The sequence below is a fragment of the Quercus robur genome, chromosome 6 (genome assembly GCF_932294415.1).
Source record: "Quercus robur chromosome 6, dhQueRobu3.1, whole genome shotgun sequence".
NCBI classification, from domain to species: domain Eukaryota; kingdom Viridiplantae; phylum Streptophyta; class Magnoliopsida; order Fagales; family Fagaceae; genus Quercus; species Quercus robur.
In genome coordinates this window covers 41,152,781-41,224,869 of record NC_065539.1, presented here as the reverse complement: position 1 = coordinate 41,224,869, position 72,089 = coordinate 41,152,781, and the positions used below count along the sequence as shown (strand labels likewise).

General features: G+C 36.6%; 2 protein-coding genes across 2 annotated transcripts; one reads left to right on the top strand and one right to left on the bottom strand.

Moving 5' to 3' along the window:
* Positions 1-51,844: 51,844 nt before the first annotated feature.
* Positions 51,845-53,119, top strand: LOC126688779 (uncharacterized). Its single transcript, XM_050383605.1, has 4 exons — positions 51,845-52,293; positions 52,419-52,469; positions 52,552-52,685; positions 52,800-53,119. Exons 1-4 carry the CDS (start codon positions 51,943-51,945, stop codon positions 52,846-52,848), a joined length of 585 nt encoding a protein of 194 aa, XP_050239562.1. The 5' UTR covers positions 51,845-51,942; the 3' UTR covers positions 52,849-53,119.
* Positions 53,120-53,494: 375 nt separating this feature from the next.
* LOC126688780 (1,4-dihydroxy-2-naphthoyl-CoA thioesterase 1) lies at positions 53,495-55,964 on the bottom strand. The gene is made up of 3 exons (XM_050383606.1): positions 55,646-55,964; positions 55,367-55,558; positions 53,495-53,856 (listed from the first exon to the last, which is right to left on the bottom strand). The coding sequence occupies exons 1-3, from the start codon at positions 55,772-55,774 to the stop codon at positions 53,704-53,706; spliced, it is 474 nt and encodes a 157-aa protein (XP_050239563.1). The 5' UTR covers positions 55,775-55,964; the 3' UTR covers positions 53,495-53,703.
* Positions 55,965-72,089: the final 16,125 nt, after the last annotated feature.

The following is a 72,089-nucleotide window of genomic DNA, read 5'->3' as shown; positions in this document are numbered from 1 at the left end:
ATAAGAAGGCAAAGTATAACCCTATTCACACTTTCCTTTTCTCTGGCTATATTAGTTACAAACCTGATCTTTTTGCTTTAATAATTCTTTTCTTCTAGACTAAAACTTCAGTGTGAATACATAAGTTATTGCTAACATGTTCTCATATGGTCTCAGTGTAATAACTTTTCTTATGTTGTGTTATTCTTTTAAGGTCTTTATTTCTTTTAGTGGGCAAAACTTGAAGGAAAACTAGTCACAAGCCCATGTGATGCGTGAGAATAAAAATTATTTTGTAATTGTAATATAATGTATAATTTGTTATCTAAATTTTTTTTGAACATAATTTGTTCTCCAAAAAATTAAACAATTGCTATTCAGTTCAATTAGGTCTACTTTGATCCCATTCGGTCCAATTAGGTATACTTCAGTCCACTTTGGTCCCGTACAGTCCAATTTGGTCCACTTGGTCAGTTTTGGTCTCTTTTGGTCCATTTTAGACTAATTGGGCCTTATATTGATTCTTTTTGTGGGTTGTCTTTTCAAGTTTAGCTCAAAAATTCATTTTTTTCCTTAATTTTTGGGTTGAAAAGTATGAAATTTTATTATATTCGGGCTAAACTCTTTAGTTTTGAGTTAAATACAGACAAAATAGACATTATCAATTAGAAATATGGGCCCTAAAAATGCAATAAAAATGATAAATATTCAAAAGTTCTATTCGGTCCACTTTGGTCCTATTCCATCCAGTTTGTCATTTTCGGTCCTCTATGTTGGTCCTATTGGGTCTATTCTATCCACATTTGTCCTATTATATCCATTTCAGCCCTATTTGGTCCACATTGATTGTATTCAGTCCATTCAATCCACTTTAGTCCTATTTGGTCCACATTGTTCCTATTTGGTCCATTTTGTCCACTTCAGTCCAGTTCGATCGGTATAAGTCTTATTCAGTCCACTATAGTCCTATTCGGTCCAATTTAGTTCAATTCGGTCCTATCTGTTCCTATTCGGTACTTATGTCAACTTTGGTCCTAATCTGTGCATTCGTTCTTATTTGATCCACTTTAGTCCTACTTTATCCTCCTTGATCCCATTCGGTTCTATTTTGTCCATTCGGTCCACTTTGTTCCAATTGTGTCCACTTTGATCCATTTTTATGCTCTTACATGTAAGGAAAAGATATGTTTCAATTGGGACATTAAATTATTTTAAGGGTCTAATACTTATCTTTTGCTATATCATAGCCATTTCCCTCCTTGCAATTGTATACAAAGAATACCGTTACAATGAAATTTCATTTTGATATGTTCACAATATTATAGATCGAGACATACTTATCTTTTGCTATATCATAGTTTTCCTTTATTGTAAATTCTTAATATTTGGATTAGTGTAATTTAAACTGTACACGAGACTGCCACTACTGCCTTTATCTTAAACTAGTCGAAAACCTATGCAATACATGGAAAAACTTTGCCTAAAGTATATTGGTCTCAAGTTTTGCATAAAAGTATAATTAAATTATGTTGGTCTTAAGCTAAAACAATAAACTTGGTATCTATACGATTCTGATCTTCATTATTTACATCAATAGGAATTGAGTAAGGAGGAAAGTTTAAAGAGGATTCATTAAAATGAACATCTAAATAAACATAGATTTACTTTAATAAGTAAAATAAGCACATATTATTAGCCACAATATATATATATATATATATATATATATATTTATTTATTTAAAGCAATATAAATTAGGAACTAACAATAAAAAATAAAAATAAAAATGTAGTACATATATAATAAAGTAACTGAATGAAATAACATGAATTTGTGGTCAACTATGGATCATTGATAGATTAGATTGGTCATCATATGAATTTTTTCCCTCCATTCTATACTATTTGAAATTATACCCACCCTAATTAACATAAAAAATTAATAAAACAAAAAAAAAAAATGAAATAATCAAAACTAATACGAAAAAGTAAGAAATAACAATATATAGTTCCAACTCTTTATAACATTGATTCTCCAAACCCTTTTTAAAATTTTTTGGGGTAATTTATTCTTCAAATCAAACCAGAAGAATTAAGTTTGGTCACACTGAACACTCAACAAGTAACCACCCTCTTTAATTTAAGGCTAATGCCTTAAAGGAGTAAATGAAATCAAGTCCAAAGTTGCTATAATGCTATTTTAGCAACAAAAACACCAAGATGCAAGCTACAACAAAGTTGCTATAAGAGCACTCACAACAGTGGTGCTAAAAAGCCATATTGGTATTTTTAGCTCCTCAAACACCCAAAAAGCATGCTCCAGCAGTGGAGCTAAACTTTTTTTTTTTAGCTCCATTACTACAATGCACATTTATAGATAGATGTGCACTGTAACTGAGAATTAAAATATATATATATATATATATTTTTTACTCCCAGGTGGATTAAAATAATAAAAAGTGGTTCTCTCTCTCTCTCTCTCAGTCACTCCGTGCCTCTCTATATCTCTCAGTCACTCTCACCTCTCTATCTCAATTTCTCCGACCCACGCCTCCACCGGCCTCAACGTTACCAGCCCAAGCTGACCCAAGCCCCAAGCCGACAATCCACGTCTCCGACCCACGCCTCCACCTAATCCTCCATCTTAACGCTCACCCAACACCAATCAGACCCATCCGCCTCAGGCTCACTTCTCTTCCGCCGATTAGACCCACACTGACACTGTCCTCCTCACCGAAACCCAACTCTATGATTGGTGATTTTTTATTTTGTTTGTGATTGGTGATTTTGTTTGTCTGGGTTGAGGAAAAAGATTGGAGATTTCGGTTTTTTTTTTTTTTTTTTTTTTTCTGTGGACTGGTGGTGGTGGTTGTGGCTGATGGTAGAGGTGGTTGTGGTTGGTGCTGTGGATGTTTTATGGGTAGTAGGATATATTATTTTATTGTAGGGGATATATTATTTTATTGTGATATTTATATTATTTTATTGTGTTAAAAGCTAAAATAGATCCACTGCTGCAGCATGTGTATAGGTAAAATAGATAAAGTAACTTTTAGTGAAGTTAAAAAGCTAAATTTTTAACTTCACTGCTGTAGATGCTCTAAGTTGTTATATCTAAAAAGAAAATACCAACTGAGCTACAATGGGCTATCAAAGATAACCGCCCATTGTAGCTCAAAACTTAAAAAAAAAAAAAATATATATATATATATATATATATATATATATATAAATATATATTTTATGTCTTTCTCTCTCCCCTCCTCTTTAAATAATTTTTTTTCTCTTTCTGACTCTTCTCTCTCTTTTTTCTCTTTTTTTTCTCCAAGCTTCTCATTTCTTATTTTAATGAGTTATTTATATTATTTTAAATGAGTTGCTAAAAATATAGATGCTTTGATGTTGGGTGAGTTGTTAAAATGAATAAAGTTGCATTTTAAGTTGTTAAAAGCTATAATTTTTGTGAATGCTTTAAACGGTCCTTTGCTTCCAAGTCAATCTGATAATAGGTCTCGTTATCCTCTCGGTTGTCAGCCTCAGGGTCGGCTGAACCATATAAGCAATTGATGCAATCATCTAAGGCCCCCAAATAAAAAAAGGCCCCCACTTGTAAAAAAAAAAAAATTATATATATAATATATTTATCTACATATTTTAATTACAAAAAAATATATTTTAGGTATTTTTATTGGTCAATAAAATGCATTAAAAAAGCCACATTGTATTCTAAAATGCAGAATACTGCACAACAACAGTGCACACAACTTGATAGGAAGACTGCACAAGGCACATAGCACTGTGCAATCTTGTCCACAAGCCCCAACACATCACAAGGCTTAAACTAAGCTGACCCCCACATGACCCCACATTAATTAATAAGTTATCACATTTTTTTTTTAATGCAAACTCTTACTTTATCAATTATTATAAATTATCACACCAATTAATTATTTGATGTATATTATATCAACTTATTTGTATTATAGTGATACTAATTTATTGAACCATGTAATAATTTAATTTTTATTTGTATAAATTTAGACTTTAAATTTAAAAAAAGAATCCACTTAAAATTTTCGCCTAAGGCCCTCAAAATTGTTGAGTCGGCCCTGGTCAGCCTCAAATAGTTCTACAAATAACAACGGAGGCTCTGACCTCTTGTTGTGCTGATACACCGAGATCCCTCCGAGTGCCAGAATGAAAGTGTCTTTGATGTCCTTAATTGGCTGCCAGTCACCCTCATCAAGAACAACACGTTTGCCTCCCATGGTTGTTGCGTAAAGTGAAAGGGTGAGAAGGGAGAGAAGGTAAAAGCAATTCTGGGCCTTCATTGTAAGTCTAGCGTGAGATAATGGTTTCAATGGTGGTTGGTATTTATAGGGGATAACGGCTAAATGGAAATCTGAAATTATCATGGCACATGCATTGTTGCGTAGAAGGAAGAAAAGCAATGGTTATAGAATAATAATAACTCATTTTACCAGGTTAGAGTTGTATAAAAACTAAAGGATTTTTAAGTTTAATTCCTAAACATGAAATCAACATTTATCCTTTAATCTAATAATAATAATAATAAATTAAAATATTAAAAAAATGAAGAAGGTTTTATTAAAAAAATTTACTTATTTATCTTTAGGATATGTTATAATGGTATAAGAGTAATTAAAGGAAAAAATTGCATTAATAATATAATTTTTTCTATTTTTATGAAATGCATTAAGTACACTTTGAGTTAATAATAGTAAAAGTCTAGGGAGGGCAATTATTTAGATTCATATCTAAAAATTTATATGAAATGAGTTTGAGTTACATCAGGCATAACTTGACATGAGTTACACATTTTTTAGACTATAGATTTCTAATAGACCTATATGGTTAAAAAACACAGCATTAAATGCTAATTGCTTTACACCTCTTTAACCTAATTAATAACACTTTTATTTCACTCTACTTATTTATTATCAATATATATATATATATATATATAAAACCGAGACTTTTGAAGCTTCCACAATTTTCCACATCAGCATAATATTAAAATAAAAAAAACATAAGAACAAAAAAAAAAACTTTTTCAAGCAACATAAAACTTTTTTAAACCTCGATAAACGCAAAACCAGCTCTCTACCTTCTCCTTCCTCAAAACTCAAAAGATAGCTCTCTGCCTTCTCCTTCCTCAATCAAAACCCACCATACCCACAAACCAGCTCTCTACCTTCTCCTTCCTCAAAACTCAAAAGATAGCTCTCTGCCTTCTCCTTCCTCAATCAAAACCCACCATAGCCACAAACCAACAGAGATCTCCTTCCTCAGACCCTATTTCTCCCGTTCCCCTTCTCCTTTCCTGTTCCACCCACAACCACCATAACTCAGCAGACAGTAGCAGCACCACCACCTACAACAATCACAACCCACAAACCACCATAGTCAAACCATATCAAACCCACAACCGAAAAGCAAAAAAGCATTTTGAAGATCTGCGATTGCAAAATCTGGGGGAGTCCGATTCTCGATGAATGCTGCGAAAGAGAGACAGGAGAAAAGTAACATCGATTGCGAAATTTGGGGGAGTCCGATTCTAGAGGAATGCTGCGAAAGAGAGACAGGAGAAGAGTAACATCGAGATGGTAACTTCTAGATGAACGTTGTTCTCTTCTCCTTTAAATTAATAAAAAATTTACTGACTCCAATTGTTCTTGCTAATTTCCTTTAGCTTGGGCATGTATACTAATCTGAAATAACAACTCATATGGTGTTCAATGCACAGGGGAAAATTTCATATATTTTCCTACAAACTTTTCTAAAACCCGATAAACTCTTCTCCATAATCCCATGCTTACAAAGCTTTTCCTACTTCATTTGTTCTTGACTTTCTATCTTCTGGGTATTAAATTTTCAAGATTGACCTGAAGAATTGGGATCCTTTTCTGATGTTGGACTATTTTTCATGTATGAAAAATTCAATCTAATCTTTTTCAAATTTCAAATTTCTTTTATTGATATTGCTGACTCGCTGTTGATCAATAGGAATTAGAAAATTTATGTTAGAGCTTTATTATTTGAAACTTATTCCTCTTGGTTTCATAAAAAAGGGATTTTAGGGTTGAATTGGACTTTGATGGAGCTGATGGGGTTTGATGGAACTGATGTAACAGAGGGTTCTGAGAGGCTAACAGAAGCTATAGGTGATGATTCTGAAGCTGTGAATCCTGTGATATGTGCTATTGGGTTTAAGCCTGGATGGGATTTGTTTGCTTCATGGAAGGTCAGTAAATTTTGTGCCTGTGTGATTGATATCTATGCTCATTTGGCCTTTTGTAGCCTATTTCATATTTGTATTTTTACATTGTTCATATTCATGCCCTATCTGTAGTAATTTTTATGCTGTTGTCTTTGTTAATTGTCATTCATAATGCCTCAAGAAAATAATGAGATTTATACTTTGATGTCATCCATAAGCATGTTGATGAAGGCAATCTTATCTCAGTGTCAAACTAATTGCCTCAATGCGGGTAACTTAGAGTTTGATGTTTTTATTTTGAGTAGGAGAGTATCATATTTGTTCAATTAGAGAAGGGTTGTAAATACCCTTTTATTTTAAGGATGATCTTCTATTGACTATTCTGCATTTTGTGTTTACAATTTCACACTTATATTGGTTTGTGTGAAAATCTTCTGGTATTTACAACTTCTTGTCATGTACTTTCTTTTAGCTTTGTTTGGATTCAGCTGTTAATCAATTGTAATTAAAATTTATCATGGAAGGATGTTGGTAGAAAGGGGCAACGAGCCTAAAGTACAATATAGAAAGAGCTATTGACTCACTACACTGTAGGTTGTTAAACAGCATCAAAGTATATTGATAACCTTTATCTGTTTTGAGAATGATAAATTCTGTTTTGGACGAAAAACACTAAGAGGGCATTGATACCAATGAAAAACGTACAAAGTCAAACAGTAATTTTTCTGTACTAGACATGCTTCCTACCTTCAAGCAGTTAGGGCCTTTCTGATGGGAATATTGCTTTTCTTGCAATTGCTGTGTATTTATCTTGATCTTGAAGAAGCATGAAGTTAGCATTGCTCCTTTGTTATCGTCTTTAACTTTCTTCCATTCTTAGGAATAAGTATTTCTAACTTTCAAGCAGAGGAGCACACTATTTGTGATAACTGATGACTATAGTCCTTTAGTTGAGTAATACAGTAGTCTTCTTGTATTTGAACATAATCTTTGGACACATTAAGAAGACAATAGGATTACATGATCTTCAATTAATGGTTGTAATATTTTCTCAAATAAGGGCATCTATGTGTGACATGTATACAGGTTACAGTCTAATAAAAAGAATTGTTATGGGTGTGTTGATTATTCTAACTGAAAAATACAATGTTTTTGCGGGTTGATAATTTTGTAGGTTGATTTTCAAACCACATGCTCATATCTTTTGATTTTCATGATGGAAATAATGGACTGTATGTAATTTAAAGTCTTTGGTTTTATCTTTAATGTGAGTTACTAAATTCAATTGTGGATTAGTGAAACTAAATAATATGATTCCTATTCTGTTAAGTGGAAATTTTCATGTGGTGGGTCTTTGTTATTGTCAAGGAAGTTAATAAGTTATTTTCTTTTTCAAGGCATATAAGCTACACTTTTGGGAGATCTAGAGTATCATGGAAAAGAAGAACGCTGCCAGGGGCCTAAAAACAACTTTCTATTGCCCTTTGGGACCATGATTTAACTTTGTCTTGTGGTTGAAAATGAGATTACATCATACAAAGATACAATTGTGTACAGCAATGAAGATTTTCAACCAGGAGAAGTGGAAGCATATAAGCATAAACAAATTATTTTTGTATATATTTGTATGTAAGTTTTTGGTGTTATATTATTGCAATTTTAATATGGAAATTGTTACTATAAACTTTGATTTATTTGTTCAAATATACAAATTTTATTTATTAGTGCTTCATAAAGAAGAAAAAAAACATATAATATTTTAAAATAAATTTCCTGAACTTTCCTGTGCATAGCACGGGTTAGCGACTAGTTTACTTAAAACCTCATCACTCCTTATTTATTATTTATTTATAACCTCATCAAAGTTCTGAGAGGTGTAAAGTAATTAACATTTAATGTTTTTTTTTTTTTTTTTTTGCCATTAGATTTAGGGTAAATTGCAAAGTGCACCTCTAAAGTTTTGGGTTAATTGGATTTTACATCTTGAAGTTTGAAAAATTGGATTTCACACCCTAAAGTTTCCCTCTCTAAGCAAAAGTAGCCCCTCCGTTAGTAGACTTGTGCTATCAAGTGACACATTGTCATCTGACATGTAATTTTTTAGCCACCTCAATAGTCCCAAAACGACCCCATTTCATATCAAATTAAAATCCAACAAAATAGCCCCACTGGACGACGTCATTTGGTTTAAATCAACACTCAAAACAAATGCTCAACAATGCCATTTCACCAAAACTCAAAACACATTCCCCAAATCACATACCCAGACTTGCATCTTGCTTCCTACTTTAGCTCAAACCCAACCCCCCGAACCTGTTTCAGTAGTTCAACCAGCTCCATCATTGACAACTCCAGCTCGACAGCGACTAGATCACGAGGTTAAGAGAGAGACCTGTAGACATCTGATTTTACAACTTACATTTAACCGATATTAAGGGCAAAATAATAATTTTGAACCAAGAGCATAATCGTAATTTCAATAGTTAGATCTTCAAATTTGTGATACAAAAAAAAAAAAAAAAAATCTTGACGCTCTAACAATCACAATGGTATGTCATGGGCCTTGATTGGACCAACTGACCAAAAGTTATCATACAAAGTATTTTCAATGACTGTGGTTCACCTACACAATGGGTCCAATCACGTCTTATTTTAAACACTTAATTTTGATTGGTTCCAACAAGAATTAATTTAAAATTAATTAAGTGTGAATTTTGATTGGATTTCATTTTATTTCATTATTTTTTTTAAGAAATAATAAAAATTGTTTTCCTTTATGGCATCTTATCTGGTCTTCTGAAAAAAAAGTTGGATAGAGAAAAAGATATGATCCATGAAAATTTTCAAAAATAACAGAAAATGCTCAAAAACATTACTATTTTCAACAGCAACTTGAATCGCATTTTTGGCCTTGAAAACGTTGAAATTTGGTTCTCTCTATTTCTGGAGAAGTTGTAGAGAATTAAATTTCCTTTCAAAAGAAACAAATCCCAAATAAATTGGAATTTTGAGCAGAAAGTTATAGGCAAAACACCAAATAGGTGCAGAAGATAACACAAGTTCAGCATCATCTTCAACTTTCTTTCAAATTTCAAATGGTGATCAACACCAAATCCGCTCCTGCTTATCTAATAGGCTTATCTCCTCCCTTAGCTTCAGAAGAAAGCTAACAACTTAGTTTTAAAGCTAAGCCATCCCTTCCCCTATAAATAGAGAAGACCTCTTCCATTTTCACCACCCCGATTCCCTCTAGAGAGCTAGTGAGAAAAGCAGAAAAGAAAAGTTGTAGTGCAACCATTGTTCTTACTTTGGTTGTAGTTTAGTACTTCCTTGATTTCTCCCTAGCCCTATAAGTGATCACTTCCCCCTTTAATTTATGCTCTATGCTAGTAAGTTGTTAATTATGTTCTTTAAATTTCTACACTAGTTTATTATTCCGTATATTTCTTGCTCTCTCTCTAGTCTTTCAAAAAATATTAAGATTCATTATAATTTGTCTCAAATTGCTGATTTGCTTTCCTTTATGTTCTCAGAAAATATATGTAGCTTTTGATTAAGCTTTCTTTTTCATTAATTGGTTTCTTTCTTTTTAATCTTGTTTAAATAATTTGTCATATTAATAAACTATATGTAGGGATGGAGCCATTCATTGGCTTTGTGGGGCCATAGCCCTCCTTCAATTTTTTTTTCAAAATAATAGGTATAATTAAGGTTTATTTAGAATTTGAGCCCATCGAAACAAAACTTTGCCTCTCCTACAATTTCTTCGACCCTCTAAACCTAAAAAATAGCCCAAATAACAACCACAAAAATTAATCTAAATAGCCCAAACAACAACAAAAAATTTTATCAACAAACCCATAGTTTAAGCCTTTCAGAAACAAAAATAAAAACAAAAAAAATCCAATCCATAAAAACTCTTCAAATTTACCACACAAAAAAACCCTAAATTGAAATTAAAATCTAATAGCAAGTGAGACTGTGAGAGAGCGTGTCTCATGAGTCACGCATCCCTTGCTCTGGACAGTGATACCACGTTGCCACCAGCAATAGCAGTGTAAGAAATAGACACTTGCAGCGGAATATAAGTAATCGGTTTTTCGACATACCTCTCTTGGCCTAAACCGATGATAACACAGGAGCTTTGAGATTGTTCTACGCTGTCTAGAACCAGCCTCCATGCAGAACAGCTATCCAAACACATTTTGAATTCCAGTTTGTGTAACCCTCGAATCAAAAATGTTTCTCCGACGGTGTTGCACACTACTAGAGTGATGCAAACATAACCCATAACCTAAGAGCCTCACAACACTCTGTAAATACTATGAGAAATGTAGAATTCGTTCATTGTACAATAGGTACCATTCTTGGTGTTTATATACACACCATTCCATTAATATTGAGTGGGATAGTGGACTTAGTGGGGTACTGTAACGGTCCAATACCTTTACTCCATAACTCCTAGATGTTACAATCTGAGGCAAATAGAGGGACATGCTCACATTAGGTGTCTATCCATATTCTTTTAGTTTCTAACATCTCCCACTCATCCACTATGGGCATGGCCGTATTATCCATCTCTCAATGTTTTTCTCAGTGAGTTCATACTGGCAAATAGGTTGTGCGACCGCCGAGCACACTTGAAAAACATATTTGGGAGCACTATACTAAATCTTATACCAAGACCAGCATAGCAACATCCCTAAAGTATCTCGTTATGCCCTAGACATTTATTAACACATCAAATCAAGAATCTCTAACCCCTCTTGAGTTTAATACTTAGACTTATGCTTGATCCATCATAACTATATAAATGTACTCGCAATTATTTTGCTACCATAAGCGCTATAACCTGTCAACAGTGAGTACAAATATAAGGATGTTTTACAAAAAATAGTCTTCCCTTTGCACTCATGTCCTTCAACTTTGGTCCAATCGCTTTCCCAGCAATGCCCCTTTAAACCGATTCCAACATGGCCATAGGTAACATGCCAAAGTAGCAGACATCAAAACCTCAGCTTCAAGACATAGTCAAAAGTAACAAGGGCATAAGTAGGATCTTAATGAAAGATCCATGGGACTCACACAGTGAAGAAGCAGGGATTTATTCTCACCTCCGCTTTTGGTCGAGCAAGCACATGTAGTATGAAATACATGCTATGGTGGAGTTCTCTTAAGTAAGAGCGTATGTCTTAACTCAATACATGCTAAAGTGGAGTTCAAACTTTTGCCCCCCCTTGGTTGAAAGTTTGGCTCCATCCCTGACTATATGTACTATCACATGTATATAAACTATATGTATTATATTGACTTGAGTTTATGATCTCATATGTTTTATATTCGGTCTTTAATTTGATATTCATGCTTAATTGTTGAGTTGCTATCAAGGTGAGAAGACAAATTTATCAAGTTGAAAGCTAAGAGATTCCATCATGCTACAAGAGATGAGAGCTCATCAAGTCAGAAAGCATGAAGCAATAAAAAAATAAAATAAAATGTTGACTTTGCTGAAACTTTTGGTTTGTTATCCTATGCCTAAGTTTCATTTTCCTCCAACATGCTTAAAGTCTTGTTTGCTATCACATTCTTGATTTTCATTTTCTTCTAACATGTTTAAATTTTCGTCCCTTTTAGGCTTTCAATCTAGCAGGGTCTCTCACACTCGATTTTTTATTTTTTTTTTTTGTCTTTCCCTTTATGTAGATTGCCCTTTTAGGTTTTCAATCTACCATTGTTTTTTGTATCCCTAACTTCTGCCTAGACTGTCCTTTCAGGTTTTCAATCTAGTGGGATTTTTTTTTTTTTTTTTTTGCTTCATGCTTTCTGACTTGATGAACTCTCATCTCTTTCAGCATGATGGAATCTCTTAGCTTTCAGCTTGATCTTGTCTTCTCACCTAGATAGAGTATTACCATCTTTGCCTCGATGCACTATCATTATTTTTCTTAGATCTCTTTATTAAACCCTTGTATCTTTCAATGGAAACTATTAGTTCCTTGCATTCTCATCTTTGATGGAGTGAATGTGATCTCCATTGTTTCTTCTAATCTTGATGAACTCTGCTGTCCTTGATCTCTTGATTTTCTTTTTTCCTCTAACATGCTTAAACTCTTGTTTGCTATCACATGCTTGATTTTAATTTTCTTCTAACATGTTTAAACTTTTGTTTTTTGTCACGTGCTTGATTTTCTTTTTTCCTCCTACATGCTTAAACTCTTGTTTGCTACCACATGCTTGATTTTCATTTTCTTCTAACACGTTTAAACTTTTGTTTTCTATCTCATGCATGATTTTCTTTTTTCCTCCAACATGCTTAGATGTTAGTTCTTCATCGCATGCTAAATACTCGAATTCCTTTTGCATGCTAATCCTTGATCTTTCCTCAATATGTTGAATTTGTTCTCATAACACATGCTTTTTTTTTCTTTTAAAATATATATATATATATATATATATATATATATATCTATAGATATTGAATTGGTTTCTTGTAATACAATGCATTTTCACATGAAATTAATGTAATAACATTCCCTAATCCCATGACACATGACATTCAAATTTTCTAAAGTTTCGATGATATACTTGGATGAACATGTCTAGATATCTCATTGATGTTCCTTTTACATACTTAGATGAACACTTCGCTAATGTGCAACTTTGACTTGAATGCTTAGATGAACCTATCTAGGTAGTTGTTTTACTCTTTATTTTAAATGTTTAAACGAACATGTCTAAATATTCTGATTTTCTCTAAATGAACATGTCTAAGTGATCTCTCGGAGTTAAATGCAAGCTATTATTATTATCAAAACCCAAACTTTAGCACAAAATCAGAGTTAAATGCAAGCTATTAGTATTATCTCATTCTTACCTTGTTGATGAGCAGCAAATGCAGAAGCCACCGAAATAGTTCCATCATTGGTTTCGACCACTGAGTGATCAGCAAAATAGTCCAACAATTAAAGTAGTGGCATCTTCATTTTAGATAAATTTTCAGTCTTTCAGAGAAAAGGACTTGGATCCAAAAAATAAAAATACATGCTATGTGATCATAAATATATAAATTGTAAATCAATTAATACAAAACAACACAACCAAACAAGACATTAGAGTGAAATAGAAAAGAAAAGAGGGGGAAGGGCTGCTCTTTCCACCAGTAGCTTCCTCCATTTTTGTTGTCGTGAGCCCAAAAAAGACAGGATCATTGAATCTAGGTTGCTATCAAAATCAATCAATCTGTCAATCAACGAAAGAATATCAAGAAAGAATCTCTCCGATGCAAATTCAGTTAACCGTTTTCCTCCTTTCAGAAAGGAAAGTAGGAGACGGGTATTAATAAAATGAAAGCAAAACTGGTCCACACAATTATTATAGTATTGGAATCTGCAAGTTCTATTTTTTTTTTTTTTTTTTTTTGAGAATCCGAATCTGTAAATTCTAAGATGCTTGAAAAAATGTTTATAAAACTATATTATAAGGTCCGAACCAAACCCATTTTAAGAAACTTTTATGGGAAATTGAAAAAATTGTCAAATTAATTAGTTACTTTTCCATTTTTCCATAAAAATTTTCATAAAATGGTTTACTAATATATGCGTTGAGAGGTGCTACGTCTACAACATTTTCACAACAAATCATAGGTGGTTAGTTGTTATTGGTTCAAATTTGAACCTGTCACCGAGATTACTTTTTTGCCCCAACAATAACAACCAGTAATAACTTGACACTTAGGATTTATTGTGAAAATGTTATAAACATAGCATTTCTCTATGCGCTTAGGGCACACGTTAGTTAAACCCTATAAATAATGAATGTGTGTGGTCTTGATTAAGTAAAGCTAGCCTCATTGCACGTGTTTTTGGGTGTAGAATTTTAATTTTCTATTCATCACTATTTGAGATTTAAGTGTATGTTTAATATTAAACATAGTAAGAATAGGGAGCAAGGGAAACTGAAAAAGAAAAAGAAAAAGGTAAGTCTTGATAAAGCGCAAAAAAAAAAAAAAAAAAAAAAAAAAAAAAAAAACAACAACAACAACAAAAGAAAAAGAAAATGTGAGTGATTGAAGGAATATATGAGAGTTGGAGCACTTTTTAATATTAAGTTTGAAAATCAACGAGGAGTTGTCCTATTTTGTAGGCTATATTTTAGGTGGGAGCTAAAATTTAGGAGTTTTTAAATTAGCAATTTTACATATATAGCCCTATTATTTAAGCTTTACGAACTAGTAAATTTTAGGATATTTTGGGCATCAAATTTGAAGATCCAAAATAAAGGAAGCCCCTTAAATCATAGTATATATAATAAATAATTTTTTTTCTTTTTGTGATTTTTTTTTTCTTTTGTGGACAAACAGAACATTTTATTGTTATTAGTGGTTATATATAAGATGGGTTCAAGTTACACCTGGTGTAATTTTACAAATGTTACACCTTTTTTACACCACAGATTTTTAAAAGATCTAAAAGTTGAAAAAAACATCATTATATGCTATTCCTTTTCTCCTCATTACCTAATCTATACATCTATATAAAACCGAAACTTCTGAAACTCCCACAATTTTCCACGTCAACATAATATTAAAAAAAAAAAAAAAAACATAAACCCAAAATTCATGCAAAAGCTCTTCTAAAACCCAAAACGCAAGGGCTTTTCTAAAACCCGAACTCGATATATACATTCTACCTTCTCTTTCTCCAAATTCATGCAAAAGCTCCTTCTACCAGCTCCCTCAACCCAAAGCTCCTCCTCTACCAGCTCCCCTAACGTTCAGACCCATGGCAGATCTCCTTCCTCAAACCCAAGGCAAAGACACCATACCCACCATACCCATAGATTCCTCAATCAAAACCCACCATACACACCATACCCACAAACCAATAGAGATCTCCTTCCTCCAAAATGCAGACCACCAACCACCATAGAGATCTCCTTCCTCAGACCCATGACAGAGCATCCAAAGAATCAAAACCTACCATACCCACCATTCCCACAAACCAACATATATCTCCTTCCTCAAACCTACGGCAAAGACCACTACCGCAAGCCACAAACCACCCACATGCAAACGTCGTCCCATTTACCATCGATCTCATCCAACCCATTGAAACCAACCCAGCCAGCCTAGTTGGCGATGCACCATCACACCAAGCCCAGGCTAGTCGGTGATGTAATTTATAGGTTTCATTCTTAATTTTTGTTCTTCGATTTACTTTTATTTAGATTTAATATTCCTGATTAATTTCTACTTTTTTGTTGCCTTTCTCTTTAGTCTTTTCCTCTATTTGAATCAAGGTTAAAGGTATGGTATATGTTTGCCTCTGTACTAAATTTTTGAATTTTTTTTAGTGCATCTATTTGTCTATGTACATCTAATTTCTAATATTGTAGTGTTCTCTTTACATTTAAAGAACCCATGAAACTCAATTTGAATTGTAACTATAGGGACACGATTTTAGTTGACTCGATCCTTGTTGGTCAAGTCTTGGCCCAAAAAGTCCCACACAATGAATTTTTTGTAGAGTATGGGCTAAAGAACTTGGTTTCAGTTAGCTTAAACGGTTTGTTGCATGGGATCAGGGGATACAGGAACAAGAACAAAAGGAGATAGCAGTGAAGAGAGATCCTTCTCAAATGATCAGGTCTCCAACTTGATTAATGGGCACAGATTCATGCAAATAAATTTCTCTACAGTGTTCTCTCCTCCCTTTTTCTCTGTCTTTTTTGTCCCCCCCCCCCCCCCCTTGGGGGACTTTTACATATTATATAGGCCATTTCCTATCATCTGGGCTTTACACTTGTTGATCATCCAAACCTCTACTTGAGCACCTATCCCATCAGACACCCTTATCAGTTCTTTGTGAGTTGCAGTGGCCAAGGTAGCACTGTTCAGGAGTCTTCTCTTCATTAATGCGGCCAGGAGAGTAGTTGTGGTGCATTTAATGTGGTGGTGGCAGCATTTGCTGAGATATTTTGGGTTTCCTTTCTTTTTACGTACTTGGAGGGAGAACTACAGTAGCTGGGACGCACCTTTGACCCGGATTTTGGAATGTTCGAGGAGGAATTACTCCTCGGACACATTCTCATTGCCCAGTGGGCCTAAATAAGAATTCTGGGCCACAATGTCTCCTCGGACGGACTGGTCCTTGGATGAGCCCAGGGCCCAGCCAACCTATTATTCTGGGCCGGTCCCCACAATAGCCCCTCAAAACTTCGATTTTTGATCTCCTTCTGAGGAGAAAAGTGGGGTTTTGACATTACAAATGATGGAATTAATGAGATCTTGGTTCGCGCGTGTGGGCAGTTGATGCAGCGTAGGCGTGTAGAAGCAGAATCTGTAACACACAATTACTACAACTCTTCCACAAAACCTAAGTTCCACAAGAACACTAGGCTAGTAGGCAAAATAATAGAGAAAACATCTCTAACAAACTTTTATTAATCAATGTATAACAATAATCAACCTCTCTATAAAGAGTATTTATAGGAATAGAATTTCTCCTACTCCTTTTAGGAAAAGACATAATAAACCTACGCCTACTTGAAAAAGGAAAAACAATTTAACTTGGAAAAGAAAAACAATTAAAATCCTAATTCAACTATAAAAAAAAGAAAACAACATAAAATATTAAAATATTTTATTCTTCCTTAACGTATCTGCATCAGCAGTCACTTTTGACGTGCTACAATTTACGAGGCGTGGCCATTTACTCCAGGTAGCTTTATGTCTCTTTTATCCAACGGCGATGCGTAGATCTGACGGCCAACATTTTTCCTTGAATTCTTGAGCGGAAGTGATTTTCTCTCTCTCCCTCTTACTATATAAAGCATTAGAGAGGCTCATTTTTTCTTTTTAATCTGCATATCAGAAGTCCAGAGAACTCTAGAGAACTCCAGTGCCCAGAGATCTACGAACACTTCCGTTCTTCCAATTTCCATAACCGTTTCTGCGAAGCGTCCTTCCTAGAAGAGATTTTCAAGCATCTTATTGGTCGTTTGTGAAGATACTCGTAAGTTCCGTTTTTTTCGCTACTTCAAATTTCTCCTCGGATTTCACTTTTCTCCTCGGTTTTTATTCCCGTCCCTCTAGTTCAACTTAGATGGGTAGATTCAAGGACCTAGTAGACACTTCGGCTGCCATGGAGGCCATTAGGGAAAAATACCACATCCCGCAGGGGGTGGTTCTACGGTATTGTCCCCTAGAAGGAGTATTGACAGATAGATACGTGGGTGAAGTTGTCATTCCTATGATTACCTTTATAGAAGGAGGAATGACACTCTCCATGCGTAGGATAACCTGAGACTACTTGTTCCACCATAGGTTGACACCGCATCAATGCGCTCCAAACATGTTCAGGGTATTAGGCTGCATAGATGTCATGAACGAGCGGATGGGTCTAGGCCTGACCTGGCATGATGTGGTTCACCTGTACGAGTGCCACTACGTTAAGAAGGGAGGGTATTACCTTAAATCTCGGTCCAAGGTGATTAGGCTAATCTCCTGCCTCCTCATATCCAATAAGACTATGAAGGATGATTTCCTCATTGCCTCAGGAGAGTGGAGCGATGGTTTTCATTGTCCAACTCAGGCAGGAATTCCAGGTGCGGCGCCTTTAGGACTAATCCTTTAGGGAGGGGTCTTAGCTTTTCGGGTTCATTCTCTTTTTTGCTTTAAGCATAAAAATTTTTATAGCTTAACTCTAATTTCCTTCTTGGCTATTTTGCATATAGAGCTCTAGTTGCTCCCAAGCTGAGCCACGTAAACGTTCAGGCCTTGAACAATCTTCTAAGGTTAGAAATCTACGTTACCGAGGACGGGCAACTACGCGCGACTCATTTAGTTTTAGGCTACCGACCACTAACCCACTCTTTTCAAGCCATTGGCCACGCGATAAGAGCTGATAGTCCACGGTTGGCTAGGATTGACGTATCCAATCCTAAGTTTTTGGCCCAACAAGATCTCAAGCCAGTCGTGTTACCTGGCGTTCGGAATCCTCCACCAGCCGTGCAACTGCCTCCGCCAGACAACCTTGAAGTTGCTGCACCAGTTGAAGGAGAGACCAAATCATCTCGTCTTTCTCTTAAGGAGGAGATAGACAAGTTATATTTTGAAGAGGAGATTTATAAAGACTCTTTGATTGAGCTTTCAGACCCTGAAGGAGAGCAAGATCGAAACTCCGTGGTCGGCGCTTCAATTATTATAGCCTGATCGGACGACTCTTCAGACGAGGAGGTAGACAATATGGCCGGTAAAGGAAAAACCTTACGAGAATTGATGTCCTCCCGAGGAAAAGGTCAATCTTCGAAGGTGCCTGCTCAGTCGTAGACCCAGGACCTTCCTCCAGTCGCTCTTTAGGTTCCTTCTGACCTCGGCCTCAAGGTTAACCCGGATCTAAAAAAGAAAAGGCCAGCTGAAATCCCTGAGGAAGGCGAGGTGGTGCCCTGCCAGGGCAAGCAGCAAAAAACCACCTGGGGGCAAAAGAATAAAAGGGCTTCCTCCGTAGAAAGCCGAAAGGAGGAGAATCGGGCTGAAATGCGTGTTCAACCACGCACTTGGAGCTCGAAGTTGGAGCTAGATGGGGTTGCTATCCCTTACACTGCCTCGGTCCGAGAATACAACAGGGGCCGAGCAGGGTACATAGCTGAGGCTTTGGAGCAACCAGTACTCCTCCCTCGGGATATGGAGGCCTACAGGCAGTTCTATCAGCCTGAGCTTTTTCTATCCCTTAAGAGGGACCTTGCAATGGTAAGTGACTCTTCTACCCTATCGTTAAATCATTAGACATTATTGCATTCTAAGACAATTTATTTTTGCTGGCAGATCACTCAGCAGGTGTTTGTGGCTGAGGAGTTCTGCCGCAGCAACCGCAGCTTAGTTGAAGCTGAGGCCCAATCTCGGACAGAGGTGGAGAAAACCGCGAGGTCCCTCAAGCAAGAGAACCTTGAACTTGCGGAGAAGTTCAAAGAAGCGGAGAAAAAATGCCGGAGTGCTGAGGCCGGCTTGAAGAACGCTGAAACCCAAACGGAGGACCAGGGCCAAAAATTGTACGTGACCAAGACCAGCCTTGCCACTAAAAAGAAACAGTGCTGGATCTTAAGGCCGCGCTACAAAAAGCCGAGGAGCAGGTCCGGCTGGCTAAAGAAGAGGTTCAGCTAGCTCGGGAAGCAGCCGAGGCTGAAAAGAAGGCCTCTTATCAACTTGGGGCTGAGGAGACTAAAGCCAGGCTCTCTGAGGAGATTCCAGAGGTATGCAAGGACTACTGCAGCATCTCATGGGCTCATGCCCTTGATGCTGCAGGGGTTCCTACAGACTCGACGTTGAGGTTGTCCAAGAAGGTCTTCTTCCCCCCTGAGATCCGGGAGATTCCTGACGGCGCTCCTGAAGCTTTTGAGCAGGCCATGGCCATTCCTGACGCCATCCCCCTACTTGATAAAGCCAAAGATCCTACCAAGGAGTCCATTTCCGAGGTTCCTACTCCTCAGCCAGAGCAGAAAGAGAATCCTACTGCTGAGGCTTAGCTTCTAGGTTTTTAATTCCTATACTTTTTTTTTTTTTTGAACAAGAGTTGTCTTATTTTTGTTCTTTTGTAAAGACCTCTCTTTGTATTGACCCCGGCTTATTAATATAGAATGTTCTTTTTTTTTTTTTAATTTATTCTCTGACGTTTGCTAATATTGTTCCTCTATTCAACGTTTGCAACAATATAAACAAATATAAACAAATAAGAAAAAGGGAATTCTGTGCGGCAAATTTAGAATGATAGTTGTAATTATGCTAAACTACGCACGTACCTTGAAATTGCACAAGAGTTCTAAGTTATTAATTTCCCCTTAGCCTGTGGTCCGAGGAGCCATGCAGGACTTAGGTTCTGTTTAAAACTTGGATAGATGCCATAAGTTATTAATTTCCCCTAAGCCTGTGGTCCGAGGAGCTATGCAGGACCTAGGTTCTGTTTAAAACTTGGATAGATGCCATAAGTTATTGATTTCCCCTAAGCCTGTGGTCCGAGGAGCCATGCAGGACTTAGGTTCTGTTTAAAACTTGGATAGATGGAAATGGACCAATGCGATGATCATGGAATGAAACATAGGCAAAGCTGTTTTCATTAGTAATAATATCTTCTTAGATTATTTACATTCCACGGGCGAGGTACAGTTTTTTCATCTAAGTCTTCTAGGTAATAGGCACCTATTCCGGCCACAGATGTGATGCGATACGGTTCCTCCCAGTTGGTTCCCAGCTTGCCCTAGGAAAGGTTCTTAGCGCTGCTGAGAATTTTCCTCATTACGAGGTCGCCTGGACTTAGAGGTCACAGCTTTACATTGGCGTCATATCCCCGCTTTAGCTTCTGATAATAATAGGCCATATGGATCATCACCTTTTCCCTTTTTTCCTCAGATAAGTCTAGACTTCTCCCCAGTAACTCGTCATTGTTTTCTGGGGTAAAAGTGCTAGACCTCAATGTGGGAAAGCTGTTCTCGATTGGGAGTACAGCTTCAGCCCCAAAAGTCATTGAAAAGGGAGTTTCGCCCGTTGACTGTGGCGGCGTCGTTCGATTGGTCCATAAAATATGCGGGAGCTCTTCCACCCATCTCTCCTTTGCATCATCCAACCTCTTTTTCAGACCGCTTACTATGACTTTGTTCACAGCCTCAACTTGCCCATTTCCTTGGGGATAGGCAGGAGTGGAATATCAGTTGGTGATGCCAAACTCATTGCAGTATTCCCTGAAGTTCTTACTATCAAATTGAAGACCGTTGTCCGAGATGAGGGTGTGAGGAGTTCCGAAGCGCGTAATAATGTTTTTCCAAATGAATTTCTTGGCATTCACGTCCCTGATGTTGGCCAAAGGTTCAGCCTCTACCCACTTGGTGAAATAGTAGGTGCCGACTATTATGTATCGCTTATTCCCTGCTGCTTTAGGGAAAGGACCGACAATATCAAGACCTCATTGAGCAAACAGCCAAGGGCTGGAGAGGGGGTTAAGGATTCCTCCAGGTTGGTGGATATTTGGGGCGAATCTCTGGCATTGATCATACTTCTTCGTATATTCTTGGGCATCTCTCTGCATATTCGGCCACCAGTATCCCTGGGTGAGTGCCCTATATGCCAGCGATCTTCCTCCTGTGTGACTCCTACAAATTCCCTCATGTAGCTCTTCAAGCAGGGACTCGGACCCCTCTGGGTGTATGCACAATAGGTACAGCCTAGAATAGGAACGCCGGTATAGCTTGTGGTCTTCCGACAACCAAAACCGAGGAGCATTCCTCCGTATCTTCTCGGCCCCTAGTTTTCCCTCTGGTAACATATCATATTTGAGGAAGTTCATTATAGGATCCATCCATCTGGGACTCTTTCTAACCTGATGGACCTGAGCTGGGTCTCTTCTAATTGAACTCGCTTGGACTAGATCCTCAACAAGGATCATTCGCGGCAGATCATGCACCGATGACGTGGCAAGAGTGGCCAGTGAATCTGCATGTGTGTTCCCACTTCTGGAAACATGTGTCAAATTGAAGGATTCAAAGTCCGACTGCAGGCGTTTGACTCGTCCGAGATACTCTTGCATTCTAGCATTTCTAGCTTCTAACTCACCCATCACTTAGCCAACGACCAATTTTGAGTCTGAGAACGCTTCCATTGCCCTTCTGCCCAATTTTTGAACCATCATCATTCCTTGAAGTAAGGCTTCGTACTCGGCCTCGTTGTTCGTGGCCGAGAACCCGAGCCTTAGTGATTTTTCAATGGCAATGCCTTCGGGTGATATTAGAACTAGCCCAATTCCAGATCCTCTTTGGTTGGCCACACCATCCACGTAGACTTTCCATCGCAAGGTCTCCCGTGTTGAGATTGTGCCAATCGATTTTCCATCCATGTCTTCCTTCTCGGTTATTGTTTCTACAGAAGGTTCAGCGAATTCTGTGACTAAGTCCGCGAGGACTTGACCCTTGACAGAGGACCTGGGCATATATTTGATATCAAAGGCCCCTAAAAGTGCACTCCACATGGTGATCCTTCCTGTGTAGTTAGCGCTTCGAAGCACCGATCGAAGGGGAAGCTGGGTTAGAACGATGACCGTGTATGCTTGAAAGTAATGGGGGAGTTTTCGCGTGGCGTGCATCACTGCTAGAATTGCCTTCTCCAGTGGTAAGTAACGCACTTCAACCTCATGTAACGATTTACTCACGTAATATACTGGTCACTGAACTCCATTATCATCTCGCAATAGTACCAAGCTTACAGCATGAGAGGCTACCGCTATGTATACAAACAGTACCTCGTCTGCCTCAGGACTAGACATAATGGGTGGTCGCGACAAGTATTCTTTGAGTTGCTGGAAGGCTAGGACACAATCCTCCAACCACTCAAACCCTTTCCACTTATTCATTAATAGGTAGAAAGGTCGACATCGGTCTGCAGATCGTGATATGAACCGGTTCAATGCCGCAACCATGCCAGTGAGTTTCTGCACTTCTTTCAGATTCCGAGGAGCCTGTAGGCTCTTGATCGCTTTGATTTGATCTGGGCTTACCTCTATCCCCCTGTGGGTTACCATATAGCCTAGGAATTTCCCAAATCCGACCCTGAATGAACACTTGGAAGCATTGAGCCGCAACTTGTGCTCCCTTAAGATGCCAAAAATGATCTCTAGGTCTTTCACGTGCTCGGACACCACCTTACTTTTCACCACCATGTCATCTATGTAGACTTCAATAACTTTGCCTAGTTGCGGTTCAAACATTCTGGTCATCATCCTTTGGTACGTTGACCCTGCGTTCTTTAGTCCGAAAGGTATCACCTTATAGTGATAGTTTCCGACAGGTGTCATGAACGCCGTTTTCTCCTGATCCTCTAATGCCAGAGGTATCTGATGATAGCCCTGGAAGGCATCTAGGAAGCTCATTCAAGGGTGGCCTACAGTTGCATCTACCAGTCAGTTTATTCGGGGTAACGGGAACGGGCTTTCGGGCATGCCTTGTTCAAGTCTGTGAAGTTTACGCAGACTCGCCACTTCCTCGTTTTCTTTCTTACCACTACCGTATTTGTCAGCCATTCGGGGTAAAAGACTTCTTTGATAGCCCCTGCCTTTTTCAATTTTGTCACTTCGTCTCTAACGGCACTGGCATGTTCCTTTGAGGGACGTCGGGGTGGTTGCTTCTTTGGAATGAAAGATGGGTTAACATTCAAGTGGTGACAAATAAGGCTAGGGTCAACCCCCGGGGCATCGTATGCGTCCCATGCAAACACGTTGACATTTCTTCTCAGAAACCCAACCAGTTCCTCTTTTTCTTGAGGAGGCAACTCGGAGCCGACCTGGAAAAATCCCTCCGAGTCATTGTCGACGATAAAATTTTCTAAACTTTCACACCTTATCTCCTCGGCTGGCTCATTGACTTGCCCTGTCGAGGTGGCTGGTTGCTATAAGTTCTCAAAGGCCGAGGACTCGGCATTGGACCGACGTGAGATGGTGGCCACCATACACTGCCTGGCCATGGCCTGATCTCCATGAATCTCTTCTATTTGGCCTTTGGACGGGTATTTTACCTTTTGGTGAAGCGTGGAAGATACAGCTTCTAGGGCATGGATCCATGGCCTGGCTACTATCGCTGTGTAAGGTGAGTAGGCATCAACCATGATAAAGTTCACCTCCACCACCTCTAACCCAGTTTGTATGGGTAGTCTGATCTACCCTTTTGGTGTAACAGTCTTCCCTTCGAAGCTGATAAGGGGAGAGTCATAAGCCGTCGAATCCTCCAGCCTCAAGTTCAGCCCTTTGTATAAATTAGGGTACATTACCTCTACTGCGCTACCCAGGTCTACCAGCACCCTTTTCACATCGAAGCCTCCGATTCTCAGCATAACTACTAAGGCATCATCGTAAGGTTGGATAGTTCCCTTCTTATCCTCGTCAGAGAATATCAAAGAGCTTCCCTTTTTAGACCTCTTAAATCCTCTTTCCCTGTCCTCGGCAGAGAGCTGAGCCACAGACAGCACCTTGGAAGGAAGTGACCCGGTTCTCCCTGGAGCGGCGAGGATGACATGGATCATTCCTGTGGGGGGTCTTAAGGATACATCTTTTCGAGGCTCTTGCATTGCTTGGCCCGGATGACCGCTTGAGGGGTGTAAAAGGTGACATAACTTTCCTTCTCGGACCAACTGATCTAGGTGATTCCATATATTCCTGCAATCCTCAGTGGTATGTCCATGGTCCTGGTGATAGTGACAATACAGGTTCTGGTTACGTTTCGAAGGGTCCCCAGCCATTTTTCTCGGCCATCTGAAGAAGGGTTCGTTCTTGACTTTCTCTAAAACTTGTTGTACTGGCTCTCTAAACACGGCATTAACCGTTTGCATGTTATTTTGTCCAGTTTGTCTCGAAAAATCTCTCCTCGACTGGTTATGGTTATATAGTTCCGACCTGAAATCATTCCCTTTGGGGGGAACGATCTTCTCCTTTCCCTTTCCTTGTAGCTGATCTTCTTCCACCCTTTTGTACTTGTCAATCCTATCCATTAACTGATGAACGTTGATAACGGGTTTACCAGTGAGAGATTTTCTTAAGCCATGCTCGGTGGGGAGACCGCTTTTGAACGTGCTAATAGCGACGTTATCGTGGTTCTTATCTAGCTCGTTATACATCTCCCAATATCTATCCGAGTACGCCTTTAAGGTCTCTTCTTCGCGCATGGATAAAGACAATAACGAACTTAAGGGTCGAGGGACCCTGCTATTCATAATAAAGCGAGAACAAAAAGCCTGAGTGAGCTGCTTGTAAGAGCCTATGGAATTTGTCTCTAGGCTGTTGAACCATCTCATCGCCATTGGCCCCAAGCTCAACAGGAAGACTTTGCACATCAGAGCCTCATTTTGGGAATGGATGGCCATTCTTTGGTTAAATTGGCTAACATGCTCTACCGAGTCTGCTCGGCCGTTGTAGGTGGCAAACGTTGGTTGATTAAAGCGTCGAGGTAACTTAGCCCCTTCGATTCTGTGCGCAAAAGGTGATCTGGAGATCTGATCTAATACCTTGTTCATAGCGTCATTTCCCAAACCCTTACTGGACGGGCTCTCATGCCTTCACACAGGGTGAGACTCCTTCTCGTAAGAAAAGGTCTCACTTGGGGGTGTTCTCGACCTCCGTCGATAACTCATGTCCTCCTCGTTAGAGGATGCGTCTGAGCTGGAGGGAGATCGCTTTCGCTGCGCACGTCGCAACTTTCTTTTCAGGTCATCTATCTCTCACTACATGGCCTGATGATTGTTTCGCTTTTGGGATACGTGACTACCTATTTGGGTGTGACTTTGGCTCGTCTAGGTAGTATGTACGCTCCCCTCATGATTCCTTCTGTTGCCTGGGTTGGCAGGATCATTTTGCCGCTGAGACTCAATGGGTTCTGTCTGTTGAGGGATAGCCTGGTGGGGATTCTCCTGGTGTGGACCTAGTCCTGCCATGCTCAACCGTTGTGCTTACTGACACTTTAGTTCTTCCCACAGACAGCGCCAATTGTAGGGACACGATTTTAGTTAACTCGATCCTTGTTGGTCAAGTCTTGGCCCAAAAAGTCCCACACAATGAATTTTTTGTAGAGTATGGGTTAAAGAACTTGGTTTCAGTTAACTTAAACGGTTTGTTGCATGGGATCAGGGGATACAGGAACAAGAACAAAAGGAGATAGCAGTGAAGAGAGATCCTTCTCAAATGATCAGGTCTCCAACTTGATTAATGGGCACAGATTCATGCAAATAAATTTCTCTACAATGTTCTCTCCACCATTTTTCTCCGTCTTTTTTGTCCTCCCCTCCTTGGGGGACTTTTACATATTATATAGGCCCTTTCCTATCATCTAGGTTTTACACTTGTTGATTATCCAAACCCCTACTTGAGCACCTGTCCCATCAAACACCCTTATAAATTCTTTGTGAGTTGCAGTGGCCAAGGTAGCACTGTTCAGGGGTCTTCTCTTCATTAATGCGGCCAGGAAAGTAGTTGTGATGCATTTAATGTGGTGGTGGCAGCATTTGCTGAGATATTTTGGGTTTCCTTTCTTTTTACGTACTTGGAGGGAGGACTACAGTAGCTAGGACGCACCTTTGACCCGGATTTTGGAATGTCCGAGGAGGAATTACTCCTCGGACACGTTCTCTTTGCCCAGTGAGCCTAAATAAGGATTCTAGGCCACGATGTCTCCTCGGACGGATTGGTCCTCGGACGGGCCCAGGGCCCAGCCAACCTATTATTCTGGGCCGGTCCCCACAGTAACTTATCATGTATAAATAATTTTTTTTTTTTAATTTTAATGTAGTTAATTTTTTGGTTTCAATTTCTTCCAACTCTCTCAGTCCAATCTCTATGCTTTGCTCTGTAGTCAGTAGACTCAAGTTACAAAGAGCACGACATATTGAATTATATGTTCTCTCTTCTTTTTTTTTTTTTTTTTTTTTTGTGTTCTCTAAAAATCAATTTCAGATTATATACAACTATGGAGCAAGTTTATAAAATAATTTATATCTATCCTTATTATAATTGTACCTTATAGTTATCATCATCGAAAGAGTTAGTTTATTATTTTGTATTTTTTTTTTATTTTAATAAAAAACTTTTCCATGGTTACAGAGAACACGTCATATTGAATTATATGTTCTCTCTTCTTCTTCTTCTTCTTCTTCTTCTTCTTTTGTGTTCTCTAAAAACCAGTTTCAAATGATATACAGATATGGAGCAAGTTTATAAAATAATTTATATCTATCCTTATTACAATTGTACCTTATAGTTATCATCATTGAAAGAGTCAATTTATTATTTTGTATTTTTTTTTAATAAAAAAATTTCCATGCATCGCAAGGGTTTGTAGATTACAATCCTAATCTGCAATCAAACAAGAAGAAGAAGAAAAATTGTTTAAATCTTCTTTAAAAAGTTATGTTTGCAAAACATTCATATACATCTTAGAAAAAATAAATTTTCTAAAATCAATGGGTATTCTTCATTTTGATAGTATGGGTTTGATTAAGATTTTATTGGGTGATTTGAGTGGTGCCAATGATTTTTTTTTTTTTTTTGCAAGAAATACTATTTTACTACATATGAGAAAATTATCATTTACCAATTCATGGTTCAATTAATAGAATGTAATTGTAACTTGTGAGTATTTAAAATTCATATTTTTGCATTAGATTCAGGTTTTGTTTGATTATGGATTTTTCAACCAAAAGAAGTAGATTTAAATGTTGTCTTCCTAAACATATATATCCAATATAAACTATGCAAATATGTAATAAACTAAACTCAAGTAGTATTTATCTGGGTAGTTATTTACCCGGTAAAAAATCAAAATTTGATGATTTTTGATGCATTCATTCATCTTATGCATTTAATTGTAGGAAAAGGAAACTGGGTAGCTGATTATTTCAAGAAACAACAAAGGATCCTTGAAGGTTGTTTGGGTATGCTCTCTTCTAAACACACAGCAAATATATGGTTGCTGTTTTAAATCAATATTTTTTTTTTTTATAGTTTGATTGAAGGAACATGAGAGAGTTTGAACGTTAATGCTGATTATAATTTCCCTGTACTGATTCTGATGTTGGGTTTCTCCCAATTATGAATATTCATTGGTTAGAAAAGTAAGTGAACATGAGCGGAAACACATTGGCCATATATCACTAAAACAATTATATCAGTTTTGCAAATGAAGGATCTTGATCCATTTAATGTAGTGCACAGTAGCTCAAAAAGCAATTTATAAATGGAGGATCTTAATTTATTTCATTTTAGGTTCTTCACACCCAACTAAAAAATTATGATTTTTTTTTTTGCAAAAAAAATACAGCTTCATGGTTTATGTTTTGACTGTTTTAAGTTTAGACTTAGAATAGTTTGGATTTCTTAGGTTTCTTTTAGTTTGGATTTTTAAGCATGGATTGAGGTTGCAAATTCTTTTTAGTTTGAATGCTTTATGGTAATTGCCTCTTACTAAAACACTTCTCTCTAATAAAGAATAAGATATTAGGGGTGAGAAAATTGGATGGGGTAGATTTTTTGTAGGCCATGTGACTAAGTTTTTGGAGATTGTAAAAGTATAAGAGTGTTTAAATTTATTAGGAGACCACATACAATTAAGAGTATGATTTATAGCTGATGATGCCAAAAATCGTCAGTAAATCACATAGTTCTCACGCGCTCAAGACAACACTTGCACAACACAGAACAAGAAGACCTTAGGAGAGTACCGGTGTGGTACTAGCCAAAGACCCTTTGAAGGTTAAGTTAGAAAGCTTCTCACAACCCTAGAGTGCTAGAGTTGGGGTGAATTATGCGTACCTTGGTTTTGGAGTGTTTTGGGGTTTTTATAGTAGTGTAAAACCGACCTTTTCCTTTCTTAGGGAAAATGAATTTTTCCTTATATAGAGGATCCTCACATATTTTACAGGATTCTTTCCATATAGTGATTTTATTGATTAAGGTTAATCGTGAGGCACAAGATATTTCCTTTTGAAGTTTCCTGAGGACTACTTAAGCCATGGGGATGCCACGTGACCTTACCACCGTCCACTCTATATCCATTGGCTTTTTGATCCGTCCACCATGTTGGGTCCTTCCTTTTATGTACATGCCCCCCGTCTTCTTCCCTTATCTTAATCACGAGCCAAAAGTACCATCGCTTGTGGCTGGTTCAATAGAATGAGACCGTCTACCTCCATTTTACCCTCTTCAGTTGCCCCCTCACTCTTCGGGTCTGTTGCATAATGTTAGGATGGATCCGTGGAGTGACGATCTGACTTCAACTTTGGGAGATGCGTTTTGATTGACAGGCTAGCCTAGGGTCATTAATGCAATAGGGGCAAGTGTCATATTTTTAGCGGTTGATTGCTCGGATCGAAACGTCCCTTTGTCTTCTATGTCGTTCCCCCTATATATATGTTGCTCATTCCTCTCATTTTTTACTTTTTGCAACAAATTTCTTGATTAGAGAGCTACCGTCTTCTTCAACAAACCTTTGTGCCGTCCAACTGGTGTGACCATTTGCTGTAATTCATCTATTCCCTTGCTTCACACTATTCAATTTGCAAGTACCCTTCTTCTCATACTTAACTTTCACCCTTTTCAATTTTTTAATTAAATATTGCATGTCCGTCATCTATATAAACTTGTAGAGTCTTAGGGTTTTTATCCGTCACATGTAGGTGACCAATGTCTAGTGAGGCGTTGAGTGATCAATTGTGGGTCCGCGAAGGAGCGGGCTACGATGAGGTGTTTTCGTCAGGTCAAGGTGACCTCGGCACCTCCAACAGTGAAATGGTTTCGTCATCCAACTCTCTTTCCATGGGGGAGGATGGGGACCTAGATATGGATGGGTCAGAGAGCGATTCCAATGATAACTTAGCTGGTTCTGAACCCCCCACTCAATCTGTCATAGGCCCTAATAGGTTTAGGGAGTTTATTATGATTCCTTTGTGAACAATTAATGACTTCAACTCTTCCATCAAGCAAACACACTTTAACACACTTAGGGAGAAATACCAGATCCCCATCAACATACCAATCCATCTACCCTCCAAACGTGAAAAGTGTTATTATAAAGGTCTGGAAGACATAGGTATGTATGAGCAGATGCTGAAAGCGGGCCTGAGATTCCCTCTTAGTGCCCTTCATTGTCGTCTTCTTCAGTACCTTGGATTATTCGTCACCCAAATCTCTTCGATTGCTTGGAGAGTCTTCTTGGGTGTAGAAGTCCTATACGGGCTCATGCCCGACGGGGTACGAAGGATGATGGTGGAAGAATTTTTTCATTGTTATCATCCGTCCAAGATAACCCAATCAAGGGGCATGTATAGTTTCGTGCCTAGGAGTCCGTTGCTTAGGTTAGTATGTGAAACTCCTGATACGAATAGAAATTAGAAGAGTCATTATTTTTTCATTCAAGGGGACAACTACATGTGTCATCTCGGCAATCAAGAGTATATGTTTGTGGACAAAACTTGGGGTATAATGCCCCCGTCTGGTATGTATCCGTCCATCTCAGTTCTTCATTTACTTCTGTTTATTTCATCTGATATTCTAACCGTCTTTGTTTCCAACTTGGGATCGTCCAGAGGTCACCCTTGAAGAGTGGAGCGTTTTGGAAAAAATCTTCACGACCACCAAGTTGTTGGAGAGATCATGGTTGAAGTTGGTTACCTTGGATACCCTCAATTGGTACTGCGACGATCTTGAACCAACAAAGGCTGCCCGTCGTTACAACACACGAGTTCGTCAACATAAGTCTGTTGCCTAGTACTTGCCTTTTTTGCATTTTAGTATCTCATCTTTTAGCCCGTCTATTTTTATGCAGAAATGGAAGATAGCAAGAGAAGAGCTTTCATCAAGCAATAGGCCACTGTTAGGAAGAAGCTGGAGGGTAGCCAACCCCCTAAGACGGGCCAAGCTAACCCGTCCACCAAGAGGAAACTGTCAGAAAAGGTGGACCATCCACCCAAAAAACCACAGGTTAGGTCGAGGCCAACTGTTGGTGACACCCCTGCCATCAGTAAGCTGCCCCCTAAACTTGGTCCAGGTAAAGGGAAAGGACTAATGAAGGGATAGGTTCCTGCCACTGAGGAGCACCCCATCCTCCTCCGTGAAGACTCAAGCTATGCCCTCAAACAGCTCTTGTCCATCATCAAGGACGATAATTATTCAGACTTGGGTAATCATGCGATGGAGGCTATAGGGGAGATGGGCCTTTTTAGCTTGGCACAAGTATGTTGATCCGTCCACTTGTGTTTGCTTTGCTTTAATGCTATCTTTTCTAAACTTTGTCCTTGATTTCTACAGGGGGTGGTTATGATGAAGGGGTTGATGGACCACCATATTTCTCATGAGACGGTCCTGAGCCATCTGAGGGAGAAGCTAGGCACTAAGGAGATGGAGCTATAGGAGTTGCTAGCCTGGAAGAACATCCAAGTTGGAAAGCTTGACTTGACCAAGTAGCTCCTGAAGGAGTTGGAGGCTCAAGTTGAAGCACTAAAGAAAATTCTAAAGGATAAAGAAGGCAAGATCACGAAGGTGAAGGATTAACTCCATCAGGTAAAGGAGGAAGCTATTAAGGAATATCGTGATTCCGACGACCTCCTAAAGGAGCTCGGTGGCTCCTTTGCTGATGGCTTTGATGACTACTTCTGGTAGGTCAAAGCCTCTTTCCCTAACTTGGAGCTTTCCAGCATCTCAATTGATGTCGGAGGCCAGACTCCTACCCGTCCAGCTGATTCGATGGGAATGGATGAGCTTTTCGCTGACAACGCAATCGTCAACCTTCAGGGTGACGGGGATGCCGTTCCTAGTGAACAAGAAAAATTCATTAAGGATGGTACTCGTCAACCTAAAGATGTACAGATCGTGGAAGAGAAGAATGAAGATACCCCTACCGTTCAGTAGTCGTTACTTGAGCAGTCCACCCCTCTTAAGCCCGTCCAAAGAAGGGGAAGACCTATACTTATACTTGGCCGTGTCAGCCTCGGCAGTAAGTGCAGCCTTGATCAGAGAAGAAGGTGTGAAGCAGCTCCCAGTTTCCTACGACAACCAGGCCTTCTAAGGGGCTGAGTCTAGGTATCCAAGGATTGAAAAGATCACGTTTGTGTTAATAGTGGCCTCGCGCAAGCTAAGGCAATACTTTCAGGAAAACCCCATCCTTGTAATGACGGACCAATCGATCAAGAAATCGATGAACAAACCTGAGGCAGCCGGAAGAATGGTTTAATGGGTGATTGAACTTAGTCAATTTGACATCGAATACCACCCCAAAACGGCAATCAAAGCGCAAGCTCTGGCGGACTTCATCGCAGAGTTCACCCTTCCCGATGAAGACAGCCTTACCGATGGAGTTGATAGATGGACGATACAAACTGATGGTTCGTCAGCCTAGAGGAAGGGGGGAGTAGAGGTTGTCATAACCACCCCCGACGGAGAGGTGCTAAAATATGGGGTGCAACTAAAATTTCTGGCCACCAACAATGAAGCTGAATACGAGAGGATACTGACGGGACTAAGACTTGGAAAGGCACTTGGTGCTAAGAACTTGTTGATCCAAAGTGATTCAAAGCTAGTGATTGGGCAGATTAGGGGGGAGTACAAAACGAAGGAAGAAAGGATGCAGAAATACCTCAGGCTGACGAAACATCTAACTCGGGAGTTCGATACAGTGGAGTTCGTGCAGATCCCAAGAAGTCAGAATATGGGGGTTGACGAAGTCTCGAAGCTAGCGTCATCAGAAAAAGGGGAGATTAGCATGGATTTGGCGATGGAGGTCCAGAAACACCCCAGCATTGAAGAGATCACAACATTCACCATCCAGAGCGCAGACAGCTGGATGACACCCATAATATCCTTCCTCCAGGACGGGCACCTTCCTCAGAACACAGATGAAGCTAAAAAGGTCAAGAAGAGGGCGGCCAGGTTCACGATCCTTAATGACGCCTTATACAAGAGAGGCTTCTCTATGCCTTACTTGAAGTGTGTCAACGAAGAAAAAGCTAGATACATCCTGGAAGAAATCCACAGAGGAATTTGCGGCGACCACGCTGGCCCCAGATCCCTGGTGAACAAGGTAGTACGAACAGGATATTTTTGGCCAACTATGCAGGTAGACGCTATTGAGATTGTCAAGAGGTGCGACAAGTGCCAGGAATAGGGGAATGTACAACGGCTTCCAACAGAGAGACTGACGACCAAAGCCTTACCGAGTCATTCACTACTCAAGACAAGGCAGTTATCACTTGGAAACCATGGACGGACAAAGACTCCCTCGACCATGGAACATTGAGCATTTAAAAAAGTACCACCAGTAGATGTAATAGACGAATACGTTCATTCTTTAAGTTAATAAAAGAATTATTCCTTTGATGTCTTTGTGTAAGCAGGTCTAGTCAATCATAAGGCATACAAAAACTAAAGTAACAAGATTCCGCCTTGACGAATGTAAGTTACTGACGATCCCTCCAACGGGTGTAGAGCATACAAAAACTAAGTAACAAGATTCCGCCTTGACGGATGTAAGTTACTGACGACCCCTCCAATGGGTACAAGGCTATAAAAGCTAAGTGATAAAATTCCACCAAGATGGATGTAAATCACTGATGTAGCCTGAGTGATAAAATTCCTTAAATGGATGTAGGTCGCCAAAAAATGGCTAAGTGATAAGATTCCGTTTTGACGGATGTAAATCACCAACGAAGCCATAAACGCAACAAATGTCCCTTGAATAAGTATATAAGTCAAACGAGAAGGCCCCGCCTCGACGGGAACAGGCCACTGTAGGTGCAATCTTTTAGCAGGTGCAAGTGACAAGATCTCGCTTGACGGATTCAGACTACTGACGAATCCACAAAAAAAAGGAAAGGAGAAAAAGAAAAGGGACAAGAACCTTGCAACAAATCAAAACAACACTCAGGCTGTATCCTAGCTCATCAAAATGATCGTGAGTAAAGTAATAGATCATTGACGGATAAAGAGATCACAGCTACAAATCCATGTTCACGTGGAAAATATGGACGAATGTAAAATGGCCAAAACATCTGATAAACAAGTAAGTATGCTCGATTAAAAACCCATAAGCGCTGGGCCACAAGCATTGTTTTCAAAATAAGATAACAATTAATTGTTCTGGAATTAGATTTACAAAAAAAAAAGGGCCCAAAACATGACGGGAATCCACCAAAAATAAAAATAAAAAATTCTAAGTAACTAAATCAGGCATCAGCAGCGGCATTTTCACCGGCCGGGGCGTCAGTAGTAGGCTCGGGGGCATCACCTTCTGGGGCGGAGGATTGAGCAGCTTCATCATCGCCATCTCCTTATCAACCTCCTCCAGGTCTAGACTCTCCATGTTGACCCCAGCAATATGCTTGACCAGATACCTCCTGAGAAGCTCGAAGCTCGAAGCCTTTGAAGTACCAACTGAAAAGTACGGTGTTGTACTCATCGGTGGTCTGGAAGGCCTTAACTGATCTGGCAGCGATGGTTTTAAGTTTCTCCTTGGTGAAAAGAACCTACTCATCCTTCTCCTGAGTCAATTTGCGCTCGACCCTGAGGTCGTCATCCAGTGTCTTGACCTTTTCCTTCAAAGAAGTTGTCTCATCCATAGAAGCGATCAAATTCTTCTTCAGCTCAGAATTCTCCTTCTCCAAAGCCTTCATCCGAGATGTTAGAGATGCCACCTTGGCCTCTTGAGTGAAGTATTCAAAGGTAATATGAAGGCTCTCCCCCAACACCTGGAAAGAAATCATCAAGTTGTCAGTAAAAAAAAAAAAAAAAAAAAAAAAAGGGTGGGAAAGGAGAACACCATACCTGGACGAGCCTGTGGACATGACGAGACGCGACCTCGTTCAGGGACATGTCAGAAAGGGCCCTCAAATCTGCTGGAGTAACAACCTCGTGAGCCCTGTCCACGGCCAGCCTCTCGTCATCCCATATTGTGGACGATCAGGAATCAACCTTCTCCTTCTTCTTACCAGTCACGCATGGCCTTTTGGAGCCTGGAGTAGGGATCTCCTCTATCAATGCTGTCGGAGAGGCCGTCCTCGTCGTCTCAGTAGCAGAAACTATGGGAGTGACAGAGCTAAGGGGATTGACGACAGGGCCCTTCTCAGTTACGTGCACGGCTTTCTTCCCTAAGTTGGACAGCGGTTCATCCTTTTTGGACCTCATCTTCGCATACATGTCCTTGTTAAACTTGGTTGTCATCTCAGCAAGAGGAAAACACTTAACAAGAAATCCTAAGTGTACATGAGAAGAATCAACACTGACAATAACAATACTTACTTTTTTTGCCCTCAATGCCAATGTTACGAAGAACGTAAAGAGACGGGTCAGGTCTAAGGTTGTAGAAGGCAAGGGTCCGGGGATCAACCAGATCGTCCCAGTTCTCAATCGTCTCTGCGTACTTGATTGCGATTTCAATGCGCTCCTTGTGCCTGCTCTTAAGCTTAGGCCATCTCTTAACTTTACCAAATAGGAGATAAAGGAGTTAGCAATACTAAAGCCTCAAAAGTGGCAAAACTAAAACGACGGGGAGAAATACTGACGCACCTAAGGTCGAGGTTCCCCACCGACGAAGCAACCTCGGGATATCGCCCCAATCACTGCTGGATTGAGTCTCGAAATCATCCCCGGACACAAAGAAAAAGCGCGACTTCCAATATCTGAAGGACGAAGGTAAACCCTTGACAATCCTCGTTCTTCTCTCCCAAGGGACTAACTCATAATACCCACACTCCTTTGACTCTTTCAAACGGTATAGATAGGTGAGTTCACCTACCCTAATCATATCTCCGTTAGAGGCCAACCATATTTGCATACAGTTGATCATAATCCTCCACGAGTTGGGCATGAGCTGCCCCGGAGCAATACCAAAATGGGCCAAAAGTTCCATCAGGAACGAGTGGACGGGGAGCCTAAGCCCGCAGGAGAAGTTCGACTCATAAAAACACACTTCACCCAGAAAAAAGTGACAGGCCCTATCCTCGTCCTTGGGTAGACGAACACGAACTCGCGCCAGAAACTGGAACCTATCCTTGAATCTACTCACAGTTTTGGTATCCAAATCACACACCTCCCTGAGGGCATAAAAAGCCCTAACCTCCCGAGGAGCAGAGACAGCTGTGTCCCTTTCCACTGGGTCACCATTAGACGACAACCCAGTCTCGAGGTCGCTAGACCTAACCTCAGACATCCCTTCTCTCCTTTTTTCTAAACTCTCGAACCAATTAAGCGATTGGCGAAGCAAAGGCAGCAAGTCGCCCAAAACAACACTCAGACAATTACACTCAAACACAAAATTTTCTAAATGCGGGAAAACATCCAAAGACCCACCTAGGCACGCAAAAAGAAAGGAGATCGATGGGCAAGCTATCCTAACCTCCAAACTATCAACCATGGAAATATAGAAAACAAAGGGCAAGGAAGGACAACACAAGCTAAATCCCCAAGAAAATCAAAGACCGACAAAAGCAAAGGAAGAAAAGAAAAAGAGAATCAAAAACTATACTACAGTAGGATAGAAGGAAAAGGTAAGAAAAAACATGTAAGGAAAAACATACCTCCACAAATTTTCTAAATGCAGGAAAACATCCAAAGACCCACCTAGGCACGCAAAAAGAAAGGAGATCGATGGGCAAGCTATCCTAACCTCCAAACTATCAACCATGGAAATATAGAAAACAAAGGGCAAGGAAGGACAACACAAGCTAAATCCCCAAGAAAATCAAAGACCGACAAAAGCAAAAGAAGAAAAGAAAAAGAGAATCAGAAACTATACTGCAGTAGGATAGAAGGAAAAGGTAAGAAAAAACATGTAAGGAAAAACATACCTCCACAAATGGTGAAACACTAAGGCGCAGCACACTGGTTTGGAGAAGAAGGAAGTCTCGAGAAAATCGCTCGGAGTAGCGTTTGGATGTTTTTGTTTTGTTTTCTGAAAAGTAAAAGAAACTAAGAGAGGAGAAGTTTCAAATTAAGGCTAAAAAACGATTGAAAAACCAGCAAGAAACCCAAGGGTCATGCCATTAACTCCACGGATCAGTGCGCACCACGTGCCCACATTGCGTGTAGCACCGCCACTAAGCATTAAATTCGGAACAAAACCCCAAGAGTCACAGACAGCTCGAGAAAACTTTTCATCTTCTGTGATCCTCATGACACGTCATAGACGACCACAGAACCTGGGGGGCAACTGATGGGAATGACGAGATTACATCCCACAGACGAAGCTAACACTTATGATGAAGAAAACACTCATGACGAAGGCGTCCTGAATAACGAAGAAACCAGTCATCACTGACGAAGGCAGGGGAGTCATTCAATGCAGTCAATCAATGACCTGGGCAGTTACCAAATCAGCCAGGCAGACCGTTGGGAGCCTCTTAAAAGCCCTATTATTGGACAAGAGGCGTTACTAGGGAAAGCATTAACAACCACAACGGCTAGCACCCAAAGCCACATATATAAACCCCTCACATTGTCAACAGAAGGTACATATACATTCACACCTTGAGAGAAGACTCTGGTTTTTAGCTTGTTCTTCCATTTTCATTTCATAAGGTGCTTTTTTATTTTAACTTTGGCATCGGAGACGTTGTGACAAGAACCACACCAGTAACCCTTATAGAGGATACATTCGCATTGACAAGGAGTTCCATCTGCCCACTCTGACTGACGAACTCGCGCTTTATCAGCTGTCAATGGAGTGAGTTCTTCTGTTGGCTACCAGATGAGGTTGGCAAACCTCTGGCACTTATCACATGCTTTGACATAAGCAATGACATCCTTCTGCATGGTAGGCCAATAATATCCTGCTCGGATGAGTTTGTGCACTAACGACTGTGACCCAAAATGGTTTCTGCAGACTCCTTCATAGACTTCCCAAATGACATAGTCTACCTTCTTAGGGTTGAGACACCTCAGGTACGGTCTAAAGAAACCCCTTTTGTATAGAACATCTTTGATTAGAACAAAATGCGCCGCTTGAACCTTCAACCTCCTTGCAGCTTTTTTCTCGTCAGGCAACATGCTGTCCTTTAAGTATGAGATTATTGGTGTCATCCAATAGTTTCCAGAACCTATTTCCTGTACACTGATGCCGTCTATTAATGGTGAGATTTGAACGAAGGATAGTACCTAACTGAGGATGAGCATGTACTCTACTGACGCAGCTTTAGCAAGACGATTGGCATTCTCATTCTCCTCCCTTAGTATCTAAACAAATTTTACTTAGAGGTCGCTTACCCAATTCTTCACTTGCAGTCATAGTTGCCATTAACTTGGCTAGTCATTACTTGGGAATCGCAGTACACAACCATATATGCAGCTCCTGCAGCCTTGGCGAGATCCAACCTTGCTATCAAAGCTTCGTATTCCGCCTCGTTATTAGTCGTAGGGAAATCAAGACGGACCATGCATTCGATTTTATCCCCTTTTGGGCTTTGGAGTATCACACCAACTTCGCTTGCTTGCTTGGTGGAAGATCTGTCCGTGTGGATGCTCCATTGTGGGCTCAACCCTGCCCCTTAGCCTTCCATAGGAGTAAACTCTGCGATGAAGTTAGCGATCACTTGCCCCTTTATAGACGTACATGGTTGGTATTGTATGTCAAATTTGCTTAATTCAACCACCCATAACGCCATCCGTCCAGCAGCTTCAGGGCTGCTCATTTCTCATCGTAGGGGCTTGTCTATTAGGACGACCACAGTGTGTGCCTGGAAATATGGCTTGAGTTTTCATGCCACGGTTACCAACGTCAAAGCGAGTTTTTCCATCGGGGGGTATTTTTCTTCCGCTCCGCAGAGTGCTCGACTTGTGAAGTACACGGTTTTTGTACCTCGTCCTCTTCCCTAACCAGAGTGGGGCTGACAGCGGCCGGAGAGACGGCCAGGTATAGGAACAATTCTTCCCCTGGTTTGAAGGGCTTAGCAATGGCGGGGAAGAAAGATAGGCCTTTAGGTCTACAAATGCTTGTCGACACTCAGCCGTCCATTCAAATGACTTCTTCAAAGTGCGAAAGAAAGGCGGGTACTTATCCGTTTCCCTTGAGATGAACCTGTTTAATGCAACTATCTTGTCATTTAGGCTCTATACCTCTTTGATGGTCTTTGGTAGTGTTAAGTCCATTATGGCCTATATCTTCTCTGGGTTGACCTCAATACCCCTTTGGGATACCATGAACCCCAAGAATTTCATGTTATAAGATTGCATGATATCAAAGGTCTCCTGAAGGTCATTCAAGTGGTCATCCTCCCGTATACTTTTTACCAACATGTCATCCACGTAAACTTGCACGTTCCTTACAATCTGATGTGCGAACATTTTGTTCATCAGCCTTTGATACATAGCGCCTGCGTTTTTGAGTTCAAATGGCATTACTTTGTAGCAGAAGGGACCCTATCTGGTCACAAATGAGGTCTTCTCTTGGTCGGCCTCGTCCAGTTTGATCTGGTTGTATTGGAGAACGCGTCCATGAAACTTAACAGCTGGTGTCTTTTTGTTGAGTCCACCAAGATGTCGATCCATGGGAGAGGATAGCTATCTTAGGGCAGGCCCTGTTTAGGTCCATGAAGTCCACGCACATCCTCCACTTTCCGTTGGCTTTCTTGACCATCACCACATTGGCTAGCCAGTCGGGGGAGTACACTTCTCGAATGAAGTCTACTTGTAATTTGCGAACCTCTTCTGTTATGGCCTTGTCGTGCTCCTGCGCGAACACTTGCTTTTTCTGACGAATGGGAGAGAAGGAGGGCGACACGTTTAACTTGTGGACTATGATGGATGGATCAATTTTGGGCATGTCCTCGTGACTCCAGGCAAACACGTCCTGGTTTTCCCTCAGAAATGTCATCAATACTTGACGGACTGATGGAGTAGCCAAAGTGCCAATCCTGGTTGTTCGTTCAGGTCTAGAGCCGTCAAGGAGTACTTCTTTCAATCTGGCAAGTGATTCTTGAGGTTGGTCCGTCTGTTCCCTACCGATGGACCTTTGCAACTTCCCTTGCCTGATAAGAGCTTTTATCTACTGCTTTAAGTCATAGCAATCAGATTTGTCATGGTTGTGATCGTGATGGAAACGACAGTACTTATCTCTTAATCTCTTGCTAGGGTCTCCCTTTAGCTTGCTAGGTAATGTTAAGGCTCCTTCGTCCTTAATTTGCATCAAGACTTGATCAATTGGGGTGTTCAAAGGGGTGAAATTTATGAATCTTCTAGTGGGAGGTTTGGATCATCTATCTTCCCTTCTATCTCCTGTCTTGGCTATCTTTCGCCCCTTGTCCTGTCGTGCCTCATCCTGTCTTTCTCTCTTCTTAGGCTTTTCTTTGCAAGCCATTAGTGCATCTTTTGTGTTCATGTATTTAGTAACCTGTAGAGCACATCCAACATAGTTTTTGGGTTGTTTTTGTATGAGCAAAATAGAAACTTACCCTTCCGTAATCCATTCATGAATGCGGCCAGAAGTATCTTGTCGTCAGCTTCATCGATTGAAAGTGCCTCTTTATTAAAGCAGGCTATGTAAGACCTCAGCGTCTCATCCTCCCATTGCTTAATGCTCATCTGGCATGCAATGGACTTCTTGTATCTGTGTCCCCCGAAAAAGTGTGAGGCAAACTGGGCGCTTAGCTCCTTAAAGGTATTGATGGAGTTGGACGTCAAATTGCTAAACCAAACCCTCACTGGACCTTTCAGCGTAGTTGGGAAAGCCCTACACATGATCTCGTCTGCCACTCCTTGAAGGTGCATCAGGGTCTTGAATGACTCCAAATAATCTAGGGGATCCTTTGATCCGTCGTAGCTCTCCACCTGCGGCATATGGAACTTTGGTGGAAGGGGGAACGAAGTGACAGTTGCGATGAATGGCGAATTAGTTTGATGGACCAAGTCATCGAGGTCGCTTGACACCCATCCTCTGAGGGCGTTCATCATGAAGTCCATCCGTTCCTTCATCATCTGCATCTTTGCAACCGTGTAAGGAGGAGCCATATCTGTGGCGGATGGATGGCTTGTGTCCTATCAATCTGGTCTACTTAGGGCATTGCTACCTTTCGACCCTTCTTGGTCCCTTCTCTCAGCACTGGTGCCTTCTTGGTCCTCCCTTTAAGTGTTTAGCCCCACATTCTTTTGGCGCAACTGCTCTTCTAGATCATGGTTCTACTTGGTGAGGCGTTTTACGGCAGTAGTGAGAGTTTGAACCTGTCTCTCAAGGGTGGCGGTGCATGGTTCGTCTCCTTGAACATTGTTGGTGGTCACTATCGAGTGAGCACCATGCAACTCTTCATCTGGAAAGCAGTAGTATGGCTTTCTTCCTATCCCGTTTCCCACAGATGACACCAACTAATGATGCCGAAAATCATCAATAAGTCACAAAGTTCTCACGCACTCAAGACAACACCTGAACAACACATAACAAGAAGACCTTAGGAGAGTACCAATGTGGTACAAAGACCCTTTGAAGATTAAGTTAGAAAGCTTCTCACAACCCTAGAGTGCCAGAGTTAGGGTGAATTATGCGTACTGTGGTTTGGGAGTGCTTTGGGGTTTTTATAGTAATGTAGAACCGACCTTTTCCTTTCTTGGGAAAGAGGAATTTTTCCTTATAAAAAGGATCCTCACATATTTTATGGGATCCTTTCCATATAGCGATTTTATTGATTAAGATTAATCGTGAGGTGCAAGATATTTCATTTTGAAGTTTCTTGAGGACTACTTAAACCATGGGGATGTCACATGACCTTACCACCATCCACTCTGTATTTGTTGGCTTTCTGATCCATCCACCATGTTGGGTCCCTCCTTTTGTGTACAGGCCCTCGGTCTTCTTCCCTCATCTTGATCACGAGCCAAAAGTACCATTGCTCGTGGCTGGTTCAGTAGAATAAGACTGTCTACCTCCATTTTACCCTCTTCAATAGCAATAGGCTACCTATTTAGATAATCTTAATTTTTTGGCAAAAGAACATTAATTTAGCCATTAAAAAATAAGCTACTGGCTTTGCATTTTGGTATACCAATACATATAATCGAAGTTAAACACTTAAACTTAACTTTCCAAAAGAAGCGTAAAAAATTCTAAAAATTTCTATGCATATCCAACATCTTCAGGAGGTAATTCAATGTCAGCTATGTTGGTTAAGCTAGTACCCTGATGCAAGGGAATGCCGGCATCAAATTCTTTGTTCTCAAGATTGATCGTATTTATATGCACCTCAAGATTCATGTAATGCTCATTGACTTTACAGGACACAGGAATTTTCTTAGGCTTGGCCCTGGCATTGTTATTCTTCCCAGCATTTGATAGTCCTGAATCCTTCTCAGTTTTACCATCATTTTCTTGGAGAGGACTTCACTATCCATTTTTGTTTGTTTTAACTTCTTTTTAGAGATCTCACAAACTTTATGCTTTTTGGGCTATGATTACCTTGAAAGGTGTGGGATGATCACACTATAATATTGGTGGCTTGGCACATCTTAGTTTCACTATTTGATGCTGCTGATAAACATGTTTCCCATGTGAGAATAAAGGGGTGTACATTAAGGAAGGTTTTGGAGTCCTTTAAGGCCTAAAGTAAAAAAGTCTAAGTGGCACAAAATATGGGAAAGTGTTTGTTTGATATGAAGGTTGTTTTGGCAGTGCGTGGATAATGAGTCTTTTTAATAAGGCCCTGTCAAAAAGAAGTTCAACTTGCAACTTGCAAATTAGAATGCAGTAATTCCTAAAAGGACACGTGCAATAGTCAAGTTTTTGAGGTTGTGATATATTAGCCTCTTAAAATAAGTTATGTATGTTTTATTATTATGTGATATCATTACATTTGAAATCTATTTGTTATTTTTTTTACATGATTCACATTTTTAATATATTTACAGTCTCTAAAATATTATGTCTAATATTTTTATGTAATATAACAGGCTAGTGGAAAATACAATTTGGTTTTAAATTGAAATAGAGAGGAATTAAACTCTTATATTTAGTTATTTGAGGATACACCACCGCATACCCTTGATGCGATGGTCACTCCACAAGTATAAGTGCTTGTGGGGTGAAGGAGGCAAGAGCCGGGGTTCAAGTCTCCAAGAGAGAGCTTCATACACATATACACTTAGATTAAGTTAGAGTAGAAATTCTATCTTGTATTTTTTTTTTTTTAAAAAAAATGTTATTTGAGGATACAGCTTTATTTTAACGTTTTTTTTTTTTTTTTAAATATAATGAATACATTGAATATTTAGTGGAAGACATGAAATAAATGAAATTGAAAAAAAAAAAAAAAAAAAAAAAAAAAAAAAAAAAGCCATAACAAAAAGACATGGTATTGGGACATTTGCCCAATATATGCAAATAAAAAACTGTTGGAAGGATCTTCAGCCTAAAACAGTTGCGGTTTTGAGAGATGATAAACTATTTGGTTATGTATTAAAAAGGCTAGTGTACCCAGTTGGTCCAATAGTAACACAATCAGGTAACTTGTCCAAGAATGGCTTGCTGTTTGATTGGCTAAACAAGCAACCAAATGATTCTGTGGTGTATGTGTCATTTGGGAATGGTGCAACACTGTCACACGAGCAAATGACTGAGCTATTTGCGTCATTTTTTTCTCTAGAAAAATGTATATTTTGTTATTATTTGATGGTTGTTACAATTCTAATGTCACATCATTTGAAGGTTCATCTTAATTTTTATTTATTTTTAATTAAAAAAATTGGTAGCATTCCCGTGTATCGCACGGGTTAGCGACTAGTTAGTGCTACAATTTCTCTCTCTCTCTCTCTCTCTCTCTCCTTATTAAATTCTTTCCATACCTTTTTTTTTTTTTTCCTTTTTCTTTCTATCCGTACTCCGTAGAGCATAATATCATTTTTTTTCTTTCCAACCGTTAAAGAGCACTATATAATTTTGGTGTGGGCAGAAACTTCAGTACAAATCCATTTGCAAGAAATTCAAATGGTACTAGATAAGTTAAGAGACATAATAAGTACAAATCTATTTGCAAGAAATTCAAATGATCTAATCATGGCTATCCCTGAACTTGATTTTTTTGTTTTTTGAGAAATTGTTAGGAATTCAAATACTAAATAGTACTGGCTTCTTTAAATTTTATTTTATTCTTTTTATTAATTTGTTTTATCCAAACGAACATGCTCTCAGTTAACAACTAACCAAGACGCTAAACAATAATAAACAAGAACTCATAATAGCCACACTACTGTAAACAAGTAAATCCGTAACAACGAAACCACTTCTAAGTTCTAACGTTAACTTGTAGGAGAAAATAATAAAAAATGGACACCAACTTCTTGGAGAAAATAATGAAAATTGGACACCTACTTGAAACTAACTTCTCCATAGCACTTTCTCAAAAAAAAATAAAAATAAATAAAAAAAATCTCCATTGCATCAGGTAGCCACACTGATTTTCAAATTAAGTAGAAATGTATGAGGAATTGTAAAGAAAAATTTTCTCCAAAAAAAAAAAAAAAATTCAAAGAAAAAGGAAAGAATGAATTAATAGAGAGAGAAAGAGAGATAAGAGAAATATTTAATGAGGAGAGAGATAATGTGGAAACTATTAATTAAGTAAGTATTTAATGATATAATAGATAAATATGTCTTCTTTTTTAACCGTTTGATCTTTGGGAAATCTATAACTTAAAAAATGTGAAACTCTTGTGGAGTTACATCAAATGCAACTCTTGTGGAAATCTATGGGTTCAAATTACACCTAATGTAACTTCAAAAGAATTACACATTTTTAAGACCATAGATTTTACTCTTGCTATGTCATAATTATTCCCTAGAAATTAGTGGTTGGCATTAACTCTTCCTATTAAATAAATAAATAAAAAACAGCATTGAGCTCTCCCATCTCCATTGTCATCGTTTTCTCCTTTCTCTATCACACGCCTTTTTGGTTCTATGCACTTTAAGCCTCAACCATTGATTTCTAACACCATTGTTTCAAGGTACTAGAATTAGTGCTATAACAGCATTTTTTTAAGAATCACTCATGGCCGAAGTTACAATTATTTTAGAGAACAATTGTTGTGGCTGAGTTTTTCTAATATATTCATGACCAATTTCATTTGAGGTCTGCCAAAATAATAGGTCTAAGGGTGAAAATAATTAGAAAAACACTCATGGCTGAGTCTTTCTAAAACACCCTATGTGATAATGTAATCATCTCTTTCACTTAGCTTATCATAATAATTATTTTGAAATTATTATATCAAAAAGCAAGGATTACAAGGTCAAAAAAGTAGTAGGAACTAGGAATGGAGTTGGCCAAGATTGGTTTTGCAATATGAGAAGCCAGATCTACAGAGAAAATTCTTCAATTCAATGAAGCAATTTATGAAAGAGACTAATGATGAAAAAAAAAAAAAATCGACCACAAAGAGTCTTCGTAGCAAGACAGGTAACCAATCTGACTTGGTGGTGCTCTACAGTCAACATAATACATGGTGGCTCCCCAAAATCATCTATACTCTAGGAGGAGAGAGAGGAGAAAGAACATATTACTCTTTTTTGGAGGAAAGACTAGTATGGAATGCCATAAATAAATGAGATGCTAATCAGATATCAGTATTAATGAGTTTTTTTTTCACCATTTGATTTAGTTAAATCTAATGGTTTAGAAAATGTGCAACTTGAACTCATCTCTCTCTCTCTCTCTCTCTCTCTCTCTCTCTCTCTCTCTCTATATATATATATATATATATATATAGAGAGAGAGAGAGAGAGAGAGAGTTTCGACTTATGACTTTCACTTTTGATGATTGTGCTCTTTATTATTAGATCAAGAAACCAATCAATTTTTTGTGTAAGTAAGTGAATATTGAACCTCAAATCTCTTATTCAACCATCAAAACTTTACCAGTTGTGATTAGTTATACTAATAAGTCATATTGTAAGACTCCTCAAGTTCAATAATTACGAACTATTTCCCCTCAACGCATTCACATAATAATAATAATGGGTAGTGGTATTAGCAATCTATGTGAGAGGAGTGAGTATGTATTTATTATACTCAAAGGATATTTTATAATTTTTCACTTTGTAAAACTACTGTTGCAAAATTTGTAAAATCCCTAAGCTCCCTCTCCAAATTTTATTATGAAAATTCTAAAAGGACTACAAACTTCATTACAAAAATATTACAAACTAATGATGCAATGATTGTAGTGCTCCATTTGTTTCGACATTAATGTTTTCTAAAAAATGAGTCGTTTTAAAAAATAAGTATTTTTTTTTTTTAAATTATCTCATTTTTCTATGTTTTGTAGTCTTTTTTGGAAAACAATATTGTTTTCCTATATTTGGTAGTGGCCTTAAAAATGAAATAGATTTGTTTTCAATAGTTCCTATATTGTCTCTCGACTTTCTTTATTTAGCATAACATGAGATAAAGTTGTTTTCTGAAAAAAATTTAGCAGAAGATAATCTGACTCTAAAAGATAAGTTATATTTTTAATAATATTTTTCGTTCACTTATGATAGTCTTCTCATGACATGTTTTTTCTGATGTTGGCAAACATGGAAAAACGCAAAACATTATCTTCACAATGTTAATGTCACATCAACAACAATAGAATTTTTCAACCCACACCCAACCTTAAGAAAATCACACAACTCAAAGGCACCAAGACAGAGCTCTTTCGATCTGAGTAAAGGGTTAGTTGAAGATGGGTGCACACTTTTGAAACGAAATCATTTTAGGTGGAGTGACAAGTTTCCTATCTAGAAATCCAACTCCAACTAACCCGTTCAACTCTTTGCCATTCGTTTGTAACTTCTTGTCACTCCTTGTTGTTCAAGATTTATCAAATGCGGTGAAGATCTTGCCAAATACAGAGCAGATTTCCCATTATTCGGTGTGCTCTCTACTAAGTTGGTGAGATCTAGCAAATATGCTGAGATCTCCAACAAAATTTACTGAGAACTCAAGATATCTACCACGCGCTGCCATCAACTTGGAGGCTAGCGGGTTCGATTGATCTGATTGCTGACAAACCGACAACTTGTTTGTCAACAACTCATAGAATCATGATCGGCATCGGCTAGGAGTTTTGTTGTCCTAAGAGCATCCACATCTGTCCGTTTATAGTCTTCTAAAATAGAAAAAAGTACAAATTTTACACATTTTGAATCAAAAAACACCCATATCAGTCTATTTAAAAACGTGTAAAGTCTTCCAAAATTTTCAATGAGCTACAGTACCCGTGTAAATTTTGCACAGGCACTGTAGCATGTGTATTTAATTTTTTAATAGTTTTTTCTCTCTCCTCTCTACCTGACTATCACCCCCCCCCCCTCTCAGGCACTGTGCGTTCTCTCTTTCTCTCACAAAAAACTCACTCCATCCTTTCATCCTCAGTTCTCTCTCCCTCTCTCACATCTCTCTCTCTCGTTCAAAGCATGCCACCGGAGTTGGGTTGGATTCGGCGTGGTAACGGTATGGTCACAACGTGGCGAGATCGGCGCATGGCGTGTGGCGTGGTCTCAACGGTGGCGATGTGGGTTTGGGTCGATGATCGATGGCAGCGACATGGGGAGGTCTCAATTGTGGTTTAATTTGAGTTTATGGTGTGGGTTGGTCTTGGTTTGTGTGGGTTTGCTTGGTCTAGGTTGATTTGGGTTGTGAGTTGATCTGGGTATGTGTGAAGGCATGGAGGCATGGAGACGATGGCAGTGAGGCGTGGAGACAACGCCAGTGGAGGCATGGAGATCAACTTCAGATTGGTTCTGATGGATTCTGAACTTCTGATGTTGATTTTTCTTTGATTTTGGGTGGAGATCAGGTGGGTTCTGATGGAGTTTTGATCGGCGTGTCTGGAGATCGATTTCTGATTTAATGGCTTTTGGTTTCTGATGATGGTGTTGATGGTGGCTGGGTGGTGATGGTGGCTGGGGGTCTGTGAGAGAGAGAGGGGCAGTGAGGGAGTGAATAATAAAAAATTGTAAAATAATGAATATTTTATTGAATAAATGTGTAGAATAGATAAACTGATTTGGGTGTTTTGTAAAAGTGAATGTATAAAATAATAAAAGTAGGTTTTTTCATGTAAAATAGACAGAAAATTTAAACGGACTAATGTGGATGCTCTAATCCAATCGGGTTGAGTAACGGGTTAGTGGGGAATCCAACTAAACCTAACCTGTGAACACCCTAACACCATAATGGTTGAATTTATTATTTATTTTTTTGTGCTGTACTTAAAATTGACACATCAGTTTATATAGTTTATATAATGAAATTTCTAGTATTTTTAAGGTTACTCTGTTGTGCTTTGCTGACATTAAATTTTAAACTAAAGGATTGGAGGTGGGTAGAAGATATATAGTTATAGACAGAGATAGGAATAAAAAAAGATGAAAAGATAAAGATAAAAATATCCTCGTAATCGTATTAAAACCTTATTTTTTTTCTACTTATAATTTGGCAATTCGTGTAACTTTTTTAAATCATTACCTAAATGGTTAGAAAATTTTCCATTAAAATAGTTTGGTGGAAATTTTATAAGAAAAAATTAATTGTGATTTGTTATGTGAAGTTATTAATTCAAATTCTGTATGATGTCAAAATAACAATTGCGATGGTCTAATTAAAACAACTTCTTCGTTGTTCTTTGTTGATCACCAATGATTCTTTGCCCTATTGATATCTCTATCTTGAGCATTAGCATTGGGAAATGCTAATGCTACTCTATTTTACCATTCTAAAAACTCACTTTATCATTATACCATCTTATTTTACAATACCTCCACATCTCAAACTTCTATTTCCTTCTTTTACTCATTAAAATAATATATTTACAAAATAAAATAATATATATCAAAATTTTTTCTTTTTTCTCCCATCTCTCTCCTCTCGCTCATTTTCAGCTCTTCCCTCTATAACTTCCGCGCTCATTTTCAGCTCTTCCCTCTGTAACTTCCGCCGAATCCTTCATTTCCGGCGAGGTGGTGAAATATTCCGACAATAACCATCAACTCAAACACCCAAAACTTCATAGATCAACCAAAAACGCATCAATCAACAAAACCCACAAACAAAAAATCCTAAATTTCTATCTGTAACTTCCACCGGAGCATTCATTTCCGGCGAGGTTCAAGAAAAAGGCCATTGAATATTTTCAAGAAACCCAAAAATCATTCAAACAAAATCCAGCAATAACCCATCAACTCAAACACCCAAAACTTCATAAATCAACCAAAAACGCATCAATCAACAAAACCCACAAACAAAAATTCCTAAATTTCTGTCTGGAACTTCCGTCGAAGCCTTCATTTTCGGCAAGGTTGAAAATGACCATTGAATAGCCCAATCTCGCATTTCCCGGTGGGGTTCATTTCTGGCGCTCAGTCTCGCACTTCCATGGGTGGTACAACTCGGCTTGCCTGCACTTGTTGAGAGGAAACCACGCCGCAAGCCACGCCAGAAGAAGCTTAAACACGCCGCTGATCATACCACGCTGATTTGGACCCAAAAAACCCAGAAATCGCCACCATACCACGCCAATCTCGACTTCCCAGCCTCACCTCCACGCCGGACCCACGACCCACGTCAGAATAGCCCACCGTGAGAGAGAGATGTGATGAGAGAGAGAGAGGCCATTGTGGAGAGAGAATGGAGATGAGAAACAGAGAAGAGACGAGAGAGAAAGAAGTCAGAAATGCGAATAAATAAATATTATTTTGGTTTAGAATTGTGCTACAGTGCAATTCTAAAGATAGAATTGCACTGTAGCACTATTGCAAAAAAAATTGCAATAGTTGGCAGTAGCATTTTCTGATGGAGAGGATTTTAAGGCTTGAAATGGTAAATTTTCCTAACATTTGGCTTTAGCATTGTGGAGTGCTGATGCTCGCCGAAATTATTTAGGGTATTTAGTGTATTACACAAAAAGATGAGAAATCTGATTTGATCGTTGTCATATTCACTTAACAAAAAAGAAAGTTACCACAGGTTTTACACAAATAGACAAATCATGACTTCATAAGTTGCTATAGGTTCTTTTACATTTGATAATTGATATGGAACATCCTGATAAAGTTTTAATATAGAGTAAATTTCATTAACCTGTATTATTGAAAAAATAATACAGTGACAAAATATTTGTTTTAGTTAAAGTATTAAAAATTCCATAAAGGTCTCATCTGACATCTCTTATTCAAATTTTGTGAATAATGAGAAATAAGAATATTAGTGGCGAAATGATTGGGAGTTCGGTCATAAAATGAGAAATTATTTAATACACTCAATGGACAACATCCTCATCTCACATTAATATAGGTTTTATGTAAGGTTTTACATGTGGGATTTACCTTTATATGAGTAAAGAGTATAATACACCTGCCGAACAAAATAATTTCATTGGGCAAAATGACATAAGCAAATTGTATTAAGACCTAATCTGTCATTTTACTATATGTTATTGATAGTTATTTAGAGCCATTGCATCAGTCTTTGTAAAATTTGATGTCTATTTTAGCATAAAAACCCACTTTTTTTTTTTTTTTTTACACAATCACTCTTACAAAACACTTACATCAGATTATCTATTATACACTCTATTTGATTTAAATATATATATATATATATATATATTTTACTTCATACTTTAAGAGTATTCTCTTCACGTTCATTCTCATATTTTCCTCGAAAAAGTAAAAACTTCTCTCTCATCTCTTAGCTCTCTTCTCTCTTCACCATCACAAAGCTAAACCTCCATGGCTAGAGCTCCATGGCCATGGCTGAACCTCACATAACCACCACAAAGGCCAAAACTCACATAAATTAAACCCCCTATCTTTCTTGCTCTCTAAACCCGAATTCCACCTAGCCTAGACCACCATGGTTGAACACCATGGGTTCAGCCAATCAACCACCACAAACAAAAGGCTTTTAACTTTGGGTTCTCTCTTGGGTTTGGGGACTTGGTGGTTTGTTTGGTTTTTGGTGTTCTGAGTTGTGGGTGTAGTTTGATTTAGGTTTTGGGGTTTGAGAAAGGTGGGATTTTTGGCTTGGGTCTGGTGGCTGGACGGTGGTGGATGGTTGACCAATTTTGTATTGTTTAGAGGAAGAGAAAGTGAGTGAGATGGAGATGAAGATGAAGATGGAGAAAGAAGAGATTTTGGGGAAAAGAGAAAAGAAGAAGTTTGATTAGGCCTGTCCATGAGTTAGGACGGGTTTGGTTTGTGCCCAACCAAGATTTGACCCGACCACTTCAAGTCTTCAAAATCTAGACTCGCCGCCGACCTATAAGATAAGCTTGTTTGGGTGAGTTGGATATTGATTGGTGTTGGTTAGACTTGGGGTAGAAGAAAATAGCCAAAACGTGTTGAAAATGGCCGAAATTCAAGCAGAACTGGTCAAAATTTGCCAAATTTGACCAACATATGGCTAGATCTAGTAAGATTTCTAAAAGAACTCACCAAATCTATAAGAGATCTCAATGAGATTTGGCCGGATCTGTCGAGATCTCACCGAATCTCAACATATCTAGCAATAAATGATTGGAAATTCTTCATACTTGCGAAAATTGGTGTGTTTCAGATATAGGCCAGTCAAATTGATTTGAATCGGATTTTTAAGAGTAGACTCGTCAACCGACCCACTAGTCTCAGTTGTAGGAGGCTGAGACCCGCTGCCAACCATCACCAATGTCGAGTCGGCCAGTTTTCAAGTATAAATTGGACGGTTGCATCGGGTTGGTCAATTATGGGTTCCAGTGGACAACCCTAGGTTTGATAAGGAGTTGAGAGGGAAAAAAAAAAAATCATATACACAGCTACAGTAACTATGTATATTTACAGGGTTACTGTAGCAATTGTGTATATTTACAAACTTATATACCCATTGTGTAAATTTGACCACTTTTTGTTGTATACACACATTGGTGTGATTGCTCTTAGTTACATAATAACACACACCAAGAGAAATTCATGATTCAAATCAACCTCTCACTTGTAATAATCGAACCATACAATAATTGTAAGTTCCTCTTGTTTTGTAACCCTCTATTTTCGTTATAAAATCTTGTTGTTTGGCAAAAAAAAAAAAAAATTAAGTAGTAATCTTAAACAAATAAAAGGAGAAGTACAAAGTAACTAACATCTAACATAACAATACGCACATAAACGAGAGAAATAGTGAAATTATTCAGGAAAGGAAAGAGGCAAAAGAAAGTGGTGGCGAAACTCGAAACGATGGAAAAAGCTCTGGTCAATCATAATTGTAAGTGGGGGCAAAGGCAATTGTTCTCTCTGCCTCTTTGGAATCCCCTGACAGTGGCAGTGAAGCTAAAACCACGGAGGCAGAAGCAGAAGCCTTTCGGATTAGTTGCTCAGAGAAATGCATCTGTATCTGTGTCTGTGGCAGGAAATGGCTCAAATTCCACACTGCAGCGGCAGCCGGATTTTAATTTACCAAATTGGAATTCCTTCCCATCCACTCTCACTCTTACACTCACTACTCAGCCTCTGCCCGTTCAACAACAACTCCTCCTCAAACCCTCTCCACAATTGGCTCTTTTTTCTCTCCTTTTTGTCCTCTCCATGGTTACTCTGTTTTTCTTTTTCTTTTTTCCTTTCTTTTTCTTTGTGACTTTTAACCTAATATTAATTATCCACTAAATTTTTTTACTTTGTTAATTAATTTTTAAATTTTCTTTTGGATATTGCAGGCCCTTGGCTCTATTTTGTCCTTGGCTATACTTTCCATTCCTATCATGAATGTAAGTTCCATTGTTTTTGTTTATTACTAGTACTATTTGCGTATGTGTTAGTTACTAGTGGAGTATTATTGTATTTGTTCAGGCTTTTACAAGATTAGCAGCTTCTATGGATAAATTGTCCAAAGTTGTCTCTGAGGAGGTACCAGGTACCTTGTCTTCTCTAAAACTTTCTGGGTTGGAGATTAACGAGTTGACCCAACAACTTGACAAGCTCAGGTACTGTGAGACTTAACTCTCTTGCTTGAGTTGCTTCACATTTTGAATTTGTTGCTTGTGTGTGCCAAAGCATAATTAATAATTGCATTCGTTTTCTGCTTCTGGGTTTTCAAGGCAAATAGTTTCTGGAACTCGTTACCGAAAGAAAGAAAGAAACAAATAAGCCAGTTACTTTGGAAGGAGAAACTGAGACTAGTACTACTTCCCTTGAAGAGGATTATGCCATGGCTGAGATATGATAATTGAAGAATGTGGAAGATCAATGAATCTTTTGCTTAAAGTGTAGAGGCATTGAGGGCATTCCCAGTCCATCTTATTGTCAATTTTATAAGTTGAAATTAGCATCATGTAGATTACATTTGCAGGCAACTATCTCTACTTTTATTTTGAACCTATGCACTATGGTAGAAAAGCTTTTTGAAGTAGTTGTGATACCTCTAATTATGTGCAGATTGTATTGGATAAGTGTGTGTTGCGCAATCGTACATTGAGTCTCATGTCAAATATTTATTAAGTCGGTTTAGGCTATATACAAGGAGGCCCCAATTGTAACTTAGCACATTTGGGGGTATAACTTAGATGTGCTTAGTGGCTATTCCTTTTAGAGTACCTCTTTTGAGTGTAGAAATTGTGGTTGCTAAGGGAAAGAAAATTGCCAAATCAGAATAGTGAAAAGGTTCAATTAAGCACCATCAGTATTTATGTGCAAAATAATGTGTTACCTCTCTTTTCTTTCACCATAAATCATGTGACACAACTTGCTAAAGTGGTAGATTGTAACTTGTAAGCAATAGTGAATGGACAATCACTTTCAAATAGACTCACCAATGAGATCATTTTTATTTTGCCTAGACATTTTTGTGGCAAAAGTTATGTTCCCATATCAAATATCGTTTCTTTCATACACACAGTTAGGTATTTCCAGGAAATTATTGATATTAGTGCTTTAACTTCACTTGAGTATTTAAATGTCCAGTGTGCAGAATCATGCAAATATAGTACGTGTACAGCTGCTGGTTCACAATTTTGCATACTTCTTGAGTTTTTCACCGGCTTCTTTTGCATGCTCTGGCACTGCCATGTTACTTAGAAGAGTAACCCTAGATGATGATACCAAAGATTTGCTCTGTGAGTTTGAAGGATCAATCTTCCAGAGTCGCACTTCCCACACCTGCTCAAAATTTGATAGTATCCACCCATTTGAAAAATAAGACTTATTAGTATTAAGTTATATACATGTATACTCCAAGAATATAATTAATTTCATTTAGTAAAAATAATGTAAAGGGCGAAAATAATGCTATTATGCTTCCCTTAACTATGCTTTACCTTGTATTTGTTTCTAAAAAAAAAAGAAAAGAATGGGTGTGTTGCGTGTAATATAACTTGCTCCACCCTCCTTTAAAAGTTATCATGGCTTTTGAGTGGAGTTATGGTGTGCTTTTATATTAGAACTCCTTTTCCTCTCCCTTGTGTGTGTGTGTGTTTGTTTCTCCAAAAAAAAAAAAAAAAAATGATAATTGTCCCACATTGCTTAAGAGAGTATGTTGTGTGTAGTATAACTTATCTTACCCTCCCTTAAAAGTTACCATGGCTTTTGAGTGGAGTTGTGATGTGTCTTTGGGTTAGAACTCATTTCCCTCTCCCCTGTATATGTGTGTGTATTTGTTTCTCAAAAAAAAAAAAAAAAAAAAAAAAAACTATGATTTACCCAAACCAGAATTTTATTATTATCTTGTGTTTTAGTAAATGATTAACTAAAATAGGAAACGTAGGTTATTAAGCTTAAATAGAGAGACAAATTTAGAGAATTCGATGTGAATGCTCAATGCTCTCATGTAAAAGAAGGAAACATTGCTCCAAGAAGATTGAATAACTTTCCAAATAATGAAAATGGACGATATGGATATGAATAAATGAAAATTAAAGTAGCTAGTGTTTTAGAAAGGTTTGGCATACCTCCAATATTTTTTTAACTAAAATCTCCTTTTGTTTTAATGAGAAATTGATACATTACCCACTAACTAAATAAAATGTGGAGATTAAAACTCACTACCACTTATCATTGTAAATATAAAAAAAAATAAAAATCTCTAATTAAAAAAAGTACTAAAAGTAAGCCAAACTCATTTTAAAATGACATCTACAAGTAAAGAAAATTCTAATTCGGGCCCCTATATTGAAATGTATCCACAATTAAAAGATGGATAAATTATAGATGTCACTTTGAGGTATACCCACGTATGAATCTTTATTTATTTTTTGACACTTAAATCTTTTGGTTAGTTCCATTAGGCATTTTTGTTAATTTTAGGAAATTTAAGTGAGAAAGAATTGAAGACAAAGATATTCTACCTTTCTCTCTTCAATTTTTTTTCTTTCAATCATCACTTGAGTTTTGTGTCTATTCACTCCCAACTAACTCTTAGAACAGAACAGTTTTTTCTTCAATTAATCTTATAAAATATACATCACAAAGTGAATAGTAACTAGTAAGGTCACAAAATATAAAGTAAAGTATAATAATAATAAACGATAGATGATACATCATAACATAATTCAGAAAAAGTCAACTCTGGCTATGGGAAACAAGAAAAGTGTTTGGAAGGAAAGGTTGGACGAGTATATGGTCCTGCCAGAGAGCCTAAATGTTTGTGTACGAACTAGAGACTCTGACTGACCTGGATGGTTTTGCCTACATTAATAGGGGTGGCCTCAGCAAACACAAGGTCACCAAGCTCAGCACGCTTCACATGGTTGATGCTAAGATGAATACCGGCCACTCTCTGATAACCAGAAGCCATGTGAGCTCCCATGCTTGCTAGTGCCTCTGATATCAGTGCCGATACACCTCCATGTAACACCTTGAATGGCTGTACATTTTTTCCCATATGTTATTAAATCAAATTATGCAAAGTCAATGAATGAATTGAACTGGGTTTGATTGTGTTTGACCAAACCTGACAACATTTGTGTGTAATAGGGAGGCGGCCGGTGACTTTTTGAGGAGATAGTTCTTCAATCTCGAATCCAATCGCATGAAGCGGAGCATCCAAAACTGCTGTCTTGGTCGATGATGTTTCTGCCATATGAAATCTTTGATCTGTTTCCTTCTTATTGTTTCTGTGTCATGAAATCATTTTCTCATCCTATCTCTATAAAGAACTGGGACTTCTTCTTGTTGCTTTTTCTTGGGTTTGTGAATTTTGAGGTGATGACCTTATTCTTGTTTTTGGTCTTTTGTTTTTGGTCTTTTGTTGTGCGTGGCTGTTTCTCAATAGGTCATTGTATATTATTGGATAGGATAGGTTGGTAGGTGGGAGCGTGACGGAGTGACCGATATAGAACAAGTTGTTTGGTGGGCTTAGGCTTTAGCTTTACTTAGGCACAAAAGTCACAAGGGAAGAGAGATAGATAGGTGAAAGGGATGAGGAGGTAGATAGATCATAGATCATAGATCATGGATTTGTCATGTATCAATTGTATAAAATACAAATTCCTGACAAGAAAATATGTTCACATAATTTTTTTTTTTTTTTTTTTTTTAAGTTTCAACCTATAGTGTCTACTTCTAATAATAACTCTTTTTGATAATAACTATTTATCATCATACTAAGACACCACTCAATTTTTGGTATAGGCGGAGATTGAACTCTAGATCTCTTATACAACCATAAGAGACTTTACCAGTTGAATTAACTAGAACCCACATGTTCACACAACTTTATAACACAATTTTTGTAAAGTGGTAAAGAAAAAGCAAAAAAGTCTAGAAACACACTATTAATTTGTTTTGATAATGTGTAAATTAGATCATTCACATGAATCAGTTGGTGCAAAATTTTTTGTCTATTTTAGTATAAGAACCTACTTTTTTTATTTTATATACTCACTTTTTAAAACACCCCGCATCAGATTATCTATTTTACACTACATTACATTAAAATATCAAATTTTCTTAATTTTTTTAATTGTTTATCTTTCTTTACACACAATATCCATTATCCACTCTTTTCTTTCAGCCTCGGGATTCGTAAAGCAAGAATAAAAAACTATATGCAAATTAAATAGTGTCAATGTAAATTTACATGGTTACTATAGCAATTTTGCAATTATAATTTTTATCTTGACTGATGTGAGTCATTTTGGGGATTGAATATGTAAAATTGATATATTTTTCCATTTTACATTAATTGGTGCAAATGCTCTTATGTAATGCAATCATATATTAACAAAACTATTGTGTAATGTCATGTATATGCATGAGTACAATTAAAAAAAATCACAATTATATAGTTCAAATTATACATTTTTTTGGAAGAGATTCAAATTATATATGGTACTAATTTACACATTTTTTAAAACCATACATTTTAAATATGTAATGATTTCTCATTAATTACATATATGATTTAAAATTTAATTGGATTTAGACTCTTCAGTTTTTACACCCAATAATTCAGATGCCACAAAAGTTTAAAAATTAGATAGACACATGGTGCAAAATTGGACTTCAATTGAAATCCAATAAGAATCTAGTTAAATTTGGACTCTTCCATTTTTACACTCAATAATTTACTTGACACACAAATTAAAAATTAGATAGAACACATGACGCAAAATTGAGAATACAATTGAAATCTAATTGAAATTTCTATGAGTTTTGGCTTTTAATATATAATAGTGTGCACGAGCACAATTAAAAATAATCACAATTATATGGTTCAAATTATAAATGGTATTAGTTTACACTTTTTTAAACCATACATTTCTAAAATATGTAATGGTTTCTAATTATATATATATATATATATATATATATATATATGATTTAGAATTTAATTAGTTTTAAACTCTTCGATTTTTGCATTCAATAATTCACTTACCACAAAAATTAAAAACTTAGGGCGAAAAATTGAACTTCAATTGAAATCCAATTTAGAATCTAGTTGGATTTAGACTGTTCAATTTTTATACTCAATATTTCATTTGACACAAAATTAAAAATTAAATGGGACAAGTAGCACAAAATTGAGAATCCAGTTAAAAATATAATTGATTTTTTCCTCATTTTGGCTATTAATATATGTGTGTCAAAATATAGACGAGTGTGTCTTTATAGAAAGAATCGATAAAAAGTAATTTGAAAATTAATAATAATATATATTTTTTTAAAGAGTTTCAATTTATAGTGTCCGCTCTTGATGATAGTTCTTTATTCTCAGACCCAGACACCAATCAATTTTTGGTGTAGGTCAGTTTTTGGTGTAAGTGGGAATTAAACCCCAAATCTCTTATTCAACCATCAGACACCAATTAATTTTTGGTATAGGTCAATTTTTGGTGTAGGTTAGAATTAAACCCCATATCTCTTATTCAGTCATCAGAGATTTTACTAATTGAGTTAATAAAAATTGTCCCACTTGATAATAATCAATTACTCTTGTTACATGCATAAATTAGATGGTGACAAAAGGGTAATTGTATTAGGAGACTTCTGTTTTTTTACTTTCTTTGTGGCTCATTATTGGACACGATATGGGGATGAAGTGGGCAAACCATTTCTCTTTCCTTTTTCTCTTTCTCTCTCATCTCTTAACTTCACAACTTCTTTTCTTAAAAAATAAATTTATAATTAGGTAGCATTTGTTCTGTTCATACAACGAAATTAAGTATACTAAAGTCATGAGTTTCAGTTAACTCAACTGGTAAAATCAATCAATCATTAATAGTCATTTAATATCATATACTATATAATAAAAGTTGGGATTAAAAGTCGTGGCCAAGTGGCTTCACCAAATTATAGAAATTTTATTAAATTTTTAGATTTAAAAAAAAAAAACTAAAAAGGAATAGTATATTATCAGGACTCTAATTCATGTCTAAAAAAAAAACTGTAGAAAATTAGGACTCTAATTTATTTTTATCTCTAAAAAAAAATACTGCTTCATGTAAGAATTTTTTTTTTTTTTTTTTGGGTATTAATTTTGATGTAAACAAAAAAAAAAAAAAAAAAAAAAAAAAAAATCTAATATCAATCTAGCTAATAATATAAATTCTTTTTGTTGTTATCTTCTCCTCCTATAATTTCTAAGTTGATTAAAAACTTTAATTTGATTACAATCCAAACTCTTCATCCAATCTCTTCCTTCACTTTTTTATTCTTTGGATAAACACTAAAATTTAATATAGAATTATGATTAACGTTCACGTAGAGTTCTAACTAATTGATACACATGAGGCACAGGCCTACGTTAATTGATATAGATGACACCTTTTTATCTAAAAAATTTTAGATTAGGTGCTTAAAATATTTTCAAAAAAAAATTGTAAATAAATCATCTTTGGATAACTTTAAAAAATAAGTTACATTGAGTTTTACTTCTTCTTCTTCATTAGATAACTTTAAAATTCTAAACTAATTATAACTTTTTTTTTAAAAAAAAAAAATCTATCCTATTTCCTTATTAGCATCATTCACATCTACTTACTTACTACTTCTTCTTCTTCTTCTTCTATTGTTGTCATTTTTTTTTCATTCAATCTATATGACATTTTTATTTTGTAGATAAAACATATATCCTAAATTAACTCTTCTTCTCTTATAATTCTTGGAGTGATTAGAAATCTAACTTCCTTACAATTGAAAATTTTCTATATATATTCTATTTTTCCGTGTATTCTTATATATTCTTAGGCATAACAACTTCTTCTTCTTTTCTCTCCCCTACTATTATTAATAATTCTCATTCTTTTATAATTTCTATGTTGTTTAGAAATCTAACTCTCCTTTGTTTTGTTTGCTTGTTTGTTTGTTTGTTTGTTTGTTTGTTTTTTTTTTTTTTTTTTTTGTGTTTTCTTATTACTTAGGCAATTTGATGTTTGTGAAATCCATAGTAGAAGTTTTTATCAAACCTACCATCCAAAGTATTACAAGTATGTATTTATCTTCTTTGTTTTTGTGTTTTTTTCCAGTAATGGTGGACAAGTATGTATCTCATGCAAGCATACATGAATTTAAATTGCCTTTCAATATTTTGAATGCTTTAATAGGATTTTTTTATATAATTTCTTTAAACAAAATGAAATTTATTTTTCAAATTGGATTTATTCATGTTGTTACCTTTTTCATTTCTTTTTTTTATATTTATATTTTGAATATTATCACTTAATACTTATTTATGTAAAGTACGCATAGTATTATGTATTGGTTTGCAACATTAATTAATATTTTTTGCTAATTATTAGTATAATTTTTTGTTCCCAATAAATTTTCATTAATCATTTTTTTTTTTGGTTTTTTTTTTTTTTTTTTAATTTTTAGAATTAGGCTTGACCGACCAGGCCGAGAAAAAGATCATTTTATTACTGGAATATCATACACAAAAAACCAATAAGTATCCGAAGGAACGGAGTTCATCCAAACTAAAGTAGGAAAAGACAATCTCGCTCGTCGTGCTAAAACATTACGTTGCCAACGTGTGTGGGAGAAAGAATAGTACCAAAACATACTGACTGAAGACACAATGTCTTTTAACTAAATGACCCACCACTGAGTGTTGAAAACACTGATTTTTGATAGCTAAAATAGCCTCTTTAGAGTCCCCTTCCAAAATAAAGCCACTGAAACCAAGCTCATGGACAAACAGAATAGCCCGCCTTGCTGCAATTATTTCCAGTGCTACAATGGATGAGGGTAGAGGAATAATCTCAGACAAAGCTACCAGGACTTCATCAGAGGAATTACGCACCACGGCTCCAATTCCTGCTGATCCCAAGTCTTCAAAAATCGCGCCATCAAAGTTCGTTTTCAACAGACCTACATCAGGTGGCTTCCAAATGACTTTCCTCGGCAGCTTCTTTGATGCAGGTTTCGCACAATGCTGCTGAAAGTCTGCTAGGTGCTGCTGTGCTAACTCTGGGATCTTCTCAAAGGATGCAACTACCTCATTAACTCTGATTTTGTTGCGCCAATTCCAAATGAACCAGCAAACCATGATAAAACCTTCAGCTCCACAAGGATTCTACAGTGCCAACCTGAAAAGATCAACAAAAAATAAAGTTTGATTTGTTGCACTCCGTAACTCATCAAAGTTAGTACCCCAGGCCCCCTTCACCTTCTCACGGCACCATAAAATTTTGGAACTTTAATTCCTGAATTTTCATAATCTTTAAAAAGTCGTCATTCTTCCAATATCAATTTTTTTTGTGCATTGATTATTTTTACTCTTGAGCCATCACTATAAAATAGGGTTTTTTTCCCTTGCAATTATCGAACTCATTTGACTAAAATAGTAAAATCAAAGTGAAATGAGCTATTTTTTTAAAGCAGTCATAGACTCATATGCAACTTTACAATCTATATGGTTCTATTTTTTTTTTTCAATTTAATTTTCTTCTTGAGGTTTTTTTTTTTTTTTTTTTTTTTTTTTTTTTTTTTCTTCAGGTTTGTCATAAAAGATTTCAAGCATATCCTAAGAAAGGTTTGTAATCATATGTAGATTCATTAAATGCAAAATTCATATGCAAATAGTTTGATACATGCAACTAAAAATAATATTATAACACAACTAATCAAAATTATTTATTTATTAATTATTCATAAGAATTATTTATTTTGTTATAATAATTATTAAAATATAATAATTATCTTTACATATATTCTATAAATTTTATCATAATACCATGAAATGCACGGGCCTTTAACTAGTTCAATATAAAAGCAGAGACCTTATGTGGGAGAACATGAGATTATGCCATGTGGCACTCTCTTTGACAAGGAGTTTGTTCACATAAATTTTTTACTCAAGTGCCACATCAAAAATAAAGACTAATTAAAATTCAAAATATAATTCCCATAAAAAATTATTCAAAAGATAAGAACTCTTTATTTTCTTAGATTCATTGTATCAAGACATTTCTCAAGTGCCACATTATAGATAAGGACTCTTTATTTTCTTGAGTTCATTGTTCCAAGACTTTCTTCTCTCTCACAAAGTACAAAACTTTTCGTGTTTCCACTCACCCTTTTCACCTCTTGCACTTCTGCTACTTTATATACACTTTACACATAGTCTTTCATCTTCATGCCATAGGTTAGGTGCTTTTTGATTTTGTTTTAGCCCTCACAATTTCTTGGTTTCTTTGTCATTTTTTTACTACTATTTAGTCTGGTATTGATATGATCCTCGACCAAAAAAGTAAAAAAAACAATGATTATTTTGAAGTTTTCTTTGTTGTGAATCAAGATCATCTCAACTTTAGTTGCAACCTCAAGTTTAGTTGCAGCTGTTCAGGAATAGTGTGAAACGATGTACAAATCACAATCATATTGTTAGTTCTCTCTATCAAAACTACAATTAGGTAGTTCTTCACATAATTTTTATGTTCTTTCTCATGCATCTTTCACGTATAATACTTATCCACCTATATTTTTTTGATTACTTTTGTTGGTGCTATAAATTATAGTTGTTGTGGTTTGTTAGGATTAGTTTCAAAAGATTTAATTTGTTGTTACAGTTTTGATATACGATTGTAAGTTAATTAGCATGCTTTACTTCTCTATATAAAAACAAAGCTCATGTGTAAAATTAATAATACAAGATTAGTTCTCCCATTTTTAGCTTATACTTTTCTTGAATTTTAGCATTCTCTTTTTTTTTTCTTTTTTTAAGGATATAAAAGCCATATTAGAGGCGATTAAATATTGATAAATGGAAATTTTTTTAGCCCATTTTTCTTTGTTTGATTACATTCTCTTTATGTTGGTACACAAATAATTTTGTTTCATTTAGATTATGAACAAAGTGTTTGAGATTGGAGTCTTGAGATTTGGTGGTGAGAATGAAGTGGTTGAGAAAGTGTTTGGTTTTATAAATAAAGTCTACCTTTTATCTAGATGTTATTTTATTATTTTAAATATTAAATTTATAATATGGTGTAAACTCCTAGAAATTTCTAATAACTATGTAATTACAATATCATATATATATATATATATATATATATATATATTAGTAAAGAATATCCACTCAATAGTCCGAAACTACTTCTAGGATAATGAAAAATTATAAAATATGAATTAACAAAATTAAATTTCAAAGCATTCAACAATATTATGAGAAACATCATTAATACTATATAACAAAATGATTATTATATATGAATCTTAAAAAAATAAAATTATTTTCAAAATGAAATTACCAAGCATCTACGCATCGTACAAAAAATTATATAGTTTCTAAGAATTGAATAACTGGAATTCAGTTTCCGTACTGATATCATAAGTCGGAATTTTATAAAATAAAAGTACACCAAAGTCCAGGCCATGAAACACCGAAATATATGCCAATAATTGATATAAATGATTTTGAGAATCATGATTGATATACATGATATTGATAGATACAACACTGGCATAAGTTTAAATATATAAATAAGGATTTTACTAATGTGTGATCTAAGGGCACACAATAATAAATCAATTTTAGAAAAAATTTATTGGAAATTGAAAAAGTATTGACAACTTTTTTAATTCTCAATAAAAATTTTTCAAAAATAAATTTGTTAATTAATGTATGTCCTAAGGGTACACATTAACCGACTCCTATAAATAATACAAAAAAATCGTACTACTAACTGTTTCCTTAAGTTTATCAAAAAAATAAAATAAAATAGAATAACTGACTCCTTTTTTTTTTTGATACTGAAAAAGGGAGATTACAAAAGAGCTGGGTTCAACCAGCAGTGTTTAATAGGCACCTGTACTGCCTTTTTTGCAACGTTACATAAAGTTTTAAGCAGCATATGAGGAACAAGGATCATGTGACAGAGGAGACCATTTTGTACAAGAAAATTTAAATCAGCAAGCCTATAGTGAGTTTGCCAATCAGAAGCCTTCCTGGTATTGAAGAGCTTGACCAATCCTCTGCTATCACTTAGGAACAAAATACTATGAAACCCATGATATTTTGCTGTAAGGCAGGCATCCACCACAGCTTCAAGCAAAAATTCCTCTGCTGCTCCAACTAGGCTACTATTCACAGCAAGGAAGACACTTTCTCCCTGTATGTTGACAGCTTCAAAACCAAAAGCACTTCTATTCCTCTTCTTGTCTCTGAACCCAGTAACTTTGATAATTAATTGCCAGGATCCAGCTGCGGATTGGACTGGAGTTGTTGATATTCTTGGGGACTGGTTTGAGCTGAGCTGTTTTGAGAATGCATCCTTATACCTTCCTCAGAAAATAACTGACTCCTTAACAAACTAACTGTACTATTCCATCAAAATAAAAAAAATAAAAATAAAAATAACTGTACTATTGTTTCCTTGTCGATGTGCCTGTCATCAGGCTGAAAAGAATGTAACTTTTGTACAAGAAACATGCAATATCTGTGCATAAAAACATTTATTGCAACAACTTTTTCACAAATCACAAATAATTACCACCTTCGTAATTATGAAATTGTGGCCTTATTACACTTAATTGTACTGTCAATTTTGAAAGATCATACGAAAAGATCATCAATTGGTTTAGCATCAACTTTTATATTTGAGTTTTCGGATGCCCCATTTATTGCATTTCAATTTCCATTTTTTTATTAAATGGAAAATTATGTTGCTTTCACTCATCACAGTGTTAAACATCTAGGAGAGTGTTTAGTTCGCCGTAATATTACGTTATGTCATAATATTACATTATTGTAATATTATATTAATGTAATCTCAATACAAAAATACAATATTACATTGTTTATGAAAGTAATGAAATTAAGACGATGTGATATATTTTGTAATTTTAAATTATGGTAATGTTAGAAAAAATAAAATAAATAAATAATTTTAATATCACATCATTATAATGTATATTAAATTAAGGGCATATCATATCGAACCAAACACCTCCTTAATGTTTCTAAAGTGATTAAGTTGCCCAGTTATTCCTAATTAATCCTCCTGTACCTACTACCCACAAGTCCCGAATTCCCGTAAACAGCCATCTGTGTTTGGTTCAAAGAAACATGATAAATGTGGTTTTTATTTTGGAGAAAAGTTAATGGATGTTTAATAATTATGTTTTCAGAAATTTTTATGTACAAAGAAAAAAGTAATTGACTTTTTAGACAATTTTTTAAAATGATCTATTAACAAGTACATTAAGAATATTCGTTAATATGACTCTTTATTTTTTATTTGATAGATGTCATAGAAATATCAATTTTATGTGTTCTTTTTCCTAGGGAGGGTAAAATTAAGTTCAAAGTTAAATGCTTTACTTTGAAAACTAGCAAGTGTTCTTCACATTGGTTTTCCTAGGGAGGGTAACATTAAGTTCAAAGTTAAACGCTTGAATTTGACTAAGGACCCCAGTGACATCAAATTCTTTACCTTTCATCTCCTTTCTTTCTATGTGACTTGTTTTCAAATCTGCCTACAAATTATAGAAGAGATATATTTCTATTTATGTGGATGGTTAGAAAGATAGTTTGGACTTGTTAGCATTTGTTACTTAATTTTGAGCGAGTTCCCCAATGAGAGATCGTAGATGCCTGGTGGCGGCAGTGGGACATGGCACACCTAACTTAGGCCCTAATGCCAAGCACTAAGTAAACAAAGCCAGTCTCTTAATAATATGTGTTTACAGCATAGCTTTCAAGGTGCTCTTAGTCTATAGCAGATTGGGCATATGTCTTCATGACTCATGAGTGATCGTCTTTTTTCTTTTATTGAAAGGGAAAGTTTCAACTTTCAACCTACAATGTCTCCTTTTGATAATTGTTTTTTATTATCATATTAATATATTAATTGATTTTTTGTATAGATGGGGATAGAATCTTAAATCTCTTATTCAAGAATAAAAGACTTTACAATTGAGCTAACTAAAATCCACATGAATGATATTTCTTTCTTACTCTTTTTTTTTTTTTTTTTTTGAGTATTTTACCTTTTAAGAAAACTCTAATGATAGTATCTAGAAATTCCAATGTAGATTGATTCTGCCTTAATCTGCCAGCTGTAAGTTTTCCTCTTTTCTATACTAACCCTTGCCTTTTTCACATACAAAATTCCCTTGCACAAGCTATATAGATGACAAATTTTCTTGTAGGGCATCTCAAGTTAACCATGTACTAGGCCTAAAGTGTCAAGGCCACTTTTAATTTGCATGAACGGCCCACTTTTATTGGGGTAATTCTTACATGCTTCAGGAGCAACGCTCCCTCCTCTCACATGAGGAGTGGGTCTCATGGTAGGACCCACACGTGGAGTCTACCCCTTATGTGAGAGGAGGAAGTATTACTCCCGGAGCACCTAAGTTTTCCCTCTTTTATTGTGCCAATAAGACTATTTTGACATTGACTCTTTTTATGCTAAGCCCCAATGTTTTTTTTTTTTTTTTTTTTTCCCTTTCGTCCAGCTACTTTTATTTTTTTTTTGGTCCACTTGCACATACACAACTAAAAAAATGTGTTACTATTTTGTTTCATTTAATAGAGACATAATTATAAATTTATACTAACTTCACTTTTCCATCTTCTCATTTTTCTTTTCAACCAAACAAATAAGTTTTCCATCTCTCCACTTTTCCATTCTTCTAATCATATACAAATGGGAGAAAACTAAATTTCTTCTATCCTCTCACTTTTCTATTTCCTCCCCATTTTCTATCTTCCTACTTTTTAACTCCTCCAACCAAGCAAACCCTTAAAGATTAAAGCTAGAAAAGAAAGAAGAAGATCCACTTTGTTCTGCAAAAAATGAGTAAATGACAGTAGCATAAATCTGCAGTGTTAGTAAGTAGCAAGTAGTTTAGTCTCTGTTTGTAACAATAGCTAAAGTGTGCTACTCATGTGACTATAAGTGTATAACTTTAATATCATGAATATATTAGTTTGATAGTTGATTAAGCTAGTTAATTCCCTCTCTTCTCTAATTGACTCTGTTTGTTCAGTATATAAACAGTTTTATGTAAGAGATAAAGTGATAAACAATTACAGTTTTTACTCTCAATTAGTTTTTTTTTTTTTTTTTTAAATAAGATTTAAGAATCGTTTTTGACATCTTTATTGGAAGTTCATTGCACATATTTCTATAAATTGAAATGCATTTTGCAATTTTTTGATTTCTGTAAAATATATTTTCCTTCAAAATGCATTTTGCATTTCTCATTTTCTCAGTTTCAGCTAATAGGCTTAAGAAAATTTTGCCAAGTATTATTACGGAACAGTAGAGTGCTTTTACAAAAAGCAGACTTATTTCTAATAATATTTTAGTTACTTTTGAGACTTTACATAGCCTATAGAGACACAAGGGGAAAGATGATTATATGGCTATAAAACTTGACATGAGCAAAACTTATGATAAGGTGGAGTGGTCCTATCTTGAAGCTATTATGAGAAGAATGGGTTTTATGGAGCAATGGATTAAGCTCATGATGGTGTGTGTCAAAACAGTCTCCTATTCAATCCTGGTTAATTTAGAACCTAAGGGTATGATCCATCCAACTTGTGGCATTCAACAAGGAGATCCTCTCTCTCCTTTCCTCTTTTTGCTTTAATTGTACTGAGGGCCTACATGGTCTTATTTCTCAAGAAGTGGCTTTGGGAAATTAGAAAGGCTTTTATCTCTGTAGAAATAGCCCTAGATTAACTCACCTATTTTTTGCAGACAATAGTTTTCTTTTTTGTAGAGCCAATCAACAAGAATGTCAAAAGTGCTTGATATCTTGGAAACCTATGGTAGTAGTTCTGAACAATAACTAAACAAAAGCAAGACGACTATATTCTTCAGTAAAGCTACAACAGAAAATACAAGACAAAGTATTAAAACGGCTTTGGGTGTTCTTGAGATCAGACAGTATGAGAAATACCAGGGCCTGCCATCTTTGATAGGGAGGAAAAAAAAGCAAGCTTTAATTACATTAAAGAATGTGTATGGAGGAAACTTCAAGAATGGAAAGAAGAGCTTTTGTCTCAAGTAGGGAGGGAAGTCTTAATTAAGGCGGTGGTGCAAGCCATTCCAACCTACACCATGAGCTGTTTCAAGTTACCTTTAGGCCTGTGTTCTAAAATTGAATGTTTGATCAGGATATTCTGGTGGGGACAACGAGTGATCGAAGGAAAATACACTGGGTGAAATAGCTGCAGAATGCGATTTAGCCTCAACCTGGAATTTTTGCCACTCAACAGACTTCTCCATTTTCACTGACCTGGTCCAATTCATCATAGAGGAAAATAAGAATTTACAAGATTTTGCTATGCTCATTTAAGCACTATGGTTTCGTCGAAATAAACTTCGAACTGAAGATAAACCTATTCCGATTGGTGATGTTCTACCTATGGCAAATCAGATTCTTACAGACTTCTTGAGAGCCAACCTAATCAATTCAAGTTCGAACCCTACTATCCAAAGAAGCTAAGTAAATTGGTCTAAATCAATTCCTCCTTCAGTTAAGATCAATTTTAATGGTGCTTTGTTCCAAGATCTCGACAGAGCAGATGTTGGTGTCGTGGTTCATGATACACATGGGATGGTTTTAGCTTCAATGTCAGAACAGATTCCTTTTCCCAATTCTGTGGCAAAAGTGGAAGCCATTGCTGCTATGAAAGCTGCAAACTTTGCTCAAGAACTCTGTTTCTCTTCAATTGTTTTTTAGGGCGATTCCGAGATAGTCATCAAAGCTCTTTGTAGTGAAGATGAGTCTTTTCCTCTTATGGTCACCTTATTTTTTAGGCTAAACTTTGTACGGCTTCTTTAATTTCTGTCGTTTTTCTCATATTTGTAAACAAAGTAATTGTGTTGCTCATAACCATTCTAGAGTCTACTATATAAAACTTTCAAAATAATATGCCAATGAATGTAATAAATGAGTTTCAATAATCTTATAAATAAATATTTGAATTGACGTTTTTGTAATTAGTGATACATTAATATGTAAGCTCAATATAGTAAAATTTGTAGTACTTAAACTCAGGTGCTTTGAATTTCAAACAGCAGTTGCATTGTTGTAGTGTTGTTGTTTGTAAATGTAAGATGTGAAGCAAATACTTGTTAAAAATTGGTGCTTGTCCAGTGATGGTTTAGGGTTGGAATTTTGTTGATGATGTAGCATTGTGGGTTCATGAGGTGGCCGCAAGGCCGGCCCAGACATTTTGGGGCCTAAGGCTACAATTAAAATGAGCCTTTTTTATATTTATATATTACTTAGATTAATATTAATTTAATATTTTTATATTATAATATATTTCGTTTAAAATCTTTTTTTTTTTTTTTTAAGTTTTTCATATCTAGATGCATATTTTCTAGTAGACATTTTAATATATATATATATATATATATACAAATAAATTAAACATTATCTATAATATATTTATAATAATTGGAATAAAAAATAGTTTTCAAGTGTAGAGCAATAAAACCTGATATATAAAAAGTACTATTGTACCTTCATCGAACATTAATAAGTATCTAGCAATCTCTACCTACATAAATAAAAACATATTTATTATATTATTCAAAGAATTAAAACTAATAAAAATTATATATATTTATTCTAAGTTACAACTTTCTGTTTTTTGGATTGATTTTAAAAAAAATTATATTTTTGCTTGCTTTATGTGACACTGTAGTATATAGTATAGTACTACTATTCTACTAATAAATAGCAAAAGTTATAAAACAGATCCAATAATAAAAAGTCTATAAAAAAAATCCAATAACAAAAAATAATATAAAAAGTTAAAAACACAAGATTAAAAAAAAAAAAAAAAAAAAAAAAAAAAAACACCAAAACTTCACAAGCCCATAAGTAAAGTAAGCCTAGAGCACAGTCACGGCCCACAAATGTCCACCACCACCAAAATTGAAACAAAAACAAAAACCACAAACAGAAAAATTAGATTTTAAAGAGGGAAAGAGTGAAATTATACCTCAGATCAGATCAGGTCCTCAGATGAGCGAGAGAGAGAAACGGTGGGTAAATTTTAGAGATTTTTTTATTTTTGATTTGTGATTGTTTTGTGTCTAATATTTTTAGACTGGATTTGTATTTTATCCAGTTGAATTTTGGTTTGTTTAGAGATTAATGATGTTTTTTTTGAGACAATTGATTTTGTTTAGACCAAAGAATTTCCTTATTTGTTCTTTAGTTAAAAGGATATAGCAGTTTTTTGGAGTTTTATCTAGAAATCAATTTTTTTTCCTGCTACCCCTTATGTTCCAAAATGTTGGGGCCCTCCTTCTACTTGGGGACCTTAGGCAATAGTCTAATTGGCCTAGTGGAAAGGCCGGCCTGAGTGGCCAAATGGGTTTGTGTAATGTGTTCAATTTCTCAAATATTTTGAGGAAAATGGTTTGTGCATAGATATGAGATTTGTAAAGAAATAGTGGAAAATTGTAGATAATTATAGAGAAGTTGTACGACTTGTTGAATTTTTATAGAGATTGGATAAATTGTTACTATCATATGGTTTTTATGGTACAAAATTATTTGATAAAAAATATATTAATTAATTCGCTTGTGTATAGATTTTGTGTGTGTGTGAGTTTGGGTTATTGGTTAATATTATAATAGTAAAATTATTATTTAACGGAAAAAAAGTATTCTCCAAATTACATAACCAAACACAATTTCACAATTGCATACTACTTTTTAAAAATAGTTTCAGTATAATACCAACACAAATTTTTTAGAGGATTACATGTTGCCATACTGGCCGAATGCATTTTGGCATTAGAGTTACCAAACATAGTCCTAAGTCTAGTTTCATAGCTATATTAATTTCCAACATGATGAGGTGCTACCTACAACAAGCCTTCCCAAGCTCCATCAATTGTACATGCGTATAATAAACATTACACGAACACAATCATATTTATCATGAAATAAGATCAAAGCTAAATTTAGGGTTGGATTCAAATTATAATTGGTTTAACTTTTGATAATTTTACATTGTTAAATAACAAACTCATTCTTAGATTATTTTTTTTCTTCAATTCCTTCCATACTTGTAAAATTTAAAGATTAATTAAGAAAATTAACTCTCTCATCCAAATTTCAAGGTTTTTTTTTTTTTTTTTAAATATCTATCCATAATGAGTTTATATGTCAAAATTTGGCGTTCATATTGAGAATAATGAGAATGTATAATCTAACAAATGTTATTTTTAAATATGAATATGGGGAGCCACTGGTCATATAATTAACACAAGTGACATTGTTTGAAAGGCAAGAAATCCTGGTAAATTGGGTAGGGTGTGTTGAGAAGATGGGCCGGGGTGTCTACTACAAATGGGTTCTGGGCTTCATCATATAAAATTGGCAAACAAAGTCGTCTGTCATGGGCCCAGTAGTTTGGGCAATGAGTTATATCCTTAACATCCACGAAATGCTGAACCACTTATTGGGCTCAATTAGCATATCTAAGGGGTCATATCCATTGAGCCTAGCTAGTTTTAAAAACTGTCATGGAAGATTTAGCACTAACAACATGTGTAAAGGATTGATTCTCTCTCTCGTTTCTCATCAGATCTGAAACGCTCTTTCTCTCTACCCCACTGTTGATGCTTCTGCTTTGCAGATTCTTCTTCTTCTTCCCTTCTGCTTCTTCTATCGATAACATGAAAATGTCCTAGAAAAAAAAAAAAAAAAAAAAAAAAGAGACAAAAATGCATTCCCTTCTCCAATCTTTTTGACTCGAAATATCTCCTCCACACAGCTCTCCGTAAAAAATGCTGTAGGAACCACTGGCCACACCTACAAATGGGTCCTACAAGACATGACGTGGCGTAATCTGAACCGCTGATTCCCCGATTGTAGAAAGAACCTAGTAACCTCAGACGATCTAAGAGCACTTGGTCTTGATCCAACAGAACTAGACATGGCAAAATGGGCGGGGCGGGTCGGGTCGGGTCAATTGGGTTACGGGTCAAACGAGTCACGGGTCAAAAAACGGGTCATTTTAAGCGGGTTGAAATTGGGTTCGGGTCAATTGGGTTGCGGGTCGGGTTGACCCGTATTTTCACATGAAATTTTTTATTTTTTATTTTTTTTATAAAGAAAACAATATGTATTTGCCATTTGGATAGTTATGCAACATATTACTTGATGTAAAATGCATTATTTTGAATTCACTACTTATATCAAGAATAAACTCAGTTAAACTTATTAATATTTATTCAATAATTTTAAAATTATACAAATCCTAACATTGCTATCTAAAACAAAACAACACAAAGATAAGTAAAACAAATATACAAGTTTTATTTTTACACAATACCAACATTCCAAAAAAAAAAATTACAAATGACTTATTGGATAACTCATTTGATAAAGAATAAAAAGATATAAGAAAGTTATAATTTTAAAAATTAATTTTATAATCTATTATCAATTGTGGTTGACACTCT

Coding starts and splice junctions, on each gene's coding strand:
- LOC126688779 (XM_050383605.1), top strand. CDS start 51,943: ATGGAAAAAGCTCTGGTCAATCATAATTGTAAGTGGGGGCAAAGGCAA. Junction 52,294..52,418: donor TCCTTTTTGTCCTCTCCATG/GTTACTCTGTTT, acceptor TGGATATTGCAG/GCCCTTGGCTCTATTTTGTC. Junction 52,686..52,799: donor CAACAACTTGACAAGCTCAG/GTACTGTGAGAC, acceptor TGGGTTTTCAAG/GCAAATAGTTTCTGGAACTC.
- LOC126688780 (XM_050383606.1), bottom strand. CDS start 55,774: ATGGCAGAAACATCATCGACCAAGACAGCAGTTTTGGATGCTCCGCTT. Junction 55,559..55,645: donor TTACACACAAATGTTGTCAG/GTTTGGTCAAAC, acceptor AAAAATGTACAG/CCATTCAAGGTGTTACATGG. Junction 53,857..55,366: donor ATGTAGGCAAAACCATCCAG/GTCAGTCAGAGT, acceptor AATTTTGAGCAG/GTGTGGGAAGTGCGACTCTG.